The 60,948-nt window shown below is 38.7% G+C and overlaps 1 protein-coding gene and 2 pseudogenes across 1 annotated transcript in view; 2 read left to right on the forward strand and 1 right to left on the reverse strand.

Moving 5' to 3' along the window:
• LOC104441243 (patatin-like protein 7) overlaps window positions 1–608 on the forward strand; it is a 2,193-nt gene extending 1,585 nt beyond the window's left edge. Inside the window, exon 3 of the mRNA XM_010054283.3 lies at window positions 1–608. This exon is cut by the window's left edge and continues 141 nt beyond it. Coding sequence (XP_010052585.2) covers window positions 1–156 — 156 coding nt within the window. The 3' untranslated portion in view covers window positions 157–608.
• A 21,178-nt stretch (window positions 609–21,786) lies between these two features.
• On the reverse strand, window positions 21,787–39,528 carry LOC120292560 (annotated as a pseudogene).
• A 14,326-nt stretch (window positions 39,529–53,854) lies between these two features.
• On the forward strand, window positions 53,855–55,565 carry LOC120292819 (annotated as a pseudogene).
• Window positions 55,566–60,948: the final 5,383 nt, after the last annotated feature.

Raw genomic sequence — 60,948 nt, forward strand, 5'->3', positions numbered from 1 at the left:
AACATAGACAGACTGGAGCTATTTTCCGGAGAAATCCTCAAGGAGGAAGAGAGGAGGAAAACCAGCATACTGCCGACGGTCGTTCTGAAGCGGAGCTCCCCTCATTCGCCGAGAACATCGTCTGCCACTTCTCTCTCTATTTCGTCTTCAGTGTAGATCGGGAAGAAGCTAAGAAAAGCATGGGCGGGGGAGGCTGGCGAATGTGCTCACGGATAAGGCTTTTGGTAGAATTTGTATTGTCGAATCGATTCATCTGTAGCGGCTTGATGGCGGTGAATAGAAATCGCGCCCCCGAGTTTGAGCTGGAGCAATTCGTTAAGCAGGGGTGACTTTGGCACCCAGTCAACTTCGTTTGGTTAAACTAATTTAATCAGGTGAAGGCTCGGTTATGAGTTCAGTGGCCAAGGAGATTAGAGTTTTTCTTTTGTTTTTTCGTTTGTGCCCCCAACTTGTATTGGGACAGTCGATATGGATCCTGGCGTTGAGCTTTGACTTACGGATGACATTCCAAGTAAATTTAGAAGCACTAGTGTTATTTCGTGTTAGCCTTCGATATTCTTCGTAAGGTCCTCATAAATGAGAAGAAGCAAAGATACTCATGCCAAAAATATGTGTGAAGCTTTTTTTTTTTTTTTCTTTTGGATTAACCCTAAGAAAAATTTCAAATCAGTACACTTGTTCTAAATTAATCCTAATTTTTTATCATAAAAAATATCAAATTAGTACACTTATAACAATCTTATAAAAACAAATTTTTAAACACAAAAAACCTCAAAAATGGTATATTTATGACAAATTAAATTGAATTAATTTCACGAAAAATCACAAACTAGTACACATGTAGGTAAAATCTCAAATTGGTACACTCGCCAACTGTCACATGTCATTTAACTCAATAATTTAATGGTAAAATTTAATGAAAACTAATAAAAGGTAAATTTGTTACAAGTATACCAATTTGGGGTTTTTAATGGTATTATCTTTCTTTCTTTTCCCTTCTGAAAACAAAGGTAAGTTGGGACTGCTAAGTAATTATCTCCTATGGTAGCCAGCCGCGCCACACCTTGCCACATATTGACCAATCCCTATGCGCTAAAGTCGTAGACTCACCTCCGGAGAGGTCTTCTAGAGATGGCCAACTAGTCAACATAAGCCTCCTTCATTGTGGATCAGCTCAAACTTCACTTCCTAGGCTCACGAGATCCAAACCTCTAAGAGCGCGTTTGGTTATCATTTCATTATTAGGAACAATTTTTGCTCAGCAATGATTTTTTTTTTTTATTATGTTCCCGGGAACAATTTCTGAGTTTTAGAAGACATTTGGTAACTATCTAAAATTTTTATTCTTGGGATAGAAATGTGATTAGTAGGATTTTTATTTTTATTTTTATATTTTTATACTTTCTTTATATTTTTCTTAGTTTTCTCTTTTCTCTTTTCTCTTTTTCCTTCTTTGTGGCCACTCGCTAGCCACTATCATGGTGGGCAACTAGCTGGCTAGTGACTAACTGGACGAGATTTGATGAGCTCGCCGATCTAGGCAAGCCTTGCTCAATTAGGCAAGGCTAAGCCTTGCGATGGCTAGGCAAGCCTCTGGCTACCTTGTTGGACCTCGCCCAGCCAATTGCCATTGGGATGATAGCGGTCAGCAATCATCGGTGACCCGCTGGGAGGAAGAAGAAGAAGAGAGAAGGAGAAAAGAAAAAAAGAAAAGAGAAAATAAGAGAAATTAGATTTGATTCGATAAAATATTCCTGAGAATAAAAAACAACTCTTTTCTATTTCTTAATTTTGTTCCAAATCTATTCTCAAGAATAAAAGAATAGATTTTTATTCCCCGGAACAAAAAATTTATCAAACAAATTTTTGTTCCTTTTTTTATTCTGGAGAACAAAAGAGTAGAATCAGTTGTTCTAAGAAGTGTTACCAAATAATCCCTAACTCGTGGAAAGAAAACTATTTGAGAGTATACATTATCCAGATGTGCTATCACATCAATGATTCATGTATGAAGTCTTAAAATACAATACAATGAGTCTCTTTTGTTTTATTCCGCTAAAAGTTCATGGGAAATAACAAAAACATACCATGGTGTAGAACTCTTCTAAACTAAAAATGCTACATGGGTTCTTGAAAACAAACATACAAACAGTAGCAACTTTTTTTCAAGCATTATAGAATTAATTGAGTATCGGCAAATAGATTTTTTGTTTTTGTCACGCCCCGACCCCTAGGTATGTGACAACCCTCGTTTACTTAGGCCATTTGATTGTGACCCCTTAGGAGGCGTCACTGAACCATCGCTATTATTGTTTAATTATGTGCAAACGGAAATAAAAACAAATCACCCAACCAAATCAAAATGAAACGGGGATAGTGCAAACATTTATCTACATAAAAAACACACTTCATTTATTTTTGAACATATGCGAACTATTACAGGCTAATTTAATCTACGACCAAAAGCTTCGCCAGCCACACACTTCCACCTAGGTTTGGGGTTGGCCTAGCACCTCTACTACTAAGAGGGTGACCTCAAAAGTGACGTATCCCGCTAACTTCTAATGCCCCATGGGCTCCCCAAAGTACCATGGCTCAGGCTTGGGGCCCTGATCTGAGTTAGTGTTCGAATCGATGACATCACCATCAGGGACGTCTAAGTCCATGGCGTCCCAACTAGTAGTTGTAGTCCCCACCCCTGAGAGTCAATCGAAACCTCTAAGGGGGCCGTATAACATCTCTCTTGCCTAGTAGTACCTGGTAATGAACTTGTGGGGCACCAAGTTGGTTACCCCGTTGTCTACCTAGACGGTAGTGATGTAGCGTTCGTATTGTTCCACAATCCCTACAATCAGATATCATATCATCTCAAAACTTTGGTCCATGGGGACCTTGAAACGAATGTGTTAGAAAGGTTCAGTCATGCTTAGGGCCATAAATATTTAAACAACAACAGTGAGATAAACTCGGTGAATAAGTTCCCTAATCCTCACGTAAGGAAGTAATTCACCTTAGAGTCAGCCTAAACATACAAGTTATTTGTCGATGGCAGATCAATAGCAAGTCCTTGTTTTGTGTTAACTATTAGCATAAACAGTTAACTCACTTCCTCAAGGTCATCACCACATAAGCACATAGGCAATTCTTACAATAAATCACATACTTATGAGGCAGAAATATGAACGTGCAATATCTCATAATCATGTACCAATGTCATGTAAAACCTAGATATAGTCACATATCATTCTCATGCATGTTTCACGCTTATGTGTCCAGATTATTACGACCACTTTAGGCCACGGCCAACTTGAGGGTTGATGGTCATTCGACATAACTGGGCATCGTCTTGACCCATCAGGCGTGGTATCGTCCCGGATATGCATTTGCCTTAGGACGACATTCTAATTGAAGAGTTTCGTTCCAAAATCCATCCACGAATAGTATTCTATTGACATAGGAGCATCCGAACTTAATCGGGCATCATCCAGCATAATCATATGCATTAAGACGATTCCATCACCTCGCATAATTATATGTATCGAGGTATTTAAATGATCACACGAGCATACTATCACTGAAGCTCATTTATTATATTTCTCATTAATTGATACGAGAGTATGTAATACTCATACAATATAAAACAATATTTAGCACGTACAACCAAGTCATGGTTGCATATCATATCACTTCACATTAGCATTTACTTAAACATTTCAATATGTCATCTTTCCACACATCCTTATGTACATAATAATTAGTTATGATTATGAGGTGCCATAAACAATTACTGATTTCCATTCTAAAACAACTTACAGGTGCATACTCCATAGTTAAACCTAACACCCAACAATGCAACCAACCTCTTTGAAATCATATCCTAAGGAAAGCCTATTGCAACAAATTAGGATATTGCATGTTCACATATTATACTACCATAACACATTACATATTAACATATCGTATAACTATAATGCATCATGCCTTAATATATCCTATTACAACAATATATCACACATTACATAACATAGTATCACATATCACACATTAATACAATATGTAATGATAATAATAACTTATCTCGATAACCTATCGGATATTTAGATAACCTATCCAAATACTTTAGCAAACATTTAGATAACTTATCACGATAGCCTATCGGATATTTAGATAACCTATATACATTAACTAAACTAATCACCACTTCCTTAGTTTAATGTTAAGCTTTATCATAAGTGCAATCAAAACCCTAAATGAGGGTTAGAAAACCACTCATTTTGGGACCTAAACCAACTGCTCACGATGGTGGTGGAAGCTCATAATGGCGGCGGTGAGGCACGACAATTATGATCGGACGGCCATTGACTTCACAGTGGCTCAAGCCAAGAGAGGAGGGAGGGAAAGGAGGGCGGCGGTGAGGCTGGACGGCCTCCCCTTTGGCTCCAAAACTCAGCTCAATGATTAGAATGGCAGTGTGGGAACGGTGTCTCAATGGTGGAAATGGGCAATAGATGATGGCCAGTGAGATCTAGAGGGAAAAAGAGAGGAAATGGCTTGCAAAAGTGGTGGAAATGGAGAGGGTGAGGTTTGGCTACAAGGAAAGAGAGAGAGAGAGAGAGAGAGAGAGAGAGAGAGAGAGAGATTAAGGAAAATAAGAGAAAATGAGAGAGAGAAGTGAGGGGAAGAGAGAGTGGCTGAATTAGGGGGAGGAGAGAGGGTTCATGGCCAAGTTCCATGGGTGGCCAAGATAAGGCCTTGCTCCCCAAGCCAAGATGAGTGGCCAAGATGACTTCTTGAAAACTTGTCCTCCAAGCTCCATTTAATGCAGCCATTATTCCTAAGCTAGAAATGGGGTAGATTAGGCTAGAATGATGTCACTTTCTCTCTCATCCACTCCCTTGAACACCCCACACCTTCTGCATGCAAAAATGTTTTTGTTTTATTAGGTTAAAATGGCAAAATGGTAATTTCGCTAGGTCTGGTTACTGTTCATGCACTTGGGTGATGATGAGGCTTGAAAAGACCAAAAAGGGTTTAGGTGGCCCTTAGGCCATTGGATCGGCCCTCCTTGGGCGGGAGGCCCCATTGGCCCGTCCTTCATGGGTGTGAGCCCATTGGGCCCTCTCATGGGCTTGGGCCCACATGGGTTCTTGTTCACAGCCCGTTTCCACTTTTCTAAAATATCATGTTCCATTGATGAAGAATCGAGTTTTTGCCCTAAAGTGGCCCTTTTAGTGCTTTCATGGTTTTGCTGATCTCCATTGTAATCTTGCTTTGAAGAATTGCCACCGTTGGAATGCTGTTCTCAAAATTGGAGTCAGATTGAGGGTATCACAACTCTTCCCCCTTAAAGAAATTTCATCCTCGAAATTTGTAGGATTACCCACTTCTTCAAACAAATGAGATATTGGCATCTCATTATGCCCTCATTCTCTCAGGTCGCTCTCTTGATGCCATGATATCACTAGACTACTTTGACTAAGGGAATGACCTTGTTATGTAGCACTAGTTCCTTTCTATCCACGATTCGCACTAGTTGCTCAATATACGTTACTTTGTCATCCACCTTGATTTTCTCATAGCTTAGCACATGAGTTAGGTTTGGTTTGTATTTCCTTAACATGGATATGCGAAACACATTATGAACCTGAGCAAAATTGGGTGGCAGTGCTAAACGGTAGGCCAAAGTGCTTATTTTGTTGGTAGCTAGGGTGTGGCTTCTCTTTCTTGCCAAAATAAGATGTTCCTCTCATTAGAAACACTTTAAGGAAGACGCAATCGCCCACTTGAAACTCTAACAGTCTCCGTCACTTGTTCGCATAACTTTTTTGGCGGTTTTGGGCTATCTTTAATCTTTCCTTGATGATCTGGACCGCATCCATGGATTGTTGCACTAATTTAGGCATCCAGTAATCTTCATTTCCTCGACTTCATCCCAATAGATAGGCATCCTATAGGCATGTCCGTATAGCGCCTCCAACGATGCCATTTCAATATTTTGTTGGTAGCTATTGTTATATGTGAATTCAACAAGGTGTAGTTGATATTCTCATCCTCCTTTGAAATCCACGATGTAAGCTCGCAACATATCCTCAAGAGTTTGGATCATTCTCTCAGATTGTTTATCTATCTGCGAATGATAAGTCGTGCTAAATGACAATTTTGTTCTCATGGCCATTTGCAAGCTTTTCCAAAATGCAGGTGTGAACTTGGGATCCCTATTTGAGGTGATTGTCATGGGAGCCCCATGCAAAATTATTTGCCTCACATAACAACTTGGCATACATATCTAGGGTATAGTCCTTTCGCATTGTAATGAAATGTGATGACTTGGTCAACCTATATGGCTCCTTAAGTATTGTCGGAGGTTCTTGTACATATTCGTACTACCCGCATGGATGTTGTAGTTGCTTGGATGGGTATTGGCTGGAATATCCTCCTTGAGTTTTGTATTGTCAAGTACACATAATTGACCTCCAAACCTCAAAATCCCATCGTCTGTTACCTAAAATTCTAATTTCCTTTTCTTAGGGCTCACTTGCAAAATCTTTTGGATAGTTGGATCCATCAATTGTAATGTTTTTTAATCTTGGTTTAGACTTCAAGCTCAATCTGAAGAGTAGCCATAAGACTAGAAATATGGCCTACCTCAAACTTGAAATCCGAATCCCTTACACCTTCAAGAAGGATCTATTCTCGAACCATCATTTGTGCAATTGTTGATTTTCGACTGAGTGCATATGCTACTTTGTTGGCCTTTCCAAGATGATATAAGATATCGCAATAGTCCTTAAGGAGTTTCATCTAGTGCTGTCGTCTCATGTTTAATTCCTTTTGCAAAAATAGGTATTTTAGACTTTGATAGTTGGTATAGATTGTGAACTTTTTCCCCATACAAGTAATGTCTCCAAATCTTCAAGGTGAAGATAATTATTGCCAACTCCAAGTCGTGCATCGGATAATTCTACATGTACAGCCTCAATTGCCTAGACGGATAGGCTATTACTTGTCCATGTTGCATTAGAACGTAACCCAATCCTTTAAACGAATTGTTGTTGTAGATCTCATATCCTCCAGAACTAGACGGTATTGTTAACACTGGGGTAGCTATCAATTTATGCTTAAGTTCTTGAAAACTCTTATTGCATCGATCCATCCATTCAAACTTCACATCCTTCTTTAGTAATATAGTCAGAGGTGTAGCTATTCCTAAGAATCTTTCCACAAATTGCCGATAATAACCAGCCAATCCCAAAAAAATATCCAAAGTTCAGTCACCGTTGTTGGTTAGTGTCCGGATCGGTGACATCACCATCAGGGACGTCTAAGTCCATCCCACCTCTAAGGGTCAATTGAAACCTCTAAGGGGGCCATACAACATCTCTCTACCCAGTAGTACCGAGCGTTGAATTTGTAGGGCACCAAGTTGATTAACTCCTCATTTACCCAAGCAGTAGTGATGTAGCGCTCATATCGATCCTCAGTCCCTCCAATAAGATATTTTGTCACCTCAAAACCTTGGTCCACAGGGACCTTGAAACGGATGTGTCGGAAAGATTCAGTCACGTGTAGGGCTTGAAACATTTAAACAACAACAGTAAGATAAACTCGGTAAATAAGTTCCATAATTCTCGCGTAGGGAAGTAATTCATCTCTGAGTTAGCCTAAACATCCAAGTTATTTGTCGATGGCAGATCAATAGCAAAGCCCTTGATTAGCCTTAACTATTAACATGAACGGTTAACTCACTTCCTCATGCCATCACAATATAAGCATATAGGCAATTCTTACAATAAATCACATACTTATGAGGTAGAAAAACGAACATGCAATATTTCATGATCATGCATCAATGTCATATAACAATTCAAACATAATCATATATCATTTTCATGCATGTTTCACATGTATGTGTCCAGATTATTACAATTACTTAAGGCCATGGCCAACTTAAGGGTCGGTGGTCTTCCGGCATAAATAGACATTGTCCTGCCCCATCAGGCACAGCATCATCTAGCGTGTGCATATGCCTCAGGACGACATTCCCGCTGAGGAGCTTCGTTTTGAAATCAATTTGTAAATGGCATCCTGCTGACGTGGGGGCATCCGAACTTAATCGAGCATTGTCCCACATAATCATACGCATCAAGATAGTTCCATCACCTCACATAATCATATGCATCAGGATATTTAAGTAATCACACGAGCATTCTATCACTCAAGCTTATTTCTTATCTTTCTCATTAATTGATGCGAGAATGTGTAATGCTTATATAATATGTAACAACATTTACCACATACAACCAAGTAATGCTTGTATCTGATATCACTATGCATTAGCATTTACTTAAACATTTCAATATGTCATCTTTCTACACATCCTTATACACATAATAATTAGTTATGATTATGAGGTGCCATAAACAATTACCAATTTCCTTTTAAAACAACTTATAAGTGCATGCTCCATAGTTAAACCTAACACCCAACAATGGAACCAATCTCTTTGAAATCATATCCTAAAGAAAGCCTACTCATTGCAATAGACTATCTAAATATCCGATAGAGTATCGGTATAGGTTATCATCATATCCTAAAGGAAGCCTATTGCAACGAATTAGGATATTGCATGTTAACATAATTATACATTACATATTAAAATATCGTATAACTACAACGCATCACACATTGGCATATCCTATTACAACAACATATCACACATTAGCATATCCTATTACAACAACATATCACACATTACATAACACATTAATACAATATGTAATGATAGCTCATCACATATTATAATAACTTGTCGTGATAACCTATTGGATATTTAGATAACCTATACCGATACTCTATCGGATATTTAGATAACCTATCATGATAGCTTATCGGATATATAGATAACCTATCATGATAACCTTTCCATTAACTAAACTAATTGCCACTCATTTTCGGACTTAAACCAACAGCTCATGGGGGCGGTGGAGGCTCATAATGGCGGTTAGTGAGGCGTGGCAACGGTGAGCGGACAGCCATTGACTTTGTGGTGGTCCAAGCCAAGAGAGGAGGGAGGTAAAGGAGGGCAGCGGTGAGGTTGGACGACCTCCTCTTTGCTCGAAAACTCAGCTTGATGATTAGCACAACGATGTGGGAACGGCATCTAGATGGTGGAAATGGGCAGTGGATGATGGTTGGTGAAGTCTAGAGGGAAAAAGAGGGGAAATGGCTTGCAAAAGTGGTGGAAATGGAGAGGGTGAGGATAAGCTACAATGGGGAGAGAGAGAGAGAGAGAGAGAGAGAGAGAGAGAGAAGTGAGGGGAAGAGAGAGTGGGTGAACTAGGGGGAGGAGAGAGAGGGTTCATGGCCAAGTTCCATGGATGGCCAAGATAAGGCCTTGCTCCTAGGCCAAGAATGAGTGGCCAAGATGGCTTCTTGAAAACTTGTTCACCAAGCTCCATTTAATGCAGCCATTATTCCTAAGGTAGAAATGAGGTAAATTGTAGTTTCACTAGGTTTGGTTATTGTTTACGCACATGGTCAATGATGAGGGACCTTGGAAAATACCAAAAATGGTTTAGGTGGCCCATGAGCCATTGAGCCGACTCTCCTTGGGCATGAGGCCCATTGGGCTGGCCACCTTGAGCGTGAGCCCATTAGGCTGCTCACCTTGGGAGTGGGCCCATTGGGTCCTCATCCACGACCCGTTTCAAATTTTCTGAATTTTCGCGTTTCACTAATGAAGAATCGAGTTTTTGTCCCAAAGTGGCATTTTTCAGTGCTTTCGTGGTTTAACGATCCCCATTGTAATCCCGCTTCAAAGAATCGCCACCATTGGAATCTTGTTTTTAAAATTGGGATTAGATTAAGGGTGTCGCATTTTAACTATGTCCCCCCTTCAGTAAAATGATCATTACAACAATCAAGAGGAGGTGAATTAGTTGTTTTAAGCTTTTTTGGGAATGACATGAATGAGATGAATGTGCCTTTTTACAGGGGAGTTAGTTATGCGAATGCAATAACTTAACTTTTTATGTTTGTTATACATGTTACATGGAATGTGGAGCTTGATTCATTGTTTATTGGTGACTTACATGTATACTTATGATTTAAATTGGAATTATAAAGAAATAGTGTTGTGATTTGTATGCAACGGCTGGTAGCTACGATTTGATTGGTATATACCAATTATACAAACTTACCGCTTTGTGCATTTTGCTTAGTGGAAGTCGGTCTCGACTTAGTCAAGCTTAATCAACGTAGAATTCATTAATAAGAGCTGGATTGGAATACATCAATTACATGATTAGATTACCTCTAAAAACAGTCCTTAATTGAATGAGCTCTTTGACTTGAATGAATTATTTGATTATTGAGTGTTTGTGCAAGTGAAGGCATTGATTTCATTAATAATCCAGTGAAGTCTTTAGAGTTGGCTCTTTGGTCTATTCCTAAAATCAATCATCGCTAAAAAAATGAAAAAAATGAAAAAAAAAAATTGAAAAATTTAACTCCTTTTTTACCTTAGTTTAACTTCAATAATCAATTTTGTAAAAATCAATTAGAAATTAACTTTTCTTCAAATTGGAAGTTTCGAGTTCGATGGATAAAAATAAAAATTTAATCATTTCTAATCATTTTGGGAAAATTTCCTTCACGACATTTGTTCAAGAAGTCATTAGCCTTGCAATTGTCAAGCCAATTTGAAGATTCTAAGCTAGACGTGAATTTCCCCAACTTTGGCCTTGATTAGAGATTTCAATTGATTTTTCATTGGGAAAACAAATCAGCTAAAATTGTCACACTCCCGCCCCACCTCTGGCACGAGAGCATGATCCGCGCGGGTTAACATCAATGTCCTAGGCAACATGCGGAAGCGATCATAAGCAATCCTCGTACAAACAAACATGAAAGTCGGGCAAGACATATGGACACCAAGCAAATAAAAGCAACATAATTCATATACATATTCACATATCAAAAGTTATTTTGATTACATGCCCATCCTAGTCCTGAGCTACTTATTTTCATTTCCATATATAGTCAATCAAAAGGCTGGGGTAGCCTAACTCCTCTATCGAGTTGTTCCCAAAAGCGGCCCCCATTCCCTTCTTTGACCTAGGTTCACCTATCACATACGTGAAATTGTGAAAACAACAAGAGTGAGTCAATGACTCAGTAAGTAGAAATCCCTAATCCTCCTATAGGAGGACATCTCGTCGTGGATTGTTGAATACAAGGTCACCACCCACTTGTTGATGGCAAATCAATAGCAAGTTTCATGCTTTGCCTTGCCTATGCTTATGAAAGGCTCTCAACCGTCTATGTGCTTTTAAAAATCAAAGACAATGAGTTAGTGCATATGAACAAGCTTTCCAAAGATCCATGGCTTATGATCAATTTAGTCATAAAAAGAGATGCTCGCATCTCATGAAACTCATTCAAGCACTAAGTGACCCAATTCAAACATATGCTCAAATTGATATATGAACTTAACAATACATATCAAACAAACCCAACTTTTGCAAGCATTACACATGTATCAGTCATGGACCACATGTGGACATTCATTTTTCTTTTTCAGTATCATATTAGTCAAAATTAATCGACTCTTCTAGTAACAACCAAGCATCAACCGACATTGTCTTGATCACATTATTAGGACGGCATCTAGGGCGACCCCCAGGCATCAGTCTCATCCGAGTTAGCATTGTCCACGATCTCAATATCGGGACGGCATTCGAAACTTTAGCCCAGACATCGACCCGGCATCTCCAAGCGTCACCATATAAGTCCATTGTGTGTCCATGCATTTCAAGCATCAATTGATTCATTTTATCTTTGAACTTTTAGCCAGATGAAAGGCCCAAAGGCGTGCCATGCAAAGTGAATCAATGAATGACTCTTATGTGCCATGCAAAATGAATCAATGAATGACTCTTATACTTTGTTAAATTCATGTCGGATGCAATTTGGTCTTGTGGTCTTGACTTGGAATTGTTTGCTCCAGCTTTGGCATTGACCCGTGACTTGTCCTAAGTAACAACACACCTCAATATTGTCCCTAGGATGAAGTGTAAGTCGTGCACCCATCTCAGCACACGTCCAAAGTCACCAAGACCATTCCTTGACACCTAGGTGTGCTCAACACTCATGCAAGATTATGAACTTACTCAATGCAATAACAGGCAAGAGAAACACAACAAGCATAACAATACAAAGCCAACACAAACAAATGATGATATGATCCTAAAATTGATAAGCACATTACATTGCCCTATTGTAGAGTTAGGAAAATCTACTTGCTACTTTTTGGACCTAGCTCCAAGATGCTTCTTTGGTGGTCGGTTAGTGTTTAGGGTGGCTTGGAAGAGAATGGCATAAAAGAGAGGAGAGGAAGGGAAAGGAAATGAGAGAAAAGCTAAGCTTTGAAATGTAAGGATAACTTATCCTATTTATGGGCCTCATCCACTTAGATTTTTATGCAAATTCATGATTACGCTAAAATGATGAGTTGGCTTACGTATATTCTTGAGTTGGCACCTAGGTCTTTTGGTGTTGGCTTATGATTGGTCAACCTATTTACTTATCCTCCAAGGCTCACTCTAGACTCATTATTGCCTATGGCGCTTAAGGGACACATAAACCTCTTTAATGCCTAATGTCTTCTTCTAATGGATTGGTTTTTGCCTTGTTCATCGAGACTATAATCTAAGGCCATCATACCCTAAGATTTACCTAAAATTTGGTCATTAAGAAACTTGGACTTTGGACAACTTGTTTTCCAAGTTAACCACATGAACATGTAACTCATTAAGCTCATTAATTAGCTAGCTTCCAAAAGCATTTAATACATTCTTATCTTCAAGCCAAGAAGACTCTAGGTTGGCTTCTTCCTCAAGTTAGGCGTGCAACCTCCTTCCCCTCCAAGTTGGGTATGTGGTTCTCCCATTCTAAGACAAAAATAGTTTTGAGCAAGTTTTGAAATCAGTACCATTACCTTATCAAACGGATTTGAAAAATTATAGAATTCTAATATGTTGTAGAGAAGACTTTAGAAAAATAATTAATGCTTGATCCAACCCTAATTTTCAAAACGGAATTTCATCAATGACCAATCTTCGAACAGGAACACAATAGAGATCAATAGACCGCAAAAATGTCAAAAAGCTCATCTTAGGGGTAAAAATTTGCATTTTTATCGATGTAACGCAGAAATTCAAAAAGCTAAGAACAGGCTATTGACTCGGGTGGGCTTAAGCCCACGTTGGATTGCCCAATAGGGCTAAGCCCATGAAGGGCGACCCAATAGGTTCCGCACCCACATTGGGCAGCCCAAGGGCCACACGCCCAAGGGGATGATGGGCAGCCCAAGGGAGGGCCATGGGCTTTCCAAGCCCATTAAGTCAATTTTTGCAAGATCTCGGCATTAATTGCACCTAAGTAGGTGAATAGTGTGAAATCTTCAAGAAATGATGGAATTGTCATCTTATTCAACTAAAGACAAAGGGGTAGGGTGGGAAATGGCATGCAAGGCTCGGCAATGAGCTTGTAAGAAGACTAAAATGGACAACCTAGCCTAGTCTAAGCCTACCCTAAGCCTATTGACCCCTGTGTGAATTCTCCTCATTAATGGCCTTGGATTTCTATCATCATAAGCCTTCCTCTTTAAGCTAAAATACTAGATTGTGAGGATTTGAAGTACAAGGAATTTTTGGGACTAGATCTTTCCCCTCTCCTCCTTTTTCCCCTCCCCAAATTGCTGGCCTCTCTTCCTCTCACTCACTCTCTCTCTCTTTCTCTCTCACTCATTTCCTCACGTTGTCTCTCAATCTCCCCTTTCTCTCTCTCCTTTGAGTCGTCGACCACCATCCCTTCCATTTTCATCTTCATACCAAGTATTTTCCCTCACTTTTTCTCTCAGTTCCTCATCAGTGATGGTCCACCCGTTGTCGCCGCTAAACCATCGTTCCACACTAACTTTTCGTGATCATGTCAAAGCCTTAGAGTCGAGGAAGCTGTTATTAGTCCCTTGCTGCAACCCCCTCTCCTCTTTTTCTCTCATTGGTTGGTCCCTTGTGAAACCCGAAAGACTGTTTGCCACTTGGCTGCCTATTGTGCCGCCACCTCGACCGCGGTCCAGCCTTGTTGCTCCTCTCATAATGCTTGTTAAAGCTTGGATTTAGGTGTGAATGGCTTTCTGGCCCTCGAATAGGATTGTTGTTGCCCTTACGGATTAGTTTAGGGCTAGATTATGGTTCGACAATACCTTGATGATATGATAAGTGGGTTTTATGCAATAATTTATCGTTGGATACTGATAGGTTATTAGTATAGATTATCGAGTCTTATTGATAGATTATTGAGATAGGTTATCAAGCTTTGCCAATACGTTGTCATGTTTTCGTTGATAGGTTATCAAGTTTAGTCGATAAGTTATCATATTTTACCGATAGGTTATCAAGTTTTACTTATAAGTTTTCGATATGTTATAAATAATTATACGATGAGTTATGAAGAGATGATAAGTGAAGCGTGATAAGTTGTTGTGATGTAGTATAATAGGGTGATACACTTATTATGGTAAATTATATTATTGGAAGATGAGTTATTGGATAGGTTATGATGGTATGTGATAACTTATGATCAATTACAATGACTTATCTTACCTTAATGAGTGACCTATATGCCATGGGTTGATAAATGCATTGTTGGTTGTGTGATTTGATTATAGTACATGCTTATGTGACTTAGAATGAGAAATAGTAAGCATCTATGGTATTTGAGGGTTGTGATTATTTGTTATGCATGCTAGATATAGTTGAAAGATAACATGTGAGTATGTTTAAATAATGCATTGGTGTGCTATGATATGTGGTAAAAAGTATGACATGATTGTATATGACGCATGTTCTCACATACCTATGAGAATCACACACCCTTCCATCGGCTTATGAGAAAGAAAGAAAATAGACTTGTATGATGATACGTTGATGAGTTTTATGTAGGGTAGTGAACACGTCTTGATGCGTTTTACACGGAATGATGCTCAATTAAGTTCAGATGCCCCCAAGTTAATTGCATGCCATTTGAGAATGAATTTCGGAATGAAACTCTTTAGTGGAATGCCGTCTTGATGCGTTTATGCGGGACGATGCTATGCTTGATGGGGTGAGATGATGTCCCGTTATGCCAAAAGACTGCTAACTTTCAAGCTGGCCGTGATCAAGAATGATCATAGTAATAATATGGAATCATGATCTCGAGGATTGTGTGGTAGTATAGAATGTCATGACATTCTTGGGACATCAATACTTACAAAGTGCCTAAATGTTGAATGCATATTATGAGGTTGATGTATGGCTTACACCTGCATGATATGGATATGCATATGAGTTGTGTGAGACATGCGTGTGAGTTGATTATTGCGAGCAATGTGCCTGAGATTGATATATGATTACATTTGGATCATTAAATGACATGGGTGGATGACTATAATGTATTACAAGCTCTTATGTTTGACTCTTACATATGGGAAGTGTTTTAAGAATGACTTGTGTGCTCTAAGTGATGCCTTTGAGGAAATAGGATAACTGCTCATGTGAATAGTTAGGGCAAAGCAAGAGTTGGTGTCTCATAGGTTCGAGGCTTAGTACGTTTGATTTAGAGGGGAGCACTAGGGCCCTTTCCTGCAATTTCCATCAAGTGGGGAATTCAAGGGTGCTAGTTGGGGTCCCATGGACAAGGATAACCCCAACGACAATGTGATTAGCTCGGAAGTGGACTTAGATCAAGAGTTGGATACCAAGTTTGAGCTGTGATATCATAACTTAGACATGTTGGGGATACCACCATTTCAAAGTCGCCTCATAGCATAGAGGAGCTAAGCCAATCCTAAACCCTTTTGTGGGTGCGTGCATGGCTATGCTTTCGGGGTGTAATTAAAGTTTACTTGTAGTGGTTAATGGATGCATTTGTGAAAGTGTTTGTTGATGTCTATGCTATTCATAATATTTAATGGTTTGGGTGATTTGTTATGCTTCCACTTGCGTATAAATTGCGATAATACGTATGGGCCGGCAACGCTTTTTGGGATGTTGCAGTTGAATGAGATAAGTGAAAGGACGGTGTGCGGTGTTGCGCGCTCGAGAACAAGTCAAGGCGTGACACGTAGGAATTTCGCCATCTTCTAGTCTCGGACACACTCGAAAAGTATTGTTTGTGGAATTTCTCCAAGAACAAGTCCTAAGTAGAACGATATATTTAGGAAAACTCTTCCTTGAGTGGCCTCCCACCAGTCATTAGCTTTTCTTTATAGTTGGTAAACCACCAAGATCACATTTTCCTCATTCGTGCACCTCGTAATGCGAAGACCTTTTCCAACTCCTTAATCCATGTTGTAGTAACCTCAAGATAGCTCTTTCTAGTGAATTAGGGCAGCTTCAATTTCATAACTTCCTTCACTAACCTTTGATTCTCATCTCCAGTTAACGAGGCATTGTTATTAGCAGCGGCGACGATAGTAGCTTCAGCCCGTTACTAAGCCTACTGTCTAATCAAGTTTCCAATGGCTTCTAGGGCCTATGGAATCTCATCTAACTTAGGATCCTGCTGCCCCCTTTCTTGAGCACCAACTTACCCTAAAGTTGCCCTTCCTCCATGTATCCTTAAATCTAGGCTAAACTTCTTTTAAAGCGCTAAAAACAACTTATTCCACAATCTCATGCATAACGTAAGCATTCCTAACTAACACATCTGATCACTCTAGGCAATAACCATTCTTTGATACCAATCAGGCGGGAATGTCACGCCTCGATCCTCTTTGGACGCGCATCATCCCTAAAGTTACTCAAGTTAATTGATTGTAGCGTCTCGAGAGAAGTCGCCAACCCAATTCTATTATCAATTATATACACAAGCAGAAGCAGCAACACAATCACCCAACCTTTCAAATGGAATAGCTTGAAACACACACACTCACGTATATGTACATCCATAACATCATCACATCCTACAGACCATTTACATTCAACTTAAGCACGAAAACTTCAGCATCATTGTTTCAAACAAGCTAACAACATGTCATTTGCACCACTTGCTATGCCACATAGAAACAACCCAAAAGTGCAGCCACAACCATCTCCAAAAAGGTCCTAAAAACGTAGTACCTCTAGTACCATAAGCTGCATGTATTAGGGCTCTAACTTGATGATCATGTTGAGGTTGATCTTCGGCTCAAACACTACCTCATTAGGCAAATCTAAATCCATTGCATCCCAATTGGTGTTGCTTGACCTTACACCAAGAGGTTCTTTAAAACCTCGGATGGGGCTGTGATCATCCCTTATCCAAAAGTACCAGGCCGAGAAGCGCAAGGGCATTAAGTTTTTTGAGCCCTTTGTCAACCCAGATTGTGGTCACATAGTACTCATAACGTGCATGGTCCCCTTAATTAGATATTCAGTAACCTCTTGGCTTTGCTCAATGGGGACCACGAACTTGACATGACGGTAGGGCTAAGACATTCTTAGGGCTTGAAAACATTTAAACAAACAATAATGAGATAAAACCGAATGAATAAGCTCCTAAATCCTCACATAAGAAGGTAATTCACTTAGAGCCAGCTTAAATGTGCTAGTTATCTTTTGATGGCGAGTCACTAGATAAGCATTTCTTTGCTTTAACTATTAACATGAATGGTTATCTCGTTTCAAGGCCATCTAGACATAATCACATATCATTCTTATTCACGTTTCACACATATATGTTCAAATGATTATAATCACTCAAGGCCACAACTAACCTAAAGGTCGAAGTCTTCGACATAACCAAATGTTGTGCCTCCTATCGTGCAAGGCATCATCTTGCGTATGCATATGTCTCAAGATGGCATTCTAATTAAGGAGCTTCATTCCAAAATCCATCCGCGAATTACATCCTGTTAACGTGGGGCCATTCGAACTTAATCGAGCATTTTTGCATAATCATACACATTTGACGATTTCATCACCCGCATAATCATATGCATTAGGGCATTTTTTGCATAATTATACACATTTGGACGATTTCATCACCCTGCATAATCATATGCATTAGGCATTTAGGTGATCCCATAAGCATACCATCACTCAAGCCCATTTCATGTCTTTCTCATTAATTGATGCAAAAGTGTTTAATACTCATATGATGTGCATCAACATTTGTCATGTACAACCGTGTCATGCTTGCATCTCATATCACAGCACATCCACATATTACTTAAACACTTCAACATGTCATCATTGTACACATCCTTGCATACATAATAAATTAGTTATGATTACGAGTTACCATTTTCCATTCTAAAACAATTTGCATGAGCATACACCGTATTTAATTAAACCAAACACCCAGAAATGCACCAATCATTAGAACCGATAGCATATAGGACACTCAGTCTTGACGATAACTTATCACATGCCATTATGACCCATCCAATAACATATCTCACATTAATATAACATATCATAATAACATAACACATATCACACATATCACAACATGGTAACTTATCGCAACCTACAATATTCTATCATGATAATATATCCAATTTGATGAATCAACCCCAAGCCCATTAAGACAATTAGGCCATTTTGGGTTTTAGCCCATGTGCGTGAATAGCGACCTACTTGAATAGTGCGCGTGAATAGTAACCTAGGTCTAGAAGGTTTTGACTTTTGTGGCAAGATGGAGGGATGAGATTTTTTCTTGCCTCCCAAGTTCGGACATTAAGTCAAGGAGCGTTAAAATGCTAACTTTTTCACCAAGTTTTCCTCTCTTTCCCTCATTTCTCTCTCTACCCCACCCTTTGGATGAATTTTCCTCCGTCTCTCTCCTTCATCTCATACCTATTTGTCTCACTTTCCCTCTTGGTTGTGGTGGTCGTGAGCCACCATTCATTGTTTAACTTGTCGGGCTACCCTTGCTGCGAGATCTCGCCGTGCCGTCATTCTCGTGTGTTGGCTGTGAGTCTTTAACCTCGTCGACCTCCCTCAAGCCATGTGCCATTGTTCCTTCGCTATTCTAGCCTTGCCATGGCTACCAAGTGCCGACTAGCCACCGTTGTGCCTTGTCGTGCCCTCACCGTGAACCGAAACTCTTTAATTAAAATGTCATCTTTGAGTGAGGTCGAGATGTTGTCGTACGTTATGGGGCAGACGATACCCGGTTAAACCGGAAGACCATTAACGCAAGTAGTCGTAATAATCTGAACTCGTGTGATGCATTGTGCATGGAAGTATTATTATTCATGTCTAGATTATTAAATTATCATTGTCATATGCTTGATGGAATGGTGCACTCATGCAGTGATTATTTATGCTATAATTAGATATGCGGTAGGCTGTCGCATGTTGAGTGTCCTATATCCTATTTATAAATAATGCAAAGTAAATGCTTTGCTATTGATCTACCATCGATAGCTAAGCTGTACGTATAGGACGTTTCTGAGGCGAAGAACCCTCCTACGCGAGGATTAGAGAGTTTACTTATTGAGTTTATCTCACTGCTGTTATTTAAATGTTTTAGGCCCTAAGCATATTTGAGTCGTTCACCACGTCTATTTTGGGGTCCTTATGGACCAAAATACCGAGGTGACCACTTATCCAATTGTGGAGATGGACACCCGTTACAAGAGATACGTAACCACCATTTGGATGGATGAGGGTTAATGAACTTGGTACCTCACCAATTTGTGGCTTGGTACATCTAGGTAGGGAGGATCTATTTGGCCCTTTTCAAAGATTCGATGGGCCTTTAGGCAGGGGACTTGGGATTACCAATTGGGATACCATGAATCTGGTCATCCCCTGATGGTGTTATTATCGATCCAAAGATTGACCCTGATTAGGACCCCTACCCCGAGCCATGATAACTTGAGCCGGTAGGGTACTAGGAGCATGGGGTGCATCACTTTTGAGGTTGCCTCATAGTATAGAGAAGCTAGGTCAACCCAACGCCGTTTTGGATGAGGATGAAGGAATCCGCTTCGTTCGTGTATGACTAAACCTTTGATGTAAAAAGTTAGTGTATAATGGATTAATGTGTGTACATACACACACACATAAAGATACACACACACACACACACACACACACACACACACACACACACACACACACACACACACACATATATATATATGAAAATGAAAGCATGTTTTGTTATGTGCCTTATGCTATCTCTATTGTTTGTGAATGGTTTGGTGATTTTTTTACTACTTCCGCTTACGTGTAATCAAAAGATAAAAATGAATGAGTCGGCGACGCCTCTTGAGACATTGCAGTCAAATGACCAAAGAGAGAGGGTTATCATGCATTCAAAGGTTGGGGCATGACAATGGACATGGGAACTAGAAAGATAATAAAAACTTAAGAACTTAGAACTTTGACTCTTGAAAATTAAGTAATAGAAAATACTCATAGAAAATTAGAGATGCAATTAAATGACTTGGGAACTTGCATTCTTAATTCTTTAGTTTTGCAAAATTCGTGCTCCTACCTTGACTAGAATAAACACCTCAAGACACCTTCAAATAAGAGAGGAAGTTGTACAAAAATAGTCTCCCATTAATGTCATTGATGAACTTTGAATTCAACAACTAACACGGTCTACCAACAAGTTTCGGTAACTTGCTAATCAGTAGCTCCATTAGTAGTCATCTTACCAATGACTCTTGTCTTATCGATAACTTAGGAGGGAATGGATCGCTACCCTTCTATACAGAAACTTTAGTGTTGACCCATTTAAGCATGTTATGCCCAAAGTCTATCATGATTTGAATAAGCACGATGGTGCTGAATTATTTGATGGAACTAAGTCAGATGCTCTTGCATCACTTGTTCACTTTTTCGATATTAGTGAAGATTTTTCCTTGACGAGCAAGACCATTCATGATGGTAGTGAATCTAGTTTACATTACAAAGTAATTGAACAACTCCTAGTTTCCCAAAAGGATGTTCAACTTGGTTTCTACCACACGATTAGTGCCTTTAAATGTAAATTTCTTTTCTTTTTTTTTTTTTTTTTTTAAATGTAAATTTTCTTTAGTTGTGCAACACATTAAGAAATTCTATTAAACTTGAGGGAAATAGAGCAAAGACTCTCAAGATAAAAACTCAAGAATTTAATTTGGTCAAAATTTTCTTTTGCTCATATTTTGGTAAAATTTGAAATTCATAAATGACATTGAACAACAAAAACTAAAATATGACGAGTTGTGGACATGATAACGCGTAATACAGTAAATTTAATTATCTTTGAATGTCAACTGAAAATCCCGTGGATCGAACTTGTCGAATACTTCGTAATAATCAGCCCTAAATAATCGATCATTCCCCATGTATTTGCTTCAACATAACTCAATGCGGAGAAGGCAAGTGAAATGCCAATATTATCACTTCTCAATTGAGAAATGACTATTGAACTTTAATGCTATTTTTTAATACTTTCATGGGCAGGAATTAATACAAACTGAAAATTACCAAAGAGATAATGGGAAATGGTTCTTTCTAAGCACATAATGTGAATGAAGTGAGAATTTATTAATTAAAAGCACTAATAAAAGTAGCATGTATGAATTTAATATCAAGGTACTCTTCTTTACCCTAAATTTAAAGATTTTTTTTTTTTTTTTTAAATTCAAACTTGCGGCTCAACTAATCCTCAAGAGTACACAATGAAACGCCCCATCAATGTACATCGGGTAAAGCTCCACATGTTAGCGTGGACTCCAATGTTAATATCAGGAGGTGATGCAGTGATTTTAACACCCTTGAATTCAAGCAATAAACAACTCAACCAATCCAACAATCCTTAAGGGTCAAACTCTGTGTACCTATGTATCGACAGACAGCTTATAGACAGATCGGCAGTGCACCAACTGATGTTAAGAGTAATTACAGAGAAAATGAACCACAGCTTTGCAACATATGTCCCACGTCCCTCTCTTTCCTGACTAAAGTAGCAAGTATCAATATATATGAATACAACCTCAATAAACTCAAAGCGTTCTAATGTTGATTAGCTGCAAAACCTTCGTGAACCTTCATGACCATTTTCTGCCTATCAACTTAGAGATGGTCAGATCTGCACCTCCAAAACCATCCATAACTGCCTTAGCTGATGGAAACTCCGCTCTGGAAGTCAAACTGTGAAGGTGGGGAAAACATAAACATCAGGACAAGCAAAGACAGCTTCGTGGAGAACTCAAAACAAGGTGTGTTTGTGAAAATGCATGTCCCTCTGCGAGCGCCCAGGCATTCATTAGAGAAACTGTCTAGCAATGGACTTAAAATCAAAGAAGCTATGACTCTTTCTTCCATATCAAATTGGAATTCTAACTGATCATTTATGATTATGGAAGAAACCTAACATCAATATTGCACAGCTATTTGCAGCATCAACCTAGTCCTATGGCCCCTTAATTCCTTTGGTTTTAAGCATCCACCACTCCACTACCACAATAAATAGTTTACTTATCTATAATGGCATCTTATGTCTTCCCTAAGAGCCAAAATTCTTTTCTTCGGTCCCAATATTCCAGTAAGAAGTAAATGTCTTTTAAGGGATCAACAGAGCCTAGGAAAAGAGTGAAAACAAACTGCCAAAGGTCTTATCTTTGCAGCCTCACGCATGCCTCATAGAGTTCAGAATCAATTGCTCTAAAAATGTTCTTGAGTACCCATATCTCTAAACTCAATTATTAATTCACCACCATTAGTTCGTGGCAGAAAAAGGTTTTTGTTGATGGCCATTGTTCCAGAAGAAACCAATGAACAGTAGGTAATCATTGTTAAGATAGACCACAGTGTTCACTTCATCTGCATAAATAAGATAAATCTAGCAAGATAGAAGACAAAGGTAAAGATAGATGTATAAATTCAAGCCTTTGGGCACGAGAGAGAGAGAGAGAGAGAGACAGAGAGAGAGAGATCTGCGGTGCGTCAAATGGAGTTGAGTGCTAGTTGAAACACAAGCCAATGAGACTGTCCTGAGTTTATGTGCCCATTAGGCACTCTGAGGGGCATGCACATATGAGAAAGAAGAGCAAAGAATGATATGGTGGAATAAGGGATTGCACTTAATATGTTGGATTAGAATGCTCCCACCATTCTTTTTAGTTAGACAATAAGGATAAGGTGTTACAAACTTCATGATATCAACTGGAGGGACTGAACTGGTAAAGACAAACAAAGAAAGAAGGGGAAAATTGCAAGCTGCTCCTAAAAAGAGTTGCCACAATTTCCTAATGAGTCCAATAAAAGAAAAGACTACTTGTCACTTAAACTTTCACCACGATTTTCAGACTTATGCCCAGGTCATGAAGTTCACATTTGCAGCGTGGAAAAGTCAAGATTCAGTACGGCATTTGGGAATATCTATAAGGTGTTACAAACTTCATGATATCACCTGAAGGACTTAACTGGTAAAGACAAAACACGAAAAAGGGGAAAATTGCAAGCTGCCCCTAAAAAGAATAGCCACAATTTCCTAATGAGCCCAATAAAATAAAGACTACTCATCACTTAAACTTCCACCAGAATTCAAGACACCAGGGTCATGAGGTTCGCATTTGTGATGTGGCAAAGTCAACATTCAGTAGAGTATTCAAAAATATCTGTAATACACTAATAATCACATTGCTTAGAAATATATTTAAGTAAGAGTTAAAATTTAGAAGAATTGAGATTGCACTGAAAATAGTGTTCATGGGTTTAGTAAAATGATAATGTTTATTAAGAATAAGACAATTGATGAAAGGTGACTGGAAAGGCCTATTTATACCCCAGACATAAGAAGATCTCAACCTTGGATTAGACATAAAATTTCTAATCTCAGCCATCCGACCCCATTAAGAGTCACATGCCTATCACATCACTATCTATTAACCATAACCACATATAAGAAATGATTAGATAAAGAAGAAGAGACATTCAAAACTCCTAGATAAAACTATGCTCCTGCATCAGATACACAATGTAGCAAGTGCACAGCAGTGGTTCTATTGGTAGACACATTGGTGCACATATAGAAATCTGAGAAACAGGTGATTACCTGCTCCGTACAACAACACATGGCATACCGATTCTCTCAGCCGCAGCCACACCAGATTGACTTCCTGCTACAAGGATACATCTGCAGACAGGAACCCCATAAATTCGGCACCAGCACGCAATGCAACTACAATCTTCTCTAAGCTGAATCCCAAAGGTGCGACGTAATTAAAAAACAGAAAACCAACCGTCCACACCAATCATTTTGACTCAGTGAAAAATTCCACAGCACTTCAAGTAACTTGAAATTTCCCGAGCTTCCTACATTTGAAGTTTCCTAGCATAGTTCTGTGAAAACTCAGAAATCATGAATGAATACCTTGACTTCTTCACATTAATAAAAGCATATAATAGCAGAGGGTAAGCCCATAACACCCTGGTCAAACTTAGATTTTTGCCAGGACCCAGATAAATCACAAACTGATGGAATACTACTGCATAAAGAGAGTTATTTCTATGTTGAAAACATTTATGCACTTTCTTCACAGATTGACTGATGGAATGCTACTGCATAAATAGAGTAATTTCTAAGTTGGAAACATTTATGCACTTTTTCACAGATTGAAGTAACTTAAAAATTGTACTGCTGCAAATGAGAAAAATGTATCTCCACATTTTGAGCCACAGGAAAGATAAATCAAGAAATTATACCTTCCATCATTATTCATTGGGAAATACAAGCTTGGGAGTAAAAAGGCATGTGCACCGTTTTACCTTTCAGATGAGGTGGTATCAATCTCTACACTCAATTTTAGCATGGAAGCAACCTCCTTTGCGATTCTTTGTTTCTCTGCAGAAGCTGGTCCAAGAAAGAGTCTTTTAGCATCCAGGCTTCTTAACTCTAAGATAAAATAATAGAACATGGTAAAATGCTATCAAAGAGCACAGTAAATTTTTTTTACTTGTTTATAACGAAGATATTTTATTCTCATTGCATGTCGGAATGCTCCCTTCTTATAGGGCTGTCAGTACCTAACCAGCACTCCTAAACAACTGTTAACCATAGCAAACTACTACTAAAGAGACCATCGTTTCCTGAACCATTCAAAATGCTTCAGATATTTTAAGCATAAAATTATAAGCAAAATGAAATATATACATGTTGCAAACTTTACTGCATAAGAAATTCAAAAATGGCAATCTTTATACTTACATCATGCCTATAGATTAATCAAAAGGCTGTTCTTAATTATGTTTCCCATATAGCTAGTCCGCATCAATATAGAAGTTGAAAGGAGAAGGGAAAGACCAAAGTGGATGAAGCTTCCCTTGCACTCGAGTAAATGGCAATTTGCAAAATTGGAGTGCAGACATTTTGTCCATGGTTGGTAATATGAAATACGAGTAAATCAAAATAGTGTAAGTGAAAATGAGGATACTGGCATTTTTTCTCAGGTAACTTTTTATTAAGGTCAACTCTCTTTCTAAATTTACCAGTTGCATCAAAAATTTCCCATTAAAATTAGTAACTTACATTGAAATTTAGCTCAGTGTGGTCAATTACCATTTAGTGCAAGAGTTAACAAATATCTTATTGAGTAAACAAATGTAGATTAAATAGCATTTTGGATTCATCAATTTGAGTGTGAAGCCACTAGATTAACCTACTAAATTGAAGATCAGTAGTTTACTCAATGAAATTCAGCTGAGTCTGATCATTTTCCTTTATCGTTGGTGTTGTATCTGAAAATAAGGCTCTACCTTAGTTGATTGTATGTTGACCTTACATGCATAATTTAAGGATAAAAAAAAAAAAAAAAGAACGCAAGAATTAGCAGAAAATAAATAACAGTAGAACAGACGAAATAAAATGTTGCAAACTAACGGTAAGTGGCAAGTCTACCTGCCTTGGCCACTTCCTTAGCCAGCATCTCATCCAACCCTGAAGACACTCCTTTGCCAAGCACTAGTTGCCCATAGAGACTCTGTTCAACCCTCTGCTGGGCCTACAATCTTGACTTTGGAAAACCTTTCCTGGCCAAGCTTTTCAGCAACTGACCTAAAATTTTGTGTACGAAAGGAATTAAAAGGATCCTTACAAACAGGAATGAATAACGATCAAGTGATTTGGAGCTTGCTAAACATAAGCTAAAACAGAATATGATCAAGTGACTAATTGTTACAGCATCTTTAATGGACTTTCCACATGAAGATATGATATTTCTTTATTTTATCTAGATCACATTGTGATTTCCGGACTATAGATCATTTCCATCAGCCAACAAAAGTAAATCTTGCACAAGATTATGCTCAAGCCTGAGAGAACATGTGGCATAAAACATTTCCAAAGAAAATTAATTTCTCATTACAGAAGTGCAATGACAAAGAATGCATTAGCACAGAAGAAATTCTGAAAAGCACCACAAGAGAAGATCAAAATCTTCCACAATCTAAGAAAGCATGATTACGTGAACACAATGAATAAGAAAACAAAGGTTGACAGCACTGCTGATGTAATCATTCCTATCACAAATTTTGTTTATCTAAAGATTTTTGGTAGACTAAAAAGCTTGCTAAAACCTTCCAAAAAAGTCAATTAGAAACAGCATCTCACTTCTACTGATAAAAGAATAAAAAAAAAAAATCAGCAAATCGACACTAAAGTTTTTAATGGCAATTTTATGATTTTCACAATCTTCCATGGAACCCCACAAAAATTGTCAGCAAAGGAAGACTGAAGGTTTCTAATTTTTAACATTAATACGAGTGAAATTATGATACAGGAAGTCCTTGCACTTTTTTCTCAATGTTTGATGTGGTCTCTGGATTTTTCTTTTTCAATCTAGTCCTTACAATCTGAAAATTGGCTCAATTTTGTCCTCTTAAATTATCAGATGGAGTTAGCTGACATGGATGATGGTGCCATTAATATGCACATGTTAGCATGCACACACTCTGATGTGTCGTCCCATGTCACACTCCTCTCTCTCCACAAAAATAAATAAATAACTAACACCAGCAAACCATGACCGCTGGTGCTGCCACCACCAAACTCACTTAGGAAGCCGCCAAACTTGGCGTTGCCATGGCTGGCACCACTGCCACTAGCACCCTAAACTTGGTCACCATTCATACTACCAATTAACACGACCTGCTCCTAATTACCTCCTCCGAAGAAGCAAGAAACATGATTTTGGGGAAAACTAAGAAAATAAGATCTCCACAGACAGTGAAAGGGAACAGCCCACGCTGTAGAACTCCCTAATTGCCCTCAAAACACAAATTCTAACTAAGAAATCCATACTCAAATTCACATGTAAGTTCTCGAAGGTTTCAAAGCCGAAGCATTGCGAGGATTGAGAAAATTTGTAGTTAAAATTCCTTTCTTTAGGTCTAGATTATAGTTGCTAAGCTGAGAAGCTGTCTAAAGTATAGTTTCTTTAAGGTCAAATTGTCAAGCTCAAAGTTGATTTTCACCCGAGAGAGGGCAATAAGGATGGTGATTACAGAGAGAGTATCGATCCAAAGCTTACATTGATTATTTGAGAGAGGGCGGTGCAGTGGGATAACTTCAACCAAGAAGACAAAGGTGGTAAGGTCTGCATCGGTGGAGGAAGAAGGAAAAACAAAAAAAAAAAAAAAAAGAAGAAGAAGAAAAGCAAAAAGGCTGAGTTAACAAAGGGCTAATTCCAAAAAATAAAGTACCAACTTTAGGTCAAAAAGAACAAATTTGACTCAAAAACTTTTTGTCTTGTAAAAATCGCAAACTTTAGGTTGAGAGACAAATCTCGCCCAAACTTTTTTTTGGTCTCATAAAAAAGCACAAATTTAGGTCAAGTGATAATTCTGACCCCAATTTTTTTTTGTCTCATAAAAAATCACAAACTTTCACCCTTATCCCAAATTTAACCCCTACCTTTAACTCTTTACTTGAAGTTAACCTTGTTTTAGGAAAAATGGTTCTAGTGGTGAGCTTGGCAAATCTTGTCTATAGTGTCTCTTGATGGATAGTGGTTTACAGCTTCATATTATGACAAAACCACAAAGTCTGGCCAAAGAAATTAACTTGAGATTTTTGACTTGCTAGTGAAGTGTAGAGTTGATAAACAGCTTCACCATTACTCTCAAGTCAGGCTCAAACAACAAGACAATGTAGTGTTTTTAAATCTAGCCAGCAAGTGCACATGGATTTATTGCTAAGGACAATCAATGAATCTAAATTAAGGGGGCCCAGATTTGGGATTTAAATGAAAGTTTGCAATTTTTTTTCAAGACAAGAAAAAAGTTAAGTAAAATTGTCACTCGACCCTAAAATTTATGCTTTTACATGATAAAAGTTTTGACCAAATTTATCACTTGACCTAAAGTTGGTGCTTTTTTACGTAAAAAAAAAAAAAAAATTGGACCAGATTTATTACTTGACGTAAAGTTGGTGTTCTTTTATGAGACAAAAAGAAAGTTCGGTCATATTTGTCATTCGACCTAAAAGTTGATGCTTTTTCTTTTGGGAATTAGCTTGTTAAAAAAAGGGTGACATGGCACTCACATACATTATTTTGGTCCAATCACTGCTGAGTTGGCAATCCATGTAAAACAAAATACATGCAACCTTATGCTCAAACTAACAGAAGGATAACATTAAGCTGATTTTAAAAATTAAAGGACCATATTGGAAAATAAAATGTTCAAAGACAATAGAATAAAGAGAAAAAGTTCATGGACTTGCTGCATTATCACCCCCAATACATGTCAAGAACTGTATTATGTGAGTTAGCAATGCCAGAATGCTGCAAGGCCTAGATGGTTGTACTGTGGATAAATCATTTCCTATCACTGCAGAAGCATTATGATACTTGGTCAGTTTATGCATGTCCTCACCACTCCTTACAATGCACAGCTAAACTATCTAGGTAAAAGAAGTTAACAGCTGTGTGCTCAAGGATGAGCAATTGAATATGGGTCAGGTGAGCCTGGTCAGTGAGTGTACTCAGCACTTATCCCGCTTCTACCGTATGCAGTCATGATGAGCACAGTATACCTTCATCCCATGCATTATCAATAAAACTGCAAAATAAATTGGCGCGAATGCTTAATATTTAGGCAAAAGTAGAGAGCAATAATTTTGCAACATATGTACTGCATAATAGTTTGCACAAAGAATAATGAGATACTTAAAAGAAAATAAGCAATTTCAGATTGTTGAAAATTCAAGGCATTTTTACCAAAAAGAACAAAAAGATTCAAGGCATGTTTGCAGCTGTGTAAGGGTTTTTTAGTTAGAAAGAGGATCGATTTTTAATGAAATGTTCTCTCCAGTTATAAAACATAGTTCCATCCATGTGTTACTCGTGGTATAGTAGCCCTTCATGATTTAGGAGCTTGGAGCAACATGATATCAAGACCACTTTTCTGCATGGCATCTTTGAGAAAAACAATCTATGTCTCATCTTGAGGATTCATTGTAGAGGATATGAAGCTCATATTTGTAGGTTGAAATGTTCTTTGTTAGTCTGGGCAATTTTAACAATGGTACAAAGGTTTGATAACTTGTTGAGTTAAAAGTGCGCATGATAGCTATGTACAATAAAAGATTGCGTGATGATTTATTTATTTATTTTTATTATATGTGAATGACATGCTTATTGTAGCAAAGAACATATTAGAGATACAAAATTTGAAAAGGCAACTAAATAGGAATTTGAGATAAAAGATCTTGAAGCTGCCAAGAAATTCTAGGTATACATTAAAGGCAGATAGACAGATTGGGAAGTTATACCTTCACGTATAGAATATTGAGAAAGTGCTTGAGCACTTTGGCATAAAGAGTGCCAAATCGTTAGTACTCCTTCGGTGTCTCATTTAGGCTTTTAGTTTCTTTGTCGTCTAAAACTAAAGAAAAGGAAGATGAGATGTCTTGAGTTCCATATTAGAATATTGGTGGATAGTCCTATGTAATGCTATGATTTGCACTCGTCCAAATATTTCAAGGTGTTGTTAGTGGTGAAAATGTATGACACATCTGGATAAAGCTTACTAGCAAGCTGTGAAATGAATTTGTAGATCTGGATAACCTTAGATGTGGGTTTGGTCTTTGATAGAAGTTGTGATATAGGACATTTGGTTGTTGGCTTCATTGATTCTGACTATGCAAGCGATATTGACAAAGGAAGATCTTTGACAGGTTATGTTTTTATGCTTGGTAGTTCTGCGGTTGGTTGGAGAGCAATTTTGTAGGACAAAGTTGCTTTGTCTACTACCAAAGTAGAATACATGGCAACAACGAAGTAGTAAAGGAAGCTCTTTGCTGAAGTGTTTGATTGCAAATTTGGGGTAAAGCTGGAGGAAGCTTCCATTATCTTTTGCATAATTGAAGTGCAATCTAGTTTATCAAAAATATGATGTATCACGAGAGGATAAAACATATCGACATCCATCATCATCACTTTGTGGATATCACTTTGTGCGTGATGAAATTGCTTTAGGATATAGTTACGACAAAAAATGCCTAATGGATAACTAAATAGATATGTTAATCAAATTCAGTTCTTTTGACTAAGTTCAAGAATTGCTTCAACTTGATTGGCATTTTCACCATTTGAATTGCTTAACTGTATGTTGGTGACATTTCATCTCTTGTTTCCTACTTAAGTACACTCACTTTAGGCTTAGGAGTGTATCGTCGACTCACCATTTTGGGGGGTGGTCTTGTGGGGTCACTTTAGTGGTGAGGTAGAGAAGTCTTGTCGCATTTGGCACAATGCTCCTTGGACGAAGTTAAGGGTGGAGGATTTGCTGAGTTTTTGACTTTCAAATTAGATATAATGGTATTTTTAGAACCATGCACCTACTATAAAAGGAAAAAGTGTTTAATAATATTCTATAACCCAAGCCCATATTATTTCCCTTTCGTTTTTTTTCTTATCTTCTTGTTAGATCTTTTTGATTTTGTGGTTCTACCAAGTAGCTTTAAAGCTTTTTAGATCGTACTCATACTCTTTATTGAAGATAGTGAAACCCCTCTCCTCTTAATTTTTTTCATTTTGGATTTTCCACGTAAATCTTGTGTCTCGTGTGATTTCGATTTTCTTTTCATCCTTTACTACTCGTGATTTGATTGGTGCATCTTCTGGCCTTTTTCATAACAAGCATGAACCAGCATTTTTAGACATGTGTATTAGGCCTTGACTTATTATGCATGCTATTAGGACTTCAGCACAAGGTAACTGATCCTTTCTTCCTAGAAAAGAAAAATAACAGTAATCCATTCCAACAAGCGCCAACAATTTGCAGGACACGTTCCAAACTAAAGTACTTCTTTGTATGAAACTTTAAACAATACAACAACATATGAAGCATGTAAGTGGACCAATACGTCAGTAGTTAAAACCCAAAACTTAGGCCTTGTTTGATATAACCGTACCATAAATAGTCAAAATTCCATCGTTGACTTTTAAGTGTTGACAACCTTAAGTCAAATATGGAACAGAGAGAGTTGTGCGCTGATGCCTTAACATCAAATATCGTATGTTATTTTTTTCTCCCTTGCCAAACAAGCAATTGCGGAAACTGTAGGTAAGTTTTAGTAATACAATCAATAATATGTTGTGTCCTTTCTTCTTCTTTTTTTCAGCAAAAGAATTAGAAACCCTTGTATATTTAAACAAAATCAGTGAATTTTTCAGAGAATTGAATCTTCTGTATCAAGAAAAGTTAGTATTGCCAAGTGAGCTTAATAATTTTCAGTGCTAAATATTTGTAAAGGATATTAGATGCTGAGGACAATAAGGTCCTGTTTGATGACTATCGTTATTGAAAATAAAAAATCAAGCACTTGATAAACACTTAGCAAGATTAAGCACGTTTCATAAAACTAACTAATTTCGATATGAAAGATTGATTCAAGTCAGAAATCCGCTAAATGTGTTAAGTAAGGAATGGAACTTCTCTATTCCCAATTATGTTGCTAAAAATCTACCAAGTATATTCCAAGTTCTACATTTAAGTGAAACAAATAATATTTATTATTCGATCTTCATTTATTATCAAACGATTCTTTATTCCCATTAGCACTCAAGGTTGTCAACAAAGATGATTTAGTGCTTGAATATTCAAAATTTGGAACAATTTCATCAGCCAAGCCCCAAGATGCCTTTATGAAAGTTTTGTTGAGTTTGTGCGGATACGAGTTATGGACTTTCCTAGGGGTAAAAGAAATATCCAAATAAAGAACCAATAGGGTACCAAACAGTCTATATACACAATTTAGTTAAGATAGCTTGGTGTGGAGAATTATGTTCAATTGCCACAACCATGTTAATTAGGAGAAACCAGATAAAGATAGCTTGGTATGAGTTGAACTTTTAAACTTGTAGCATTGGACTACTTTTAATAAGTACTGAAAGGCCCAAATGTTTAAGAGTCTTTTATAAATTTTTACACCAAATATTCAAAAGTACCTAAAGCTTTGACTCTTTCAGAAACATATCTGGAACTTTAAATCTTGTCCCCCAGGAGAAATCAAACTTATTCACTGGTAAATGTAACCTCTGTTAGCTGGTTGCTAAGGTGGTAGGGTGGGGATAAAATGGCTGGCCAGATTGGACCTATATTCTAGAAAGAATTAATGGAAGAAAAGTTGAGAGAGAGGGGGGTAGCAGAGGAATGGAAGTCAATAAGTATCCTCTTATTTATAAAGATGGAACAAACAGTGATGTGAGACAATCTATTTTGGATTGATTCAGATCATGGAATATTGTTTTTGAGCTATGAACAGTTCTCGTGAACAGTAATGTGAGTTGGCTAATCTGTGAATGATGGAAAATGAATGTGATTTCACATCAAGAGGATGTAAGCTTCATGCTTGCAGTTTAAAGCATTGAACAATTCAAAGCGAAGAAATACTGAAGCTTTTGTTTAATGATTGATTGATACACCATAAATTAAACGGAAAATTTCAAAAATGACCCAAGTGGACTTTGTTTCAAATAAGGACCTAAAGTGGCCTTAGTTGTTTCAAATAAGGCCTGGCTTTGGTTGTTTCAAATAAGGGCCTGAAGTGGCTTTGGTTGTTTCAAATAAAGACTCGACTCGCCGATCGCCAACTCTAAATTTTCCAACGGTCAAGGGTATTTTGTCATTTTGCATTTCACCTTCTTTTTTATTTTTTTATTTTTGGTTCTTCTTCCTCCTCTTCGCCGATGGTCGACCGGCCACGGTGATGCCCACAGAGGGCTAAGGAGGGTCGCCCCGTCGGCGAGGGCCACCCACGCTTGCCACAAGTGACAGCCTCGCTGAGCGTGGTGACCCTCACCCGGCGAGGGCCAACTCACGAATGGCCCCCTGGCAAGGGTCACCATACCCAGTGAGGCCATCCCTTGCCCAACCCTTTGTGGGCATTGCTGGCCGGCTGGCCACCGCAGGAAGAACCAGCCAAAAAATGGAAAAAAAGAAAAAAATGACAAAAATGACAAATGACGAAAATACCCTTGATCGCTAAAAGATGTGGTCCTTATTGAAACAACATAGCCACTCGTGCTCTTATTTGAAATAAGCATGACCACTTTAGGTCATCATTTGAAATAACATCAACTTTAGACCCTTATTTAAGACAATGAAAGCACTTAAGGTCCTTATTTAAAACAAGGTCCACTTCGAGCCCTTATTTGAGAAAAAAGAGGGTACTTCGTGTCCCTTTTGGAATTTTCTCTAAATTAAAGGAAGAGCATACTTATTGACTCTAGTAGTCCCTATTCCCCATAGGAAATTCCTAAATAAGAAACCTAAGAAATTTCATATCTTAAAAACTAGGAAACATGCATTCCATTTAAAGGGAGACATAATATCCCACAAATTAGGAAAGAGAATATTCTATTCTAATAAATAGGACACATAATATCTTAATGAGACTAAATGACTTTGAGCACTTACAAGATTCTTAATCTAATAAGCAAAATAAATTAGATTATCACCTAAAACTAAATCTCCACTTGGCAAGCCTTTAGTATCGTTGCCAAAGTTCTCCATCAAACAGCCATGTCTTTATGGCATTTCAACAAGGCTTTTGTGCAGAAGATACATTTGGTGATTTATGGACCAAAATTATTTTTAAGGAGAGGTTATGCAAAGCTATATGGAAAACTTTTTGTTGCGCTACTGGCGTTGTGTTGGCACCTATGGAGTGAGTCTGTGGTGCTGGATTAGTGAACACTAGGATGATTTTTCGAGGGATGTTAATTTTTCTCATATGAGAGAGATTGTGCCTTAATTGAGCAGCCTAAATTCAAAAGAAAACTCTTCTCTGCGACACCACAGCCAGAAGAATGTCAAAGCTTGCCATGGTGTCTATAAACCACAAGTGATGCCAGCGACCACAAAGGTGACAAGGCATGAACTTGCATGGTGGCTATAAACCACAAGTGATACCAACGACCACAAAGGTGACAAAGGATGAACTTGCTGATGATAATTGCAATTTTGATGATATTCATGAATAATGGTTATATAAGGATGGCGATTTTGATGAAACATATGGATGGCCTTCTCTAGCTTGGCACTTCATTAGGCCTACTTTCTTTTTGTGATTGATCAGCCTTCTATTGATTAAATTGGACAGCCTAGCTTCTGTTAGTGATTGATTTTTCAATGTACAATGCTCATGATCTTCAGTTATCATCTTATAGCATCTATTTTGAAATATCATAAAAATGTTACCCACTTAATTTGACTTAATTGCTTAGTCAAAATATTTAGAGATTCATGATCCTTAGATACGGAGAATTCTCCAGAGTTACTTTACAAATCTAGTAAAATTTTATAATTTGACATTGCAAGAACCTCACTGATTCTAGGTAAAACAGCAAGTTTGACGACCTAGCATCTAGAAAGTTTGCTTCACCAAACTTACAAAGAATCGAGAAATATTTAAGTCCTATTGATTTTCTTTCTATAACAAAAAGTAACAGAACCTTTTCAATTTCCACAACTACAAAATTTAAAGACCAATCAAAAATAATATCTCTAATTGAAAGGACAGCCATGTCTATAGAGATACATTGAACAAGCTGTGAGAAAAATGGCAATTTTGAGCGACTATCACAAAAAGACAAGTGATAAAAAAGAAGCTTTTCCGTATCAAACACATAAAAGAAATTATATGCTCAGAAAAAGCAGATAACTTACTGGCATATTGTTAAATGGAAGAACTTACTCTTGAATTCCAGGTCGCAAAGGTAAATCTTTGGACATCATAAGTTCATCCATCGCATGTTTCTGCAGCAACCAGCTAGGATGATAAATATCTTATAAGACAGTTATCTATGTGTAAGGAAGAAGAAAAAATCCCACCAGAATAATGTAATAAATGAAGTACATCAAATGGAATAGACAATGACAGCAAAGTCAGGCTACAGTCCTGACAAAATGCAGAGCAATGAGCAAATACACACGGTTGCTCATCACAAAGAGAGAATTTCTACCAACGAATTTCACAAAAATGCAAGGCATCTTAGCCTTTCATAAGTAGCATTCATCACAAAATATATTCATATTGAAACTAGCAACGGCGAAGCAGAAATCATCGCTGGTGCAGGAACAGCAGAGGGCAAGTAATGGCGAGCGCTGCCACAATGCCAAGGTGAAGTCAGGCTCGGCAGAGGAAAACCGGCTGTAGGAGGCGTCGGTGCGAGCTTGCTGGTGCAGAGGTGTGCGGTGGAGGGGGCTGAGGCGTTGGGCGGTCGTCGGCTTCAAACGGCGTTGATGGTGCAGAACAGATGGGCTCGCGGAAGGGGAGCGCGCGAGCGAGCGACGGCAGCGGCAGGTCACGGGTCGTCGGGCAGAGCGATGGTAGGCGATGAATCCGGTTATTGGCATTGGGGCGTTGGCACGGCAGTGATGCGGTGGTGCACAGCGCTTGCAACAAGGCCGGCGATGGGGCTGCTCCACGGATGAAGATGAACAGGTTTGCTTTCTTTCCTTTTTTATTATTTTTTTCGCTAAATTCCCCACATCTTCTCGCACGTCACTTCTTCTCTGTCTTCTCAAAATGCTGCTCCACAGCTTTTCTTTTGACTTCTTCTTCTTTTTAAACTTTCGATGGCCCTCAAAGAACTCTCTACCCTTCTGATTTTCTTCGACGAAGACAGAGAGGCCCCCACACTTTTTGTTTCTTTTCTTTTCTATTTTTTTCTTGACGAAAGATGATGAGGAGTTTCCCCTAAACGACAGAATTTTGCTCTAAATTTTTCGAATTTCTTCCCTAAACCGAAGCCTCGGCTTCTCTAGTTTATAGAGGAACAACTCCCGTTCATTTTTGCAGGTGAAGATTTCCTAACATACTTGCACATATTATCAAACCACTTAATTCAGAAAATGGCTCCAAAATCAAACAACTAATTTTTTTTTTTTTTTTAATTTTGAAAATGAGAATATATTTTCAACAAGAAAGATTTTCAAAACCGAATTTTATTTAATTTATTATTTTCTAAAATATTATGTGTCAACAGTCACTATATGATTAATTAATAATTGTGAAATCTTCCGTCGTTGTGGGATCAATTATGTTCTGAGTAAGGAATGAAAGAAATGATTTTGAAACTTTTCTTGTTAAGAAATTAATTAATTCCTTATGATTTTTAAATATAATTAATGTGGTTACTTAACCAATGTGTTTACAAGAGTCAATTGATCATGTCCGTTTATATTAAAGATGAGATTACACAAAATTTTACACAGAAACAACCATTGAAGCCTATTTTATCAGGCTCTGCACTATATATAGATATTAGATATTAGTTTAAGAAGTCATTCTTTTATTAATTCAAAACTTTGCGAAACGTCCTCTAAGTGACGAAACACTTCCAATGCCTGTACATAATAGGATAAGAGAAGCTTATGCGCATATAATGGCGCCTGGGTTTATATTGTCTGTGATTATACAATAAACAGTATCAATGGTAGTCCTTATATAAGAAGAAAATGAGGGGAGATATTGTCAGCTATTCCAAGTTCGACTACTCAAGGATTAAAGTTTAATATGGTCGCAAGGCGTGCGCCTCCTAATTTACATTGGTAAGCTCGACGTCTACCGCTCTCTGACGGCACCCTTCCTCTACACGATCGTGGAAGTCCTTGCTCATTGGTCAAGACGTCGTTGTTTTGGCTGGAGTCGCTCGACAGAATTTGAGGGAATGAGTGTTTCTAAAGTTTCAACAGCTGCAATCTCATTGCCGCCATCATTCATAACTCCATCCCTAAATCTGCCCTTCCTAAAAAGTATGGGAATTGGCATCTCTTTGGTAAATCTTCTTCCTAATTCAACAGTCTTCTCCCACAACGAACCCGAAGAACTTGTTACTTCCTGCCAATTTCTTTTAATGAACATAACCATGAAAATGAGGAGAGCAGAATCACCCAGCAGCTCCAGCAATCAGAAATAGACCCCAAACTGTCAAGGCCCTAGGCTGTCGGATGAAACCGAGGAATTTGAATTCTGGCAGTTGGTTTTGGATGTAACTTTCACGCATTTTCAATTTCTGTCGTTTGAAGCCCTTCATCACATTTAGGATTGCTCGCGAGAAATATCAGGTACCAGTGGAGACCCTTTAGGGAAAACCTGGAAACCGAAAAGAGCTGAACATGAGATTTTTTTTTCAATCAAAGTATTAATTACTAAACTAACAATTGCAAATTTGGAGGGTTTCCTCTTTTAGCTAGAATTGAGGATCGAGGACTGTACAAAGCCAAATCCAGCAGTTTGAATGCTGGAATCATGGTATATTTGTTGCAATATTCTAAAAGTATAAGTTTCGTAGGGCATTTCATGGAATGCTGCTGCAATTCCGCCTTTGCACTTCCATTGAAAGATAGCGCATCACATTCTTCAGAGACCGATAAGATATAAGTCTTGAATCATCGAGATTTCATTTGCTTTAGCATTCCATAAGCAAAAAGAGCCATGTTGGTAACCCATGTTTTTCCACTTTTTAGGAGTTGATCCACATCAGTCACAGTTGGTTGAAGATTTTGCACCACCAAGAGCTCAAGCTTGCCGTATAACTTTGCGTTAGTATAAGTACCACAAAAACCCACACAATCACAACAAATCGTGCTAAGTTGCTAAGCACTTTCTCCCCTGCAATCCAAATTAAGGCTAACTACATAAATTCTCCTACAAAAATATGTGAATTTCAATGTTTGATTTATCTATTAAAGTGAAAGGTGATTACTTTGTGCAAAGACCACGGTTGAAAGGAGAACCAAAAGCTGTGCCAACTTGATGCGTGGCTGGACCCTGAAGTCTTCGTTAATCCGATGTTCAAGCGTCCATACAACCAATGCTATAAACAAAAAGAAGCATACAGTGGGAGTTGTCAAAGGCCCCAAGTGAGTGGCTTTTAAGAAAACCCAAGCCTTCTTGCTTGTGTTGTCCTTTTGTATGGCACGAGCATTGCACCCCCGATTCGGTGTATGGTAAGGTGAAATCCACATACAATTATCTGTTTGCTATGATTGTTGTATCACCCACCACTGCATCATAATTATGTTTCAACAAAAGGAACGGAAAATGTTTTCTTTGTCAACAACATTATAGCATAGTAATTTTCAATATGTATTCCAACAAAATGAAGCACTGCAATGAGCTCACCTGGTAAAATACTTGATCGATCATGTCATTGTAACTACCGGCACTACTTCCATTAGGCGAGGCAAATGGAATAAGGTCATAAACCACGGAATAAAGCAATTTTCTATGACGGCTTGAAAGATGTCAATACAATAGCCAGTGACTTGGGATGTGTTTGTGCTAGGATCTCGAGTCACCTTCACGAATTGATTAAAACCATTCTTCACGGAACTAAGATTTTCAACCTCTTTCCATTTGTGGGAATCTCCCAACCCTTAGGAACAGAGGTTGAATCTCCTGGCCATATTATTGATTTGAGATTACTTTTCAAGTGGAATATTTGCTTGTGTTGACTTAACTCAAATCTCTTTGCAGCCCATTGTCTAGCGTCCAAACCCAATCCCTCTTGCTGCATTTCCATTGATATTGACAATCTGAACGCTGATGATTCTAGTTGCCCATCAACTAGGCCAAAATTTCCAGCAAGGCCGGTAAATGTCGTAGTGGCTAGTTCTTGGAGTAGTTTATTACCATTTGAGATATCCCAATATTGTCGAGTTTTGTCGCACCTGTTGAAGCCTTCAACATCTGGAAGGTAGAATTGGCCGCACCCATTTCCTCGACAGCCATTGCTAGAGCCCGAGCAGCGTCATAAGCCCTATACCCGAAAATATTCAACGTAGGATTAAGGATGGATGGATTGTCTTGTTGGAATTTCATCTTCCATGGACCAGAAATTGTGCAGGTTTGGCGTATCTGGGATATAGTCTTTATGCCTAGTACTCCTTGCATCGAGCTAGCGACAACAGATGAATCCACAGAACTTAATAGGTCAGTGATTCCATTAGTCCCAGATCCCACATAACCTTCGCTCATCATTCCACCTCTTTGCTTTGGCCAACAGTCGAGAACCTTGAGGGCAGGTAACGCATGTGCACGATGAACACCACGTTTGCATCATCATTAACTGTAGAGTTCCTGTAGTGATTTGATCGTCCGTGGCCGAAGGAGAAATAAGACTCCTATAGGAAACTCGCGTGACGACTTGTTCCAAAGCATCTGCAAGAGAAGGTATGATGCCTTCTCCAAATTGATTGTCCACATATATGAGGACCAATTCTTCCAGCCAAAAGCTTGGATGACCGCACTTATGGCATTCACTTGGGACCAGTCATTTTGTGTGGCTCTAATGAAGTAAGGACTCCGAATCGAACTGAGGGATGGACTAGTAGCAGAGAAAGAGATGATGGGCACATGAGACTTGTTTCAGGTCAATGATGAAGTCTGCTTGCAAGGGAAGCTTCAGGGCCTATTATGGCTTGGACTTGCTTATTCTTTATCAAATCGAGTGCTGCAAGGGTGAACCAGAAAGACGGTGTAACAATACGGCAGATTATGGAAATTCGTATTGGGAAAGGCATAAAATCGATCAGAAAAGTCAATGAAAACTTGATGCAGTATTATAGCAGTAGAAATATATAAGAAAAAGGAAAATAGGAGTTTGAAGTTGTCAAAGAAATTGTAGTTGATATTATTTAAAGATACAATCCTTTGACCGTATTGTAGGCATTTGGTTGTCGCCTTTAGAACAAAATAAAAAAATAAAAAATAAAAAAGTGCATAAATTGGCTCAGAACGATTAAGTTGATTCTTCTCTATTGATGAGTTGACTCTCTCTACCTCATGGCATAAAAAAATTGCACTCTAGAATCCAAGCCTCACATTTCAATTCTATGGCTTTTGTGAAATCAGACCTTTTTTATGCTGTATTATATATGGATTCTCTCAACATTCATATTAAACAGCTTTCATGTCTCAAAAATTATTTGATCGATCTTGAAACTAAAATATTTTTTTATTTCTCTATTAATAATACAACTTCTATAGAATTAATTAATCAACGCTCAACTAAGCATGACTCGTTATTATAATATTTGGTTCAAAGAAATAATTGGCACAATCATGTAGAGATATCTACCCCATCAATAATCTCCCAAAAAGAATTTGAAACCGTCTCTATCAATCGTCCATTCTAAAATGACTACTTTCTAATTTGAAAGGCAAAATAGTCTTATGCACTTTTCCGAAAAAATGTTGGTATGTAACGTGCATCTTTCCGAGACATTTGTAACAAGATTCATTTATCATTTACATGCAAACATAACTTTGTAGAGTTATGCTACATTTATAGCAGGTCAAGAGTCTTGAGAGAGCTACATATTCATCAAAAGTCGTACAAAAATAAACAGAAGAGTTAAGACCCCATAAAAACACGTTCAAATTTTGACTTCAACTCGATCAATTCTATCCAAGTCGCCTTCTTTTGGCTGGTGGCTTACCTGCCAGTGGTCCATTGGCGATTTTCATAATGACTTAAACAACGACAGTCTTTTGTTTGAGGATCGTTTTTTAATGATCCTATTCACAAAACAATAATCTTTCGGTAATGTTAGGGACAGCTAAATGATTTGGCAATAAGAACTTATTTTCAAAGTAGATGATGATTGGCCCGGTTTAATTCAAGAACGACATTTTTCAAAACAAGTTCTAAGATACATCTTTCGTTATCTACATTTCTTTGCATATTATCTTGTCACGGGGCAAAGTAATCTTTATATATTCTCCACGCGAAAAGGCTTAAAAAAATTTGTGGAATTCGTCGAAAGACAAAAATAGTTTTTTCCTTTTTAACTTATGGAGCGAAACATCATCCTTTTGGACATTTCGACTTTGTCATTCGTAGAAGTTCAGTAGTACTATTTCAAAGGTGCTGCACCCCCAAAACACAAAACCCCATGAAAAAAGTTATAGCAGATTAGAGATTTTCGATTTGTTTCCATTGTATCATAGCAATATCATTTCCGGTTTTAGCTTTCTGAAAGGTATACTCCAAGGAAGGAATAAATAAATTAAATTGTTCCACGGTCAAATGTTACGCTCGGAGACTATGAATCCTCTCAAGCTAAGCGGTCAAGCCCCATCACCCAATATGACTGCAAGACTCGGGGATTATATTGACATATTTCTAACTTTGAGACCCTCCTCATTCCCATTGTGAAAGAGATCGAATGGAATCTTAAGTACCAACTTGATGTTATCTTTGATTTACAACCGACTTGAAAATAATGCTCAGAAGATTTAACTGAGAACTCTTTTGAAATTTCATATAAATAGAATCTGAAATGTCCATGTTATTGGCAAAATGCGTCATTACGAACATTAATTGGTTTTTATCTTGCATAATACACAAATAGTTGCATAAAATACTTTATCCTCTACGACAGGATGTGTATTAAACCAAAACCAAACCACTTCCAAGTTCAAACAGAGATTAAACCCATAAATATTCGGTAAAAAAGAAAGATTAATCAAACAAACTTCCACACGATCAATAGAAGTACAAAAAAAAATCCAAAAAGTGATGCCGTCATATAATTCTGGACGAGCAGCATGAGCAGTTAGTGCATTAGCGAGAGAGAGAGAGAGAGAGAGAGAGAACCTGCAGCAGCAGCAGCAACCTCATCTTGTTTGGAATCTCTAACGTTGAGGACGAGCCTGGTCTTGTAGGACGGGTTTGAACTATAAAAGTCAGAGAGAGACATTTTAATGCAGCTCAATCCATCTTACCCACCCACTTCTCCAGATCAAGTACCACCCCAACGTTCACCGGGATCGTTGTTGCATTGTTGCTGTTACTGCTTTGCGCCACAGCGACCAAGCGGCCCTTCACAGAAGGTCGTGAGGATTGCGAAAAAGGAGAGAGTCATAAAGAGGAGCTTTTTCAGCATCGAAGGAAATTCTTGCTGGAAACATTGGAAGTGTCTTACGAAAAGGCAAGTGTGAAGAGAGGAGAAAGAGAAAGATACTCTGAGGACATGCTGACGCTGAAGATGTATTTATATTGTGGTAGAGCTTTGAAAAGTAAGAGATGCATTGACAGCTTCCATTCAAGGATTGCTCGACGTGGGCGGGACCCATCTGGGATAGCTCGACCTCCGGCGGTACCAACACTTCATCTTTTCTTTTTTCCCAGCTATTATTTAGTATAAAGAATATCATAAATTCTTTAACCCCAAGATATAAGATTCAATGTAGAAATCTAATGAGCTCACCAAATTGGTATTACAGGCCCAGCAGAACCTTCTAAATAAATAATTTAGGGCCTCCTTACGAGTTTCGTCATATTGGACGCTCCAGAAAATCTTTAGGACCCACTTTTGATATAAAACCAGTAAACCCTTGTCTCATATAGCTAGTAAGAACATATAGATCAAGCTCATTTAGATCGTTGATCATGTTGGTCCCAAGGTATGACCCAAATAATTAATGTTTCAGTGATATTGGTGGAGATGATTTACAGCCATTCAATAGCTTCTCCTTAGAGAAAAATATATTGCATGGTCAATAGAACATGCAAACTAAGTTCATCTAGACCTTGGTCACATGACTTTTGTGTTTTCAAACCAATTAATTAATAAATCATATAACATTATAACATATTATGTACCAATTGTGCAATAACTATTTTTTATCTTGGGGATAAAGTGTGACATGTATACACCTATAGGTAAGCCTAAGAATTCCCACATGAGACGGTCTAGTTTGCTGTTTGCTCTGTCTTATTTTTCTGAACCCCAGAGAAAGGTCATTGTTTGCGGGAGTAGGACATCTTTGATTAAACGTAGAAATTTGTCTTTATCACCTCGTTTACCTTGACCAATTCAACGATAAAACCACACACGGCCATTTCAACCCTCATGATTAATTACTCCCCCACCGACCGACGCAAACCTGCTTGAATTCAATCATCAAGTCCCCAGAGACCAGTCATACGGTAGATTCAATTGGTACGTCAAGTTGTACTTTTTTATAACTCAACACACTACTCAAGCTGAAGTTGAAGAGATAACTCGGATACATCGTATTGAATGGAAACCTTTGAGCTTAGAAAAAGAAACAAAAAGTAAAAAATTCGAAAGCAGATGACGAAGTAGGTCTAGATCCAAACTTTATCACCTAATTACTCCGAGAATCACTAAGAATGAAACCCACGTATGATTGTGGCAACAACATAGTAAGCTTGTCCGAATCTTAGTGCAGATTAAGGAATTTTACTGCTACTACTATAATAATAATAATAATAATAATAATAATAATAATAATAATAATAATAATAATCATCATCATCATCATCATCATCGTTATTGTTGTTGTTATTTTGCTATTATTATTATTATTAGTATTTATTATTTTATTACTACTATCATCATCATCAGTAAAATTGGTTTCTATTGCATGTTGAGTGATATTTGAGAGTTTCAAGAAATTGCGTGTGCATTAAGTCAAACCTATTGACTTGGATTTCTCCCAATATTGTAATTGCTATATTGAGAATTGCGTTGTTCCGTATCCACCTAGCTTGGTAGGAACACAGACGGAGCCATTGATGACCAAAATGCAACCATTGATTGGGTACGCTGCAAGCTAGGGTATTATGTCAACATATTTTGAGTGTATGTATGTGCGCGCGCGTACAATTTTGTATTTATAGATATATATATATATCTATATAATATAACATTGACCCAGCAATTAATTCACAAATTATATAAAAAAAATCATAAAGAGTGAAAACTTAATTTAGGAGAAGCTAAATAATTGGCCTCTTGGCTTTAGATACAAATCAGTAGAATAAGATTCTTAATATATTTAGAAGGAGAGCTTAATCGTATCTAAATGTGATGGATGGTGACGAGTGCGGATTCTCTCTATCGATTAACTCATTTTGCATGTGAAAGCACCAGGTCATTACTTGCGAAGGAGTTTTTTGTTTATATCATTATTAGCCTTTGGTAAGCAGTATAATTATATGATTAAATAATGACTTAGAAATTAATTAGCTCTAGTCAAATAGCTCTGTTCATATGCGGAGGCATTAACTGATTCTTAATGTACCATCCAATCTCGTCCATTGGATTCTATCTTAATTATTAAACAGGAAATTTTGTCGAATGGGCCAATTGTACGAGTCATGTGGTAGACAACTAGAAAAATTTTCACGGGAAAATCTGTATCTTTTATGGAACTCAACAAGAATATTGAGTCCGAACAACAACTATCTAGTTGATACAATAGTCAAAGTCATATGATGGCTGTTATAGACTGGATGAATATTTAGAAACTAGTCCAAACTTTCTGGCTTTCACAGGTTTCCTTTTCATTTCGTTGTCCACATGCTTGAGTAGTATAAATAAAATAATAGTAAAAAAAATGAAGAATAGAAAAACATAGTGCCCGTGATTCGCGGGAATGTTCTAGGCCGTTTGATTTGGGGTTCTACACCACAAATCGCATCCCCATCACAGTCAACACTGTTACAGCCTAATTTTAGATCTAACTAGTATTATAACGGCCTACTGACATGCATGATTTTTTTTTTGTCAGTCCTACTTATTCCTACTCTACACTCACGCTCAGACTTTTGCCATACATCTTGCAGGGCATGGGAGTCGAAACCCACTCCTGAAATTTACGCGTCCCCATCCCATCCCCCCGAAAATGTGGAGATTTGAACCCCTCATCCCCCCTTCCATGTTGGAAGGACGGCCATTGGGACAAATCCCGGTGGTTACCGACATGCATGATTACTAGCGACATTTTGGCAGCACGGCAATGTATCATATAACTCAAGATCTTATTTCAACATTATAATGGTCTTGGAACATGCGTTTTTTTTTTTTAACTATTTGAATAGGCAACATAATGGCGTAGCGTAGGCTTTCAAGCTTAACTTTTGCATTCCAAGGGCTTAAGAAATTGTGGTAAGTCTACTCAAATGGCAACATAATGACGTATTCTATATGTTATGATTCTAGATAGACATTACGATGTCTTGGCATGCATTTCTATTGAAAAATGAAAACAAGGATTGAAACTTATCTAAAAGCGCGAGAAGTTTCGGTACAGAAGAACACGCGAACACCAGGGAATCACGAGGACCGAACTCAATTTGAGAGAATTTCAAGGGCAAAAGGATGAGGAGAGACTCACCATCGCTGAAGATAAGGCATGGCTGCCTTGAGATGAGGGCAGGCACACTTTGTGTCGACATGTGCCCGCCTCGTCTCGAGGCCGGCATGCCTCGGTCAAGGCTCACTCTTTCCGAGCTCGCATACCCTCTGTCCGAGATTGATTCGTGCGACTTTTGCACTTCCAGAGTGTTTTGAGACGACCTTTCCAATGAGCCCAATATTGCTCGGTGGAGTCGTGAAATCACGGACCCGAGATTTCAATTTATATCGGGTTTTAGGCTTGGTTCTGTAAACTAAGCATCGTTTCAAAGACTCCTCATTTTAAAAGTCATCATTGACCATAACTTAGGGGTATGGAAAGTTCCGTCCGATTTTGATACCTTTACGTACAGTTTCGGGCTTTGAGACCCTTTTCAAGTTTCGGAAGGTACAACCGAAATTTGACTGGCGATGACTTCCTCATCCAACACCCGTTCGGAATGCTTGCGATCGTGACTTTGAGGATGTGGAATCAAAATCGGGAAATGGCAAATTTACATGATATTGCCTTGAGACTTCCTCGGCGATGGGTTGCTTTGACGGAATTTTTTTTTTTTTTGTAATCGAGAACCGTCGAACGTCGTGCAAACACTATTTAAACGTCGCATGCCTCGGGGAATCGCCCAAAGAACCCACCGCTGGGGGCCTCTCACTTAAATCACAATAGCAACGTGAGGATTCGAACTTTCGACCGCATCAAAGCAGGTGAGAATGAATACCAACGCGGCTGACCACGGGTGGGTGCTATGATGGAAATTCTTCTTTGATTTAGGCAATTATTTTTCAAAGAGGGTGATTCCCTTTTGTGGCGACACACTCGCCTTTTCAGCGGTAGTAGAAGGCAATTCCTACGGGACTTTCCATGAAAGCAATGTAGTGACTTTCGCTATGAAAGTAATGTAGTGACTTTCTTGCTAAGATTCGGCTTCGATCTATCCGATAGAAGCATTCGCATCTGCCATTATTAAACCCTGCTTGCCAAGTTTAACTTGAAGTTTTGCACGAAAACCTATGAAGTTTTCGAATCAACCTCTTTACACCCCTAAGTTGCATTGCTAGACTCAACGGATTTAGTATACAAAAAGTATTGCATGGGGCATAATTCATGAAGGCATAACCCAATTAGCTCTATTGCTTTCGGGAAACAATTCAGGAAGCAATTCGGCGAGGAAATGTTAAGTTTATTGATGACAAGGACAAGGAAAAATGGAAGTCGACACCGACCCTTTTTCTCAAAGTGGTCCGTTTTGCATTGGCTATATTTGAAGACAGAACAAGTTGTGCTAACGATGTTGACAGGATATCGAAGCAGGCACCTATATTGAGGTAGGAGGAATTTGTAAGTGAGATGGCAGTTTGGTCAAGGTAGAAAGGTTAGTTACCAACCACTCCCCACACCTACACATGAGGCTTATAGGCCAAGCATATTCGACCGAGTTAGTTTCTTGAAGAAAGGCCCTGATGAGAAAGAAGTTCCTCAAGCAGCGGTATGAAGAGGGTAACTCTAATGGAGAGTATGTTTTCTATGTGATCTACTCGGTCTCCAATGGTTTTGGACCTCTCTCATCACAAAACTAGTTCAAAGAATGAGGTATTTCCTCATATTTATGAACCAACCACCAGCCCATTACACAATTAATGTGGAACGATCTCAACACTCTTTAACATCGACATCAAAGATACCCTAACTTTCAACTCACTTTCAGATTTTTCACCTTACCTTTTTGTAAAGTATGAAAGTTGAACCCCATATTTGAAACTAAACCGTGCCTACCCCCGACCCCCTTGAGAAGCATATGGGAAAAGTAACCACCGAGGCACAATTGTCAAAGTCTCCGCATTGACGAGCCCTAAATGACATCGAGGATATTTTCCTACAGGATGTAAAGAAAGAGGAAGATATCCAGACAAACGAATCAGGACTTTTGGCGAAAGGCCAGAGCCCATGGGCTTTTCTAGGCAAGTGACGGAAATTCACACTGCTCTCTCTTGTAATCCTCATGTCCTCTTGCCCATTTAGTTAACTTTTGAAATTTCTCCAAACCAAGAGCAAAATCACTTTCTTTTTCACTTCAATTTTTCCTCAAATCCAAACTATTTCCCCAAATCCATTCATTTTCAACCCCAAACCCTTAAACCCTAGGTTTCACCAAAATCCTCCCTTTCCTCCAAAACTTTCGATTAAAAGAGTCAGTGCGTTAGTCGCAAGATTTAAATTAATCAAGAAGCAAAGAACAAAATAGATCCGATAAGAGATGTTTTAGAGGCAAAGCTTATATTTTTCTACTAAATAGGTAACTCGAATGATTGCCTTTCTTATTCATCATTTATCTGACATCAACATCCCTTTCATATCAAGCATTTATCTTAGCATACGCCAGACTTAGTTGGCTGTGGGAGAGCTCCTAAGGACTATTCGAGAAATCTAATATTTGTGCTGAAATTTCAATGCAGTTCCCTGCAACATTGCTTTTGTGTATGACCATGATGTTCGATTTGCTAGTTGTTCTAGCGGATCCACAGGGGTCACCACACCCTGGGACTTTCCTTGTGTGTGTGTCAGACATAAAGTGCAAGTTCGATACTCTATACCATTAAAAAAAAAAAAATCATATTTTGAACCCTGACTTAGATTTAGACTCGCGTCTTATCTAATTCATGAGATAAGTGGAGTATTTTACGGATTTGGGATTTTACCTAACTAAAGTAGGCTTCCTCATCATTGAAAAAAAAAAAAAAATGTTTTGAATAAGTTAACCTACGCCGTATTAAACTTCTTTTTGACCTTGGAAATCCAAATAATAACTAGCCCAAATATAGAATCGTTCCTACTTATTTTTTCTCTATTGATAATTCTTATGTATGAGAGCAAAGTCCCAACTATTTTGAGACCTATGAAACATCTCATAATGTCCCTCGAATTGGTGAAATCCAGACCTGTGCCAGAGACACTTGCACACAGATAATTATGCTTGCTTTCTCTTACCGAGCAAGGAACTTTTTTCGCATCGCGTGATTATACTCTGCGATGTTTGGCACAAATATATTTCTCCATCGCTCTTCCTCGTTTTTTTTCCCTTTTGTGGGCAGTAAATCATACAGATTGCAATTAAAAGGCATTAGTTATCTTCGAACTGATCCAGCAAAAGGACATTGTTTGGCATCAGCTTCAATTTTCCTTTCTTTTTTACTTCATTTCTTCCTTTCTCTAGCAGGAACACTTGATAAGTGACATTCACTTCCCTAAAAATTGTGTGGTCTTAAGACCTCCTAACATTACATAGGCCCTCCATCAAATTCGTATAAATTGATTTGTCGTGTCACCAAGAATTTGTCGTGTCACCAAAAGATATTTCTCGTGGTTTTGGTTTTAATTTGTTTTCCTAAGGTTAATTTTAGTTGTATTTGGTGAAAAAAAAAAAAAATCTTTGTAATTTTGTATTTGATGGGGTAGGAAGGGTGATAAAAGGTCTTTCATCCAAGCAAAATAGTATATGCACGGAACATCAGTCAATTATTGTTGTGATCACATTTTTCAGACATGGAGTTCGTGCATTCTTGATAAATTAAAAAAAAAAAAATGTAGCATTTTCCCACCTAATTAATAGTTATAAATCATTCTAACCCTTAGTTGATCAGTTACCTTGTGTTTGTGTGGGTTGGCCGGGGGGGGGGGTGGGTTTCATTAATGATATAATGGGGTTAAAGGTGGATTTCATGTATAAAATAATGTTAAGCATACATTTATTAAATTTATTTGTAAATATATTCATTAATTAGTGGAATTCATGTATAAAATAATGTTAAGTGTACATTTATTCAATTTATTTGTAAATATTCATTAATTACTAAAATTATGTTATTCAGTTAGCAGTTAAAAAGCAGATTTGTAAATTATGTTAGGTGTAAGCGAGTCAAGCTACTCATAAGCTACAAGAGTTTGACTAGTAGTTCTATTCAAAGATCATTGGAAATTAGCTCGACATTTTGTCGAAATTGAGTCGAGCTTGAATGGTTCGAGTACTTAAATCTGGTCAAGCTAATGCCAAAAATACTTACAAGACTCAAGCAATTGACTAGGTTACTTCTTTTTTCTTTTCTTTTCTTTTTTGGTTGGAAAACAAGCCTAGTTGAGCGGTAGAAAAACTAGAATCTGAGCACGAGCGTGAACTAAGTTCGATTTCCCTATATCACATATCAACTAACTGAGTAGAGAGTAGAGTTGAAATTGAGCTTATTGAAGACCGATCCAAGCGAGCTCAAGCCGGAAAAATCGAGCTCGAGCAAACCTCCTATATCAGGGTTTAAATATCCTAATTGAGTTATACTCAAGTGCTCAATTATGTCAAATCGGCTCAACTCGATTCTATTGTTAAGGCATGGCACCCAACACATATTCGGTACCCCTTCCTAGTTTTTTTTTTTTTGGTCTAGTCCTATCCTATTATCTATTTTACAAGTCACTACATGCACTATGTGTTGTGTGTAGGTTACGAAACCTTGCTCCCTTACTCACACGTCTCCGGCCCAATCTCTCGAGAAGATGAGAAATCAAACTCCTAACCTCTCCAATAATCTAGACCTTGACTTTAGGACTCAAATTAACAGATCATTTCGGCGTGCTCGACCCGGATGTGTCAAGGCCTATGGTCAACTTGCCAAAATAAGACTGCGAACCCTAGTGGAAAGCCAACCTAACTTTCAACAGGAAAGAAAGATCATCGCGGGCTGGACTTTGGATGGGAATGACCGGTTGAACCACGGTTCTTCGTCACTGTGAAGTTTTCTTTCTTTCTCTCTGTCTTTTTGTGCTTTTGGCCACTCCATCCCATTGGTGAGGTTCAAGAATCGTTGCCTCAGTCGCTGGTGTTCGGTCAAATCAAGGACACAGCCATGTGAAAGACAATCGGAAGTACCGGTTGATAAGTCAATTAGAAGATACTCTGTGAAGCACGGATCTATCTAGCATGTGTCATTTTATGATTGCATATTATCATTTAACACACGGAACGTTACTATACCTGACTATTCAACGATAATCATTTCCAAAGAAATGATGGGGTGTCTCCCTCAACCCCCAGGGTCTCCCTAGTTTCTAGGTATATTTACATCCAAGGTTCTTAGGTCCAATTTTTTTTTGTGCTTTGGGCCATTCCATTCCGTCAGTGATGTTCAAGTAGGGTTGCCTCAGTGGTTGGTGATTGGTCAAATCGAGGACTCCGCTTGGCATAAAGAAACGTTGTACTGCGATGCTATCCACGCATTAGACAAGACAGGCCCAACAAACTGTTGGCATTTAATTCTTCTGTGGAAAATCTTCAACCAAGGCAAAAGGGCCTACTCACATGACTCCGTTCATTGCACCATATCTAGTGGTTTGATGATTAAAGAAAAAATTATAATGTTCAAATTATTTGTATTCATGTTCTTAAGACTTATTTTCAAATTGATGCATTAAAAAGAATACTAGAGGACGATACTAAGTTCTTAATATATGCATCCATAAGATATGCTAAATGATGTAGCATGCTTTTTATTGGATGGTAAATATGACATGCCTATTTAAATATTCACACAAATTGCATGTCATATTTTTTGTTACACTACTTATTCAGACAGCAAATTCCCCAAAATTACTTGAAAAATGGTGAATTTCAGGGTGGTTACCAAAGTTTCAACGTGATCTATAATTACATCGTCGAATCTTGATTTCAATTGCAAAAATTGACTTATGCTATTGATAATTTTTAACAAAAAGGATTGTTAATTAGCGTACTAATAAAAAATGCAACAACAATAAGTCACTATTTTATATAAATCATATAGTACAAAACGCTAAGTTTAACCATAACAAGTTGGAGGTCACATGAAGCGAGAATCTCCTCCTTGCACGTGTTTCGCAGCCGGACCATCGTGCAAATCATCTTCATTCACTAAATTCTGAAAAGGCGTCGGTAGAAATTGGAAAAACGATGGAGAAAAGTCGAAGGGGCTCTATATCTCGAAGTGAAAAGCCACTCCATGCCAAACTATATTCTATGACCATGCGAAGAAGTCTCCTCAGTTTATAAACCTCGATTTAAAAAGTATAAAGGTTCAATCCGTCCGTAGAAATCATTCCTAGCCAAATGGCCATTTGCTTGTAAAATACGTAAAATAGAGCAAATATGGTCAGTACCGAAAAACTTCAGACAAACGGAGGTTGCATGTTTTCGTTTCTTTTTTCTGTTTAAAAACATAAATTTTGTTTTTTTGTTCCCGGGAACAAAAAAGAATAAACGCGTTTGTTTGCGTTCTTGTTCAAAATCTGATTTTAATTCCCAGAATACAAAAGAACAGAAATGAGAAACAAAAAAAAAAATTATTTCTTGTTCCAAAACACTTTTGAAGAAACACTTCTTTTCTCTCTTCTCTTTTCTTCTTCTTTTCTCCTTCTTTTTTCTTTGGCCGGTTGTCCTCTCGTATGGCCGATACGTGCCGTCGAGGGGCGACACCGTCGAGGGGAGACGACCTCGCGGAGCGTGCCGGCCCCCGGCGAGGCCGAGCCTTGCCAGGGGCTGGCAACGCTCGGCCTCGCCGAGATCTGGGGCGAGGCCGGCCGTCGGCCAGTTGCCGGTAAGAAAAATAAAAAATAAAGGAAAAAGGAAAATAAAATAAAAATTTTAAAAATTTTAAAAGAAAAAAAAAAAGAATATAATATACCAAACGTGTTTCTATTCATTTTTATTCCCGAACAAATTTACCAAACGCGTGTTTCGGTCAAAAATTATTCCCGTAACGTAAAACACTTTTTTTTATTTCGTTCCGGAACAATTTTGAACAGAAACGTTACCAAACGCGCCCACAATCTTATCCATCTTTGATTTGAAGATTACAATAACCATTGTAGAAGTCGTTTGTATAAAACCTTTTACTCCGACCAAGTATGCTATAATTACCTCCTTTTAAAGGCAATTTTTTATAAAAGTACACTGAAATGTAGAGCATCCGAATTTAACTTTCCTATGTATAATTTTATAAAAGAATATGTTCACTAGAAATCCTAAAACTTGTTACACAAGTATGATTGAATCCTAAAATTTGCAAAAAGTGCAATAAAATCTTTTCATTAACACGCGACATAACTAACGAAAAATGTTGACATTGTATTTTTAAATTAATTTCTATTTTCCACATGGCATTTTTATTATTTTTTATTCAAATCATTTTTTAATTAGAAAAAACTAAAAAGAAAAGCTAAAATTTATTATATAAACAAAATTGTTAAAAAAGGAAATGGCAAGGCTCACGAATAGTCCTTCTGCCACCGCAACCCATTACAAAAGGGGCTTACGGAGATCACATGCTCTCATCCGACTAAGTGGTGCCTCTCTAACCCTAGGTGAGGTCCAGCAATCCTCATTAGGCTCAAGCTCAAGCAATCCTCATTAGGCTCAAGCTCAAGCACCCAAACTAAGTGACACCAACCATCAATTGAAGATTGGCAACAATTGCCCGCCCTAGGTGAGGCCTTATCGGCCCTAGGCAAGGGGCCACGACCCTGCCGAGGCCAGACCAAGGGTGACGCCAATGCTCACTTGGGGTTAGTGAGGACCAATGCGAGGCCTCGCCCTAGTGGGCGATTATTGGGCCAACGCCACTCAAATCTAGGCACACTCACCTAGGCCTAGCTAGGGCCATTGGCCCTTCGGGCGATGGCTGATGGAAGCGCCACCGACTATCATTCTCTCTTTTTTCTTTTTAGTTTTGTTTCTTTGATAAAATTGTTGGTATTCTTTTTTATTTTTTTAATCTAATTTATAAAGATTTAAATAACTAATAATAAAAATGCCGCGTCGCAGTATTTTTCATTAATCAAATTAATGATGTTAACAAATTGACTTAATTGTACTTTTTACAAATTTTAAGACTCATAATAAATTTTATGATTTTTAGTGAGCATATTCCTTTTATAAAGTGAAAGACTTTTTAAAAGATCCGAATTTAGTTTTTAAAAAGATCCGCAAGAAACAGGTCTGGCCTGCAAACTAAATTCAACTTTCAGCATTCCTTATAAAATGCATCTGCTTACACTTGACTAAAACAGCACATTCCTCTCAAGATTTTCCCAATCCGCCAATCCCCAAAGCCCACCCATCATGGAGGAGCAGGCGGTGGTTCTGTATTCTGCACCGGCCATCGGCCACCTCACGCCCATGGTGGAGCTGGGCAAGCTCCTTCTCACTCGCCAACCTTCCCTCTCCATCCACGTCCTCCTCCCCAACCAAGCCTACGAAGGCGGCTCCATCTCCTCCTACATCGCCGCCGTCTCCGCCACCCACCCTTCCATCACCTTCCACCACCTGCCTCCCACCTCCCTCCCTCCCGACTACTCCACCACCTCCCCGCACCTCGAGACCCTCGCCCTCGAGCTCCTCCGCCTCAACAACCCCAACGTCCACCGCGCCCTCGTCTCCATCTCCGAGACCCACCGCGTCCGGGCCCTCGTCATCGACTTCTTCTGCACCAACGCCCTGTCGGTCGCGCGCGACCTCGGCATCCCATGCTACTACTTCTTCAGCTCCTCGGGGGCGGCTTGACCGTCTTCCTCAGCTTGCCCGTCCTCCACAGGACCACCACCAAAAGCTTGAAGGACCTCGACACTGACACCGTCCTCCGCTTCCCCGGCGCGCCGCGGTTGCTGCCTTCCGACATCCCCGAACTGGTGCAAGACCGCAACGACCGGGCCTACGAGCTCTTGCTGGAGAGCGCAACGAACATGCTGATGGCGTCCGGGATTATATTGAACACGTTGGAGAAACTCGAGGAGGAAACCGTGAAAGTCATCCGGGACGGCAAATGCGTGCCGACGGGCCGACCCTCCGCTTTACTGCATCGGGCCCCTGGTCTCGAGCGGGGATGGCGGAAAAGCCGGGAGCGGCGGCGGCCCAGGCAACGACAAGCCGGAGTGCTTGACATGGTTGGACTCGCAGCCGAGAGGAAGCGTCGTGTTCTTGAGCTTCGGGAGCCTCGGGGTCTTCTCCGCCGAGCAGCTGAAGGAGATAGCGACGGGGCTCGAGAGGAGCGGCCACCGGTTCCTATGGGTGGTCCGGAGCCCGGTCACCGGCAAGGGCCATAAGGCCGTCTCCACGGCGGAGCCGGACCTGGGCGCGCTTCTCCCGGAGGGGTTTTTAGAGCGGACCGCGGGGAGAGGCTTCGTCGTGAAGTCGTGGGCCCCGCAGGTGGCGGTGCTGCACCACGGCGCCACGGGCGGGTTCGTGACCCACTGCGGGTGGAACTCGGTGCTCGAGGCCGTGTGCGCGGGGGTGCCGATGATCGCGTGGCCGCTCTACGCGGAGCAGCGGCAGAACCGGGTGTTCATGGTGGAGGCGATGAGGTCGCGCTGCCGATGGAGGAGGTGGTGGGGGAGGAGCGGTCGGTGAGCGCGGCGGAGGTGGAGCAGCGGGTCCGGGCTGATGGGGCCGGAGGGCGAGGCCATCAGGGAGCGGATGCAGCATCTCAAGCAAGAAGCGCAGGCAGCACTGAATCCCGGCGGGTCGGCTCAGGTCGCGTTGGCTGAGTTAGTACAGTCATGGAACATCGCTTGAGCTTTTGCCTTTTCTATCGTTTTTTATTTTTATTTTTAATCTTTTTCTCTTCTTTGTGTGCTTTTGAAAAAAAAAAAAAAAAAACGCTGCAAGTGGTCAAACGCTAAGCTGCAATGAGGGCACGCTCGAAACCCTAGAGAAAATTCTAGTAACTAGAAAAATAATAATGGGATTTGATCCTTTGCACCGATCCCTTTTTTGATTTAATTCTTAAACTACGTTTCACGGGACATGTGTTCTGGTTTGGTTGGTGGGGGTCGGTTCGCTAATGACATGTAATCCAGGGTATGAAAGAAAAGAAAGCATTTTGACTATATCGTTAAAGCCGATGTATTATTAGGGACCGCAATTACAATAATCTTGTCGTTATGCTATCGAGATGGTTACAAACGGCCCTTATTTCGCCACAGCGCCGTCGAATGATGTCATGTGGATAATTTATGGTTTGTTGCGTTTTAGTGAGTGAATGACGAAGGTCATATGCATTATTTATGCCAAGGTCGTGACAAAGTGCATAGGTAACCATCAGGAGCGTGAAAAAGTCATCGGTGCTCCGGAATCTAAATGTCCGCAAATCATTTGAATGTCCTAATTTATATTCAATGTTCATTCCAATGCAAATAATTTTTTTTTCGATCATTTAAATATTATATAATTTTTCAATCAATCACCTTAACTATCATAATTATTTAAAAATGTTCACAATAAGTGACATGTTACGTTGGATTTTCAGCATTTTGGTAAATGTTTTTGAAAGTTTTTACATTTAAATGACTAAATGAAAGTTATGGCACTTAGATGAAATGTTTTTTTAGAAGTTGTGACATTTAAGTGATAATAAAAAGATTATGGCGCTCAAGTGAGGATACAAAAGTTATAACACTTGTTATGTCCTTATTTCGATATTTGTGTTACCCAAGCAATAGTTTAAATTAGCCATGATTAGTATGATTATTGCAATTGATTGAAATAAATGAGGCATCCAAACTTAGCCGAACATTATAAAATCGTTAACTTGATGGTAGGTGATGTACTTCAACCGAGAACTTCCTTATGGATTTTATCAAGATTTCTACTAACCCCGTCTTGCCCTTGTCCGCGATGCTCGATAAACTTCCAACGACACCTCTAGCATCACCAGGCGCTCCCAATCATCGTGAACCCTTGGGATTAGGGGCCACATGATTTCGACGCCTCCTTCAAAAGATATGCTTTTGCAAAGTTGAAGTCGCTGACCAATGTGTAAGCATACTTGTCACCAACAAATGTATTTCTCTAGAAAGTTATGGGGTAGAAGATTGTGGCATTCTTGCTCTAATTTATGAGAGCTTCCCATGGACACCAAGTTAGACAATTTGATGCTCTCTAGATAGAAATATCAGTGCTTGAAAAACGCAACCTAGGAACTAAAATTTTGGAAAACCAACTTGGTCCATAGGGCCGTCCAGTCCATCTCCTCATCAGATTGCAACACCGTTTTTCACAAGTGAAATCAGAGGTATGTAAGTTTTCTTAATTTGAAAAGATATTCAAATTTTCTGTTCATTTCTAGAAATTACATAAGTCTTGAAAAATCCAAGAAATCATGTTGTCGAATTGTGAGAATGGGATAAACTTTTAAATGATCGATATCCAAATTTGGGTAGTAAAAATTTTTTTAGTTGTAACCTTTGAATGCTTTGGTGCCATGTTTAAAGTACTTGCAATAATAGATTAAAAAAATCATATTTAATCAGTAAAGCAAGTATACAGCCTTAAGAAAGAAATGCAGGTAGCACTGAGTCCTGGTAGGTCAGCTCAAGTCGCGTTGGTTGAGTTAGTACAGTTATGGAGCATCACTTAAGCTTTTGCTTTTTTCCATCGTTTCTTTTTCTTTTCTTTTCTTTTCTTTTCTTTTGGTCTTTTTTCTTCTTTGTGTGGTTTTAAAAAAAAAAAAAAACTCTGCAAGTGGTCAAAGGCCGAGCTACGATAGGCCCAGGATAATATGTATGGAGGGCACGCCGAAACCCTAGAAAAAAATTCAAGTAACTAGACAAACAATAATGGGATTTGATTATTTGCGTCTACCTAGAGGTAAGCATGGTCCGGGTTGGGTCGGTCCGCCCCTAACCCTAGGACCAATCCGCACAATCTTGGTCCTCAATTTTAGGACCAAAGATCGATCCTATTGAGCTTGGGGCCGAGGACCGAACCCACCCAAACCCACCCAATGGGTTCGGTTCGTCTGGGGTCAACCCGTGACCAATCAATAATTTTTATTTTATTTTTTGTGCTTCTTAAAAAAGCAATTGAGAACCGAACTGACCCATTGGGTTCAGTCCGGTTTCAGGTCAACTTAGTACCAACCAATAATTTTATATTTTATATTTTGTACTCCTTAAAAAGTGATTGAGGACCAAACTAACCCAATGAGTTCAGTTTGGTTTGAGTCAACTCAAGACCAACAAATAATTTTTATTTCATTTTTTATACTTCTTAAAAGGACAATCGAGGACCACACCGACTCAATGGATTCGATGATGAGCGAGGTCAGCTAAAAAGGCAAACGATGAGGTCAAGTGGGGTGAGCATTGACAGAATGAGCATCGAATATCGATCGGAAAGCAACAGCCAAACAAGCATTAAGTGGCAAGTGGCACGAGTGACCCAAAGCGAGCGAGGCGAGTATCAAGTGATGAGCGGAGAAGTTGTTTCTTTCGATTTTGGCAAATTAAAGACTAAGAGGATAATGCCATAAGGAGCTGTTTATGCCTTTTTGGACGTCGTGAGGATTTCTCACAAAAACATTTTCCTCATTGGTAAATTATAATTATTGATACCGTAAAAGACATTAAAAATCTAAGTTATTAAAGAACAATGTAAAATTACTTGAACTCCTCACTAAAGAGCTGTTTAATATTGTTGACGCCATTAAAAATCATGTTGTGGAATTGTGAGAATGGGATAAACTTTTTAAATGATCAATATTGAAATTTGGGTAGTAGAAAACAATTTTAATTGTAACTTCTGAATGCTTTGGTGCCATGTTTAAAGTACTTGCAATATTAGATTAAAAAAAACATATTTAATTAGTAAAGCAGGTATACAGCCTTAATTGTGTTTTGGGCCAATAGGGTTTTTGGGCCCATGGACCCAAAATCGGCCCTAGAGGACATTTTCAAAAAATTTCACCGGATGGGTTTTAGGCCATAATGATTTGATTAGGTGAATAGTTTTGAGATGTTGAATAGTAGTTTTTTAAGATAATTTATCTCTTCAATGTAAAATTGCATTACATGATTTATGGGAAAATTCTGTCATTTTCAAGAATGTTACATGATGATTTGTTCCAAGTTGTACTCCTTGGTAAAAAGAATTGAGTTAGTAGACACTTAAATGCCAAGTCGAACAAATCAAGTGCACACATCATGTTCTGATTTCCTTGATGCGAATTCATGGCCCTAAAGTGTTCGAAAAGAAAGTTTAAGTATGTCAGACAGAGAGAGAGAGGAGCCCTTTATCGGGTGCTCCAAACATATACCAAAGTACACCTTAATCTTAATCATAAGGATCTCATCCAAACATACCAAAACCTAAGTCCGAGACCAAGATAGTAAGCTAGGAGGCAGTGTGCCAATCCTCGCCAAAAGCTAGAACAAGGGTCATGGGTCGAATCATACTGCTGAAGGGCGAACAAGTGTTGAATAATTTGCTCATGGCCAAGTTTCATGCATTTGGCATACTTAAGCTTCCAAGAAGAAAGCAACAAGCCACTTCAAAGAGCAAAATACTCACCCTACATTCATGAGGGCGACATCGTGGCTCGCTCGGGCCGACGAGGCTCACCCATTCACCAACCCTAGGCGAGGGCCAACAAGGCCTCTCCCAAGCCCGTAAGGCCTTGCCCAAGGCGAGCGATGATTGAGCAAGCATCATCCAAATTTAGGTGCCTTCACCCGAGCCTAGTTAGGGTTCCGGCCCTTTTTTTTCGACAATGGCCAATGGAAATGCCATTAGCCCGTTGTTCTCTTTTTTTTTTTTTTTTTTTTTTATAGTTTCGTTTGTTAAATAAAATTTTAGTTTTTTTAGTTTTTAATCTAATTTTAATAAAGAATTTAATAAAAAATAATAAAAATGTCACTGCAGTTTTTTTATTAGTCAAATTGACAATGTTAACTGGGGATGTGTAGCTGAACTAGGTCTACCCAGAACCAAATCGTCCCACCTAGAAAACAGGTCCAGGATTCGATTCCCATTAAAACCGATTTGAGAACCAATTCCCAAAATTTGAAACCAATTTCAACTAGTTTGGTCCACGGTTTCGAGTGAATACCCACCTAAGAACCGAATCGACAGGACCTATTTGGGAATCGGATTGAGAACCGGTTTTGTAAGCTCAAAAGTTTAGAACTCTATCTTTTTTTAACGTGATTTCTAATATTAAAACGGTATTTTTCCTCTCGCTTCCTTCTCTCGTTGGCTCACGATCGTACCATCCATCGCCAACTCACGATCACTCTATTTCGTCTCATCAACAATGAAGACCTCATCCATAAGCTTGCAAATTTCCTTGGTTTTCTAGAATTTTCTCTCGAATTGAAGCTGGGTTTTACTTTTTCTTGGGGATGTTTTCTCGAGCTGGATTTCTTGTCAAATTGGTGGAAAGTTTACGTTTTTTAAGGATTTTGGCTAACATGGCAAGGTCGAAGACGACGACCTTTTGCTTGGCATAGTCGATGGGCTAGACCTTGTAGGTGCCAAAGAGGGTGGCAAAGAAGAGGTCGGAGGCGTTGTAGGAGAGCATGCGGCGGAAGCTCAGGGAGCTGCAGCCGTCGTCAATGGCGGAGGGTAGAAGGCGGGGATGGGCCTGCAGGAGGTGTAGCAAAGGGATAGGGGGAGCGAGAGGGTTAGGGTTAGGAGGTTGAAATGGCCGTGGTAGTTGTGGGAACACAAGGAAACCTTGAAGAGTGCATTTGGAGAGAGAGAGAGAGAGAGAGAATGCTAAGGGAAATACGAGAAAGAAGAAGCATTGTGAGTCATTTTTATCCAAGAATGATTGCCACTTTATTGACCATTTTGGCACCACTAGTCCACAGTCATGGAGAGGAAACCAAGAAATCACTCTGAAAATTTGCTTCCAGTTGTCTTCTATTAAACTTTGAATTAGTTTGCAAAGCCACAGATAGACAAATAAAATCACTCCACAATCATAGAATTTTTACTTTGCCTTATGATTTTTATTTATGATAATTAATCTTATGAGTCCTTAATTTTCGTTTAGTCAAAAAAAAATTATGTACTTATTAATTACACACGTTTAATGTTTCAATGCAAATTAAGAAGATTACATTATTTTATTGCGTATTAATGTAAAATTCAAACTATATAGGATATCGGGCGGTTACAAAACATATTCCAATGAAAATAGGATTGACTCTACACCCAGATTGAAAAAAAAGAATGATCCCAAAACAGGGGTTCAGTGTAAATAAAATCGAGTATATAGTCCAAAAATGAGGAACCGATTATAATAGGATTAGGTACAGGATCCAAGTCTTAAATCTATCCACACTAGATCCAATCACCCCTAATGTTAACACAAGGACTATATTGCATCAATTTAATAAATTTGAACTTGATTATATATATATATAATTTAGGAG

Source organism: Eucalyptus grandis, chromosome 4 (assembly GCF_016545825.1).
Source record: "Eucalyptus grandis isolate ANBG69807.140 chromosome 4, ASM1654582v1, whole genome shotgun sequence".
Classification (NCBI taxonomy): domain Eukaryota; kingdom Viridiplantae; phylum Streptophyta; class Magnoliopsida; order Myrtales; family Myrtaceae; genus Eucalyptus; species Eucalyptus grandis.